The sequence below is a fragment of the Papaver somniferum genome, chromosome 4 (assembly GCF_003573695.1).
Source record: "Papaver somniferum cultivar HN1 chromosome 4, ASM357369v1, whole genome shotgun sequence".
NCBI lineage: Eukaryota > Viridiplantae > Streptophyta > Magnoliopsida > Ranunculales > Papaveraceae > Papaver > Papaver somniferum.
Genome location: NC_039361.1, coordinates 156,027,549 through 156,098,990, shown reverse-complemented (window position 1 = coordinate 156,098,990; position 71,442 = coordinate 156,027,549). Strand labels below are relative to the sequence as shown.

At 37.2% G+C, this 71,442-nt stretch overlaps 2 protein-coding genes and 1 long non-coding RNA gene across 3 annotated transcripts; 1 reads left to right on the top strand and 2 right to left on the bottom strand.

Moving 5' to 3' along the window:
- Positions 1 to 12,823: 12,823 nt before the first annotated feature.
- On the top strand, positions 12,824 to 14,815 carry LOC113271677 (centromere protein F-like). Its single transcript, XM_026521574.1, has 3 exons — positions 12,824 to 13,252; positions 13,348 to 14,293; positions 14,384 to 14,815. The coding sequence occupies exons 1-2, from the start codon at positions 13,241 to 13,243 to the stop codon at positions 14,068 to 14,070; spliced, it is 735 nt and encodes a 244-aa protein (XP_026377359.1). The 5' UTR covers positions 12,824 to 13,240; the 3' UTR covers positions 14,071 to 14,293; positions 14,384 to 14,815.
- A 2,941-nt stretch (positions 14,816 to 17,756) lies between these two features.
- Positions 17,757 to 20,846, bottom strand: LOC113271676 (histone H4-like). The gene is made up of 2 exons (XM_026521573.1): positions 20,545 to 20,846; positions 17,757 to 17,909 (listed from the first exon to the last, which is right to left on the bottom strand). Exons 1-2 carry the CDS (start codon positions 20,794 to 20,796, stop codon positions 17,757 to 17,759), a joined length of 405 nt encoding a protein of 134 aa, XP_026377358.1. The 5' UTR covers positions 20,797 to 20,846.
- Positions 20,847 to 35,045: 14,199 nt separating this feature from the next.
- On the bottom strand, positions 35,046 to 36,153 carry LOC113274394. The gene is made up of 2 exons (XR_003322995.1): positions 35,736 to 36,153; positions 35,046 to 35,622 (listed from the first exon to the last, which is right to left on the bottom strand). It is a non-coding gene; the product is annotated as an uncharacterized LOC113274394 (long non-coding RNA).
- Positions 36,154 to 71,442: the final 35,289 nt, after the last annotated feature.

The following is a 71,442-nucleotide window of genomic DNA, read 5'->3' as shown; positions in this document are numbered from 1 at the left end:
TAAAAAAAATCGGTAGACGTTTTAAATTTTTAGTTAGATATTATACATTTTTGTCTCTATAAATTGCAAAGACTCTTTACAAATCTCGTTTTATTATCTCTGTTAGAGCACTTCTCGGTCGAACTCACAAGCGTTTCTATCTCAATATTGTAGTCAAGTTTAGTTGTTAAAACTATAAGTCTTGATTTCTAGTTTACTTATAGCTAAGTCTCGGATTAGACTTCACGGAGTTCATCGATCGAAGACGAATAACTACTAACGGGAGCTTGTGGAACTTCATCAACAAAAGGTATATGGAGACTTGAACTCATCTATCACTCAAAAGTTTATCTACTCTATCCCCTATTTGAGACAAAAGTCGTATAACTATATAGACTTCGATTATACACATTTGATATTTCGAGCTGAGTTTAACTCGCTTACATATTTCTCGAAATATGTGTTAGTAAGCTTTCGCTTTGACCAAGTTCATCTTATATTGTTGACGAAAGTCAAAAAATGATCATGTGAAAATTGCCTTGTAACATCTTACATGATTTGTGTGAGACAGTCATTTGAAGTAGACTCGAAATGTTTCGTATTGATCATTCGATCACTTGAAAATTGCTTTGAAGCTAATAGTTTGTGTGAGACACCTATTGTCGTCTTCTAAGAATGTTTTAATGATTGAAATGGGAGTTTAAAACAATTAACCATGATTGGATATAACACAATATGCTTACTTGTATGCTAGTTTGTGCAAGATATTCCAAGTCCGGGAACCATAGTATGCATACCCGTATGCGTACTGGTTGGTTAATGAAAGTCTGGGAACTTAGTATGCATACCGGTATGCGTACTAGCGTGAGTTTAAAGTTCCGGAAATTCAAATGAGTTTTGGAAAGTATGCGTACCCGTTTGCATACTTGAGTAGGTTATGTTCTAACATCGGTTTGTTCATGAACTAATACATTTGTATAATAAGAAATGCAATCTTTTGCAAACCGTGGATATAATTTTTATGAATTGATTCGAGTGAATCACAATCGATTTTGCTTCAATTATGTCTTGTATACTTCAATGAGAATATAAACAATTGAACAACTCTAAAACTAGTTTCATTTGAGTCATTTGAACTAGTTATGGTTAAGATGAATATGGTTGATATGAAAGTGTTCATATGGATAACTTCAGTTAACTATTTTTGAGCTCACAAGGTATACACGTTTAGGTACGGTTACTCATATCTAAATGAATTCACTTTTCATCTGTGTGTAACAAGCTAAGTTCTAAATAACGGTTGAAAGATATTAGCTCGAGTCTAATCAGGTTTTCATCTATCGGTGAATATTGAATGTTTTGTTACCAAGGTAACATTGATTGCAAACCCTAATTTGAAGACTATATAAGGGAGAACTCTAGCAACTGGGAAACCTAATCCCCGTACCACATGTGTGATACTAGTTGCGACTAGAGTCAATTTTCCTTTAATCTTAGGTTTTTCACGAAACTCTGTAGGTTAACGACTTGAAGACTTCATTGGGATTGTGAAGCCAAACCCAAATATTTTTCTATAGTTACATGTTCTGATCTTACTGTTTTCTATCGTATTTAGTACTATCTTCTCTAAGATTTGCTCGAGATTTATTCTCCGATAGGCAAGATAAAAGTAGTCACAGACATCTTCGTCTCATCCATTATGATTCCACAATATATTGTTTCGCTACCACACGGTTAAGATTATTGTGAGGTGATTGATATTTCTAGGCTCTTATTCGAGAATAAAAGTTTGGTATATCAATTGCTTCTTGTTCACCTTGATTTATTAAAAGACGGAACAAAACTCATAGGTATATTTGTGGGAGAAAAATTTATATATTCAATAGATTTTTCTGTGTGAGACAGATTGGTATATCAAGTCTCCGACTTTGGGTCGTAGGAACTCTTATTTATGGGTGAGATTAGCTAAGGGAATTAAGTGCGCAGAATCCGGCGTTGTTCTAGAGGCGTAAGGAACGCAACTGTACCATGATTAGTGTGAGATTGGTTAGGGCTCAATTACATTACAGTCTGAAGTTAACTTGGAGTAGACTAGTGTCCGTAGTGGTTTAATACAGTGTGGTGTTCAAATCTGGACTAGGTCTCGGGGTTTTTCTGCATTTGCGGTTTCCTTGTTAACAAAATTTCTAGTGTATGTGTTATTTCTTTTCTGCATTATATTGTATATATAATTGAAATATCAAAAGTTGTACGTAAGTTCAATCAATTGTGAATCCAACCTTTGGTTGTTGATGAAATTGATTGACACTTGGATATTGGGCTTTGATACCGTCTAAGTTATTTATTATATTCAATCGGGTTCGCAAATTCCTAGTTGTTTGATTGCAGATTGAATTGAGAAATAAAGATACAACTCTTGGATATACTTTTCTTAATATTGAGACTGACTGTCTAGTTGATTCTCTTGAAAGTATATTGGAGTTAGTCCATACAAATTGATAAGCGAAATATTGGGTGTGGTCGGTATCAGAGCAGACAAACATGTTTAAGACCTTATAAGTCTGTGTTTGCAGCGATCTGACTCTGTGGACAATAGTTTTATCTCTGATGATGCAACACCAGTCCAGAAAAATTCTGACTTGGTTCAAAGCCTTGAGTCTCACGAGAAATCTCTCAAGTCTTCTCCAATGACTGAAACTGAGATCAACTGGGAAAAACGCCTAGATGAACAGTTGGATGATCTTTCAGATGAAAGTGATTCAGATTAGGGACGATATGTTGATGAGGAAGTATCACAATATTTGAAGCTTTTCGACCATCTCATAAAGAAAAAAAAGTTAACAACTTGCTTGGTTGAATATCTGAAACCTCTCCGTGTAGAAAATAGCAAATTGAGGAAACTCTTTAAGGGATATGATTGTGGTTACAAACTCTTAAAACTCTTCTTAAAGATCGTGAAGAAGATGTGCGTTCAAAAAATTATGAATGTGATAATCTTCATCGAAATCTCTTTGTGTTGAAAGAAAGATTTGCAGAATCTGAAGCAATATATGACTCTCAACAAAAATGTTTTAATGACAGAGAAAATCAGCTTTCTCGCCATAGAAAAACAATTGGAGGCTGATCTAGATGCTTCTCTTGATAAGGTCAAAGCACTGGAAGAGAATCTGAAAAGATTCAATGTTATTTCTACAAAATCATCCAATATGCTGGGAGCATGTAAAGAACATCGCGATACACGTGGTATGGGCTATAAAGGAATAGACGCTCCAAGTGCTGGTAAGATCAATTTTTTTTGTGCTAATGGCAGACTCCCTAATGAAAATTTCAATGATATCAAAAGTGAAAGACTACCTTCAGTAGCTGATGTTCCTAAGGACAAAGAATATCAACCTTCAAAAATAACTCATATGAGAACAATAAAAAACATTCCCTTTAAATGTTATTATTGCGGAAAAAAGGGTCATGTTGAAATTAAAGGAGATGTCGTTTTCGACTGCGAAATGAAAAACTTCATAACATTCTTGTATAGATGTATAAAGAAGTAATCAAACCTACTTCTCATTATGCTGGTGTTAAAGGTCTAGTCTATAATCAAGAAAAGTGATGTGGTCGGACAATTCTTGGTTGTAAATATGACACAAAATTTGTTTGCAATTGTAAAGGGTAGAATGTTATATGGACGACTGACTCTTTAAATTACTCTGTGAAGAGAAAAAGTCATCGAAGGAATAAGAAATGTTCAAACTCCTTGCCTCTCACTGAAGAAAGTCTTGAATCTAAAGTGTTTATTCCCGAATATATTCACATCAATAATCGTGTCTCGGATCTCAAGACTAGTATAAATAGACTTAAACGCAGTATTGAGAAGGCGAAAAAAAACTGTTGCATCAGGTAATACTTATTCTTCTCCTATTAATTATTTTGAAAAGTCTGTTGATGTTTCTGTTGACAGCCAAGAAAGAAAAAGGAAAAATTTCAATGCCCTTGATAAGCTATTTGCTTGTCAAACTACAACTTGACTGCTTACTAATGAGCATCATATTTGAGACCGTGTGAAGATGCTCAAAATTCTCAAGAAGTTTTTCTTCTTGGCAAAGTGGTCTTTGTTGTACTTTTTTTTCGTTTAAAAATAAGTTGATCATCTTACTGTTGAGCCTTGCTCCGGTTAATTATTACATTTGTAATATATTTGATCAGTAACTCTTGAGAAAGTTTTATTTGTTGCTCACTTTGAAACCCTCGTTTTTCTTCCTTATGACAGTTGATTTGTTGTCTTTCAACAATTATCTTACGTTTTTTCCTTTTGAGATAAGATCTTTTGTCAATGTGTATAGAATTTGACTTTGATTTTTATCAAAACTACTTCTAAATTAGGCTCCATTGTTATCTTGGTTTCGAACCTGGTTCATAATCATAAGTATATGTGCACCTGGCCCATTACCGAATATAAACGAGTAACCCTAGGGTTTCCCTATGAACATCTCATATATATATCATCAAGCCTTCCTCTGATATATACTCGTTCAGTAACCTCAAAAATTATGGTGTGCACAATGGATGTATGCAAAAAGGAAGACAATGTTGAAGGCGGCAAAGTTATCGAGTATCACGAAAATCTTCTCTCCATAACTTGCTTCCATGCAGTTGATCATGAAAAATATCATCCAGTTCAGATGTTGTCTCAATTGGTGGGAATTCTTCTTCGAGATTTTGGGGTTGTTCGTGAACAGCTTGAAATTGCAACAAAGAATATTGAATTTCTGAAAATCGAACTGAAGAAAGCAACTGATGGACTTGCATGTGTTCGATGTCTGGTTGTTGATTATGTCTGAAGACCTTCAGTTTTGTTTTTGTAGGAGTTACACTTTATTCTTTCTAGGAAACTTCTTATGATAATTTATTCTTGTGTTTTAAGGAGGATAACTAGGGTTTGGAATATCCATTATTGTGAGTACACATAGCTATTGCCAACGATTTTCATCTTGTAATGTTTTTAGATTTATTTATTTAAATTCTAAAGTTTATTTGGAAGATGATTTTGCAGTTTTAATCTTTATTGGTTTTTTATATTGCAAAAATTGTTATGGGATATGTATGTTTGCGTCAGTGAACTATGATTGTTCCATCTATGTCAAAAGTTAAGCATGTTATGTCATTATGCAAATATTGATGCAAGATAGGATGAACGTTTGATTGCAAAGATTAAGTCTATTATACGTCTTTATGCAAATATTGATGAAAAATAGAATGAATCTTTGTATATTCCGCAGTATTGATCTTTCCCTGATCCACTTCTTCGTGAAAGTATTGTGCGGCTCCGTAAGTTCCCTTATGTTGAGCATTTCCGATTAAATTAATCATGGGTTCTCTTGTGGTTAATTTAATTCAGATTTTTTTTATACAAATTCATGTTTCATGTAATTTGTTAATGTCCAAAGAAATCCTTCTTTTCTTGTAAAAGCAAGGTCGCTCTTGTTGTTCTTTCGGGAATGACATTTTATGTGGGAGAGTTCTTAATTGAACTTGTGCTTAATTTCCAAATCTTTGTGGGGAGTGCGGCTGTGGAATATTGTAGGAGTTTTCTTGTATCTCTATTAATTGTTTGATGAATGCATTTAGTTTCAACTATATGATAGCATGTAAATAAAGTTGATATGTTTTCTTTTAGTCATGAAGAATCTCTATGAGAATTTCATTATGATCCCACTAATTTTCGTACCTTTTCCAATTTATATTGACAAAAAGGGTGAGAATTAATATGTAGTTCATACTACAAATACATATGATTTACGGATCATTATGTAAGGGGGGGTGTGAGACGAAATATTGACTAGGGGGAGTGATACATATCACTATAGTATTATTGTCAAAGTTGTGATACAGATGGACATTGATGATGTATAATAATACTATGACAATGTATAACAATGATTGAGAGCTACTGTTTTCTCATTGTTATAGCCACGGATCTTCAACAACAATGATGTTGAGTTGAACACGTTTAGAATCACTGGAGTACTTGGAAGTGACGAAGATTTCGAGTAATGTTGAAGAACCAAGGAAATCAAGTATTTGGATGAGAAGCTACAAAGTTTATTTATTTTGTAATCGGTTTATTCATGAACTAATACATTTATATATAATAAGGAATGCAATCTTTTGCAAACCGTGGCTATAATGTTTATGAATTGATTCGAGTGAATCAAAATCGATTTTGCTTCAATTGTGTCTTGTATACTTCTATGAAAATATAAACAATTGAACAACTCTAAAACTAATTTCATTTGAGTCATTTGAACTAGTTATGGTTAAGATGAATATGGTTGATATGAACGTGTTCATATGGATAACTTCGGTTAACTATTGTTGAGCCAACAATAGGTATACACGTTTAGGTACGATTACGCATATCTAAATCAAGTCACTTTTCATCCGTGCGTAACAAGCTAAGTTCAATCTAACGGTTGAAATATATTAGCTTAAGTCTAATCAGGTTTTCATCTAACGGTAACATTGATTGCAAACCCTGATTTGAAGACTATACAAGGGAGAACTCTACCAACTGGGAAACCTAATCCCCACACCTCCTGTATGATACTAGTTGCGACTAGAGTCGATTCTCCTTTAATCTTAGGTTTTTCATGAAACCCTGTAGGTTAACGACTTGAAGACTTCATTGGGATTGTGAAGCCAGACCCAACTATTTCTTTGTAGTTGTGTGTTCTGATATTGTTGTTTTCTATAGTATTGAGTAATATCTTCTCCAAGATTTTCTCGAGATTTATTCTCCGATAGGCAAGATAAAAAGTAGTCACAAACATCTTCGTCTCATCCTTTGTGATTCCACAATATCTTGTTTCGTTACCATACAGTTAAGATTAATGTGAGGTGATTGATATTTCTAGGTTGTTCTTCGGGAATATAAGTCTGGTATATCAATTGGTTCATCTTCACCTTGATTTATCAAAAGACGGAACAAAACTTATAGGTATATTTGTGGGAGACATATTTATCTATTCAATAGACTTTTATGTGCGAGACATATTGGTTTATCAAGTCTTCGACTTTGGGTTGTAGCAACTCTTAGTTGTGGGTGAGATCAGCTAATTAAGGGAATCAAGTGCGCAGAATCCGACGTGGTTTTAGAGGCGTAAGGAACGCGACTGTACCTTGATCAATGTGAGATTGGTTAGGGCTCAACTACATTCCAGTACGAAGTTAACTTGGATTAGGCTAGTGTCTGTAGCGGCTTAATACAGTATGGTGTTCGAATCTGGACTAGATCCCGGGGTTTTTCTTCATTTGCGATTTCCTCATTAACGAAATTTTTGGTGTCTGTGTTATTTCTTTTCGCATTATATTTTCTATATAATTGAGATATCACATGTTGTGTGTAAGTTCAATCAATTGTGAATCCAACCTTTGGTTGTTGATTAAATTGATTGACACTTAGATATTGGTTTTTGACATCGTCCAAATTATTTCTTATATTCAATCGGGCTCACAAATCCCTGTTTGTTTGACTGCAGATTGAATTGAGAAATAGAGATACAACGCTTGGATATACTTTTCTTAAGATTGAGTCTGACTTTTTAGTTGATTTTCTTGAAAGTATATTGGAGTTAGTCCATATAGATTGCTAAGCGAAATATTGGGTGTGGTTGTTAGACCCCCGCTTTTTCAGTCTCTACAAGTCATAAAGACTCTCTAAAATATTCTCTGAGAATCACTAGAAATCTTTAGATTTTCGGAGAGTCTCCGGGAGTTACTCAAATAAAAAATTTATGAAAATATGTAGAAATCTGATTTGATTAACCCCTGCTAGGAACTACTTTGGTTCTTCATACCCACGTTTTTTCTTGGAGCTACCTGGATTTTGTTCTTTATCCTTATTGCTCACACCTTCAAACTCGTTCATGAGGTTCAGTATTCTTTTGCATATCGAATTCATATCTCTAAAACCAATTATACACGTACATATGTTGTTCCGAATCACGAACCATTGACTGGATTTTTGACCGAATTTGATTCTCGTAAATCCGAATAATACCCATAGGTTTGTTGTATTCCGAATTGCTAATTAGGGTCGAACCATCTTGGATTGAAGTTGGTGAAACCTTTTTTAGGTACTTCAGTAAGAACCATGAAGCTATCCAGAGTAATTCATGGAGCCCTTGTTGCTAGATGAAGCTTATATTCTTCAGAATTAACCTTGGTAACATAGATATTGAAGACCTTATTAAATCCGGAGATGTTAAAGCCTTTTGAGATGTCCCGTGAGCATTTTATGCACTTTGTTAAATCCATAATCATCTTCTTTAAGCTCCAGTAAAACTCCTTTCTCAATAGTATATGATCTCAAGTTGCATTATCTCGTAATTTTACTATATAACTGCAACTCAGGAAGTCCTGTCAGTGAGCAATATGATACTGTAATCTGGAAAATAACGAGGGCTCTTAATTTAGACAAAAATCTTCCCAATTCTTTGTAACTCTCGTTAAGGATCTTCAATACCATGCTTTATAAAAAAAACACATGAATCAAAATCCCCTTCAATTCTTCACCAAGTGGAGCACCAACAGGAGCATACTCGATATAGCCGTGCTACCCAATTCAACCCCATCCATTGTCATCTCTCCAAAGACACCCAAAGCTTCTTCTACATTCCCATTTTGACAAAACCCAGACATAACAGCATTCCAGTGACTCGGTACCCCATTTCATCAATCACAACCCCAAACTTGGAATACTTAGGAGTCAACAAAGCATTTATAAATAAACTATGTCCCCAAAAGCTTTTAAAACAACAAGAAAAGTATAAGATCAGGACGAACTCTATCAACAATATATCCTAAAAAATTAATAGCTCCATCAAAACAACCATTATGTGCACAAATGTGAATATATATCATTGCATAAGAGCCCTTATATACACGAGAAGAAGGACACGGAGACATTTGGCCAGATGAGTACTACTTTTGGTGCAGGTGCAGGATAATAAATAGTTGATTGAAATCAAATTCATAGTTGGTGTCAGTTTCTTCGAGTAATATTAGCCGATTTTGAAATTGTCGATGCAAAATTTAAAAATCAGTGAAAAGATTGGATCTAAGGAATTAGTTATGGATTTAAGCAAAAACATAAATAGAAGAAGCTCATACAAGTAATTCATTCAGATAGAAAACCAATTTTCAATTGAATTCAACAAACACACCCATCTAAGCTAATGGTGCAACTCAACTCAAGTCATTAGGTCCAATTTTGCTTGAATAAATAAGAAAAACAAGATAAAAGAAATTAAATTTGACAAAGCATTGAAACATAAACAAGTAGATTATTGATATTCAAAACATTTCACATTTATAAAGTTAATTTTTCCAAGTAGATACATGTGAAACCCAAAAAGAAACCCTAGATCTAGACATTTTTACAAACCCTAACTAATCCCCAAATCCATAAAGTGTTCTTCCTTGCCTCTTGAGAGCATAGAGCCATAGACAACATCCATAGCAGTAACAGTCTAGCTTACTTCTCTTATCTTGTGTTTTTCACTGTAATAGTTCAGCCTCCAGTTTAGTGTCTACTAAATGTGATGGCTAAATTTGTAACCGTTTGATTATAAAATAAAATAATGAAAAAATCAATTGTTTCAATCGTTGTATGGGTTTATTATGTATTAATCAGGTCTTTATGCTTTAATTATGTATTGATCGGGTATTGAGAGACAACATCCATGGAATCACAAAGCCAGCAAGGAGAGGTGGTGTAAAACGTATCAGTGGATTGATTTATGAAGAGACTCGCGATGTTATTAAGATCTTTCTCGAGAATGTGATTCGTGATATAATGTTACCTACACTGAACATGCTAGGAGGAAATGTAATAATGAGGAAAATAAAATAAATGGAAAACCAGATAAGTGTCGAGGAAAGAGTTGTTACACCCATATATTGAAGTATATATCCTCACTTGGTCAAGTTCAACAGAAGAAATCTTCAATTCCGCCAACTTATCATCAGCGTCACTACGACCATGATTACAATAAACCACTATTGGGGCCCCTTTCAATACGTGGGTATGTTGACGTTTAATTCTCATAAATGAGCCACGCGTGACATATAAAGGTGCATCACTCCTTCCATAAGAAGGACGATGACTAACAAGGGTGAGACAAGACCAGTTCCCTCCAAACACTAGCATAACATTTAAGTTGTTGATCTCAAAGAAAACCCATTCGCACTTATACCAGATATATGTACTAACTACCCAAGCCATTGCAGAAGGAGTAAAATGACTTAAAGGTATGATATCGAGGTATGCGCAACATAAGTGAAAATTAAAACCCAACGGAAGATCCCAAGAATTCCAGTAAGTAGACCGACTGGAAAAAAAGAGCATAGTAAAACATTCCTCGAAAACCTTCCGAGCAGAACAAGTAAAACACATACATCTCCAACCCAACCATTTGTGACCATTAACGAGTTTTATATTACACCTACACCAATAATATCTACTGACTGCCCAATCCCCCGAAGGTGTAAGCTGGTTTAAAGGTCCGACGTCGAGGTATGTCTGACACAAGTGTAATCTGAAAACCAGTATCTCATCCCAAGTACTCAAATAAATGGACAAAACTGAAGGAAAAACTTTAGCAATAACGAACCCAAAGAAGAGAAGCATAAACCACGGAACTTCCAAATGGATCCAGCGACAGATTTTCAAGCTCAACAATCTAACATATTTGATATGCCGAGAAGAAACCACATCGACCCAAAAGTACCTGACTAACCAGAAATAAATGCCAACCTTACTAAAACAAACACTAAATAAGCCTCTGAAACAATAAACCCACCAAACAGACTCATCATCCAAAGTAATCATCCAACTCATACCATACTCCACAGAAGCCAGAGAAATTAGGCCATTCCAAACACGAGAGAACATATAAAGGTCAAAAGTCAAGCCAGTCCACACACGAGAGAACCAGTAAAGATATAATTTTATTTGTTTGGAAGCAACAACCTTAGTGGGTAAAGGCTTATATAAAACTGTACGAGTGCAAATAGGAACGAGATCATTTTTCTGATTCTGACGGAAGCTGCGACTGTTCTCCTCATATTACTCAATTATCATATCAACTACAAAAGAATGCAGGACAAAGCCATCTCTCAGAAAAATTACAAGCCAGAGAAAATTATCACCCATACTAATTCCAATGCTCAAATAACAATCAGGATGATATATCCATAGAACAAAGTCGCCATCCAGAAGATTCATCCAACTAATAATATACTTTCTAATAGCAGAATTAGTAAAACACTTCCATTTAGAAGATTCATCCAACTAACAGTATACTTTCTAAGGCAAGAAATAGTAAAGCCCTTCCATTCTCGAGGGAAAAAGTAAACATCAATTGAAAATAATTGATTAAAAACCAAAACGTATGAACAAATTTCCGGTGAAATCAAGTTCGACTATGTTGACTTAGATTTGACTTTCACTTTCAGTTTAGAAGAAAAAACTCACACAAAGAGGCCGACTTCGAATAACTTAAAAGGTAAAAAACAATTATGTATCATGAGTATGGTCACTTGGTAATGGTCACAGTATATTAATCTGGGAACATAACTGGATACATGGAGCTAATGCACCACAAACACCTAAAACTGGAGCCACAAACTATGCTCAATACAAATATGTTTATCAAATTTTTACTGATGATTCTACTGGATGGGATGCTGATTTGATATATTCTCTTTTTAAAGCTCAAAAATCAAGTCTGATTTCTCAACACCTCTATTTCTCCTAGCTATGAAGATAAAATGGTTTGGACGCTAGAAAAGAATGGATTATTTTCAGTTAAGTCATCTTATATGAAGATGTTTGAGGAAAGAAATGTTATTCAAGTAGTAAATCCTGGTATGAAGAGTGTCTTCAAAAAACTGTGGAAATTACCTCTTCTCCCTAGAATTATCCAATTTCTATGGAAATGTGTGAAGGATGTTCTTCCTACTAGAGATAAGTTGGCTCATGTTATCATTGATGAGAATTACAATTGTCCTTTATGCGACCAAGTACTCGAAACTTCTCCTCACTGCATACTTGAATGCTCTCAGATTAAGATGGTCTGGTTTGCAGTAATGGGTCTTCATATTCAATCTAATACTGTTCTGAATGAATGGATATTCAATGACTTCATGAAGCTTCAAGCTGGCCAAATTGATGAAGATATTATCTGCAGAATTGCAATTATTGCCTGGTGCATTTGGTCGCAAAGATGCGATAGAGTTTTCAAAGGAACTACTGTGTCAGTTGATCACATTATCTAAAACCTCATAAAATATATCTCAGAATACAATGAAATATCCAGAAGGCGCCCAAACAATATAAACAGACAAACTAGAGCTAACTTGCACTGGAGTCCTCCTCCAAATGGATATCTTATTATAAATTCTGATGGTTCTTTTCTTAACAATACTGGTGGCATTGGTCTAATTGCTTGTGATTTTGTAGGTACATTCCAGGGTTCAAAATGCATCTTCTTAGTTTCATCAGTAAGCCAGAGAATGCAGAATGCAGAGGTCTGTGGAAAGCAGTTTCATGGGAAAAAGAAATAAATTTGCAGCGTGTACGGTTTGAAATGGACTCTAAGCTAGTGGCTGAAGCGGTGAATGGCGAGAAATATAACTGCGATTGGAAAATACATAATCTTCTTCGAGATATTAAGAGTTTATTTAAGATTTTTTTAGCTCCTGGCAATGTTCTTATATGTCAAAGAAAAATAATAAATTAGCTGACATTCTGTCAAAGTTAGCTAGATTAGAACCATCGGAAGTTATTTAAAAAAAATACGTTGCACGATGTAAAGGATAACATGACGTATCAACAACTATACACCATATAGTGGTCTGGTACTCTGGTTTTCATTGATTGATAAACATATCACATTCCTTAAGGTTAATTTCATGTGAAACCAAAAAGAAACCCTAAACATTCTTCACAAACCAAATCCACAGAGAGTTCTTCCTCGCCTCTTGAGAGCATAGACAACACCCTAACTAATCCCCCTTTACCCAAATCATGATCCATCAAATTCATGGCCGATTCTTCACCAGCTAACAGCAACAACTTGTCCTGGAATGATTATTCGTCTCAATAAAACCCCCTGATTTACTTTGTTTACTGCCATCTGACTTCAATTGCTTCCCATTAACAAACCCTAAGCAGTAGCACCACTTATCACAGCAAGTTCTATCAATGGAGCCGGAGGTAATAATTTTAATTTTATAAAATGCATTAGAGTTTGCTTTTGTTTTGTGTGTATGTGTGTTGACTATTTGATTTCATTGTGATGCATTCAACAGAGATTTAACTATGTGGGTAGTTTTGAGGATGATCTTGAGCCAATTTCCAGTGATACTGAATCATGTAAGGGTAATTTTGAGGATGATTATGAACCAATTTCCAGTGATACTGAATCATGTAAGGGTAATTTTGAGGATGATTATGAACCAATTTCCAGTGATGCTGAATCACTTAACAGTGAGAAGACTACACTCTTTGTAGAAAAGACTCAACTTTTATGTGATATCGAATCACTTAAAAGTGAGAAGACTACACTCTTTGTAGAAAGGACTCAACTTTTATGTGATATCGAATCACTTAAAAGTGAGAAGACTGTAGTGGTTACTGATATTTGTTCGCTCAATAAGAGGAAGATTGTCTTGGAAACTGATACTGAATCAGATAAAAGGAAGAAGAGTGAATTGGGAAGGGAAGTTGAGTTGTGCAGCAAAGAGAAGGGAAAATTGCAAAGTGATGTTGAGTCACTTAAGAAAGAGACGACTAAACAGAGAAATGGAATTGAGATTATGAACTCAAAGAAGAATGTACTTGAAAAGGATATCGAATCACTCGACGGCGAAAAGAACAAACTAGAAAGTGAATTAGAATTGATGAACAGGGAGAAGGCTATCTCGGCTCACTTTTGCTTAGCTGAATTAGAATTAGAATTAGATAAATTCACTAGACGACTAAACCCCAAAATCTGGAAGTTGGTCACTTTTGCTTGCTGTACGATTAAGTGAGAAGATTAAATTGAGAACTGACATTGAGTTACTTAACCAAGAGAAGGGCAGATTGCAAACTGATGTTGAATTTCTCAAGGAAGAAAAGGATTCATTACACCAAGATCTCAGTGAAGAGAAGGATGAATTTATTCGTGGCGCAATACATGAAGTTAATGAATCTATTCCTGAACGAGAAAATGCATTAGCTGAGATTTGGGAAGCCCAACAAGAACTTATCGAGGTAAGCATTGCTAAATGTCTCGTTTTTAGATTGTTCAAGTGACAAGATTATTGCTTTATCTATTTCTTATTATGTATGCTACTAATGCAGCAAATGGCGTCAAAAAAGGTAACCAGAAATACGGTGATTGGAGTAAAAGAGAACACGATGTTGTGGAATTTTAGAGAGAAGAAGAGAGCCACGCTGAAAGAAGCGATTAGTTTTCAATTTAATCGTACAGCTAAGCATAGGTGACCAACTTCCACACCAGCCTTGTGCAAGTATCTTTTGACAGGGTTAAGGATTTTCAACTGGAAAGTAAGAATGTAGTAATGTCTATCTTTTGAGGTTTTCTGAGTACATTAGGGGGAGGGATGCTAACACAATACAAAATTTCAGATGTGTGTGAGAAGAGTTACGTGATGAGATAATGATACATTGGAAAGGATAGAGTAGAGATGTTAACGGTCTGCTCATGATGCGATGCTGATCTTCAAACTTGTAAATGTTTTTGAATTTGAAATGAAAAATTCTCCCTTTTCAGAAGATACATCTTCTTTTTCAAGCTGGGGTGTGCTTATTCAGTTGTTAGTTGTCACCTGTACCAATATTAGCCTTGGTTGTAGTTTCGTTTTCAATCCTCATTATCCAGCAGTTAATGTTAGCTTTCATGGTTTAGGGTGTGTGCAGCATATGTTAGTACTTGTATTAGCATTTGATGCACTACTTAAATCTGATTTATTTCTCCTTTTCCTTTTCCTCTTGCTGTTTGTTATGTGTACAGATGATCTCTGTTCAGGAAGAGGAAAGGAGAGTTTTGTTTAGGAATGATTACCTTTAATCTGTTTCTTTGTAGGTCTATACAGGAAAAAAGAAAGGGAGAATTTTGCTTAGGAATATAATCTTTCATCTGTTTGTTAGTAGGTCTTCCAGTTTTTTGGCTTCTGTTTCGCTCAATCTATTGAAAATGATATCAGGAGCTGATCTTTACATTGTCTCTACAGCGGTAGTTCCTTTTTAAGCACACATGCCTCTTAACTATGGATCAATAAACTGGTCTTGTAAATGTTTTGAGTTTGAAATGCAAAACTGCTGCCAAATTCGCCTTTTTCAGAAAATACATCTTCTTTTCCTGTGCTGGGGTGTGCTTATTCAGTTGTTAGTTGTTACCTGTACCAAAATTTTATCGTGTTAGTAGTTGGTTTCGTTTTCAATCCTCATTATTATCCGGCAGTAGATGTTATATTTCATGTGTCTGAACGGCTTATGGGTGGTTGTGGTGGATTAGGGTGTGTGCAACATATAATAGTACTTGTATTAGCATCTGATGCACTACTTAAGTCTGATCTATTTCTCTTTTTCCCTTTCTGTTCTGCTGTTTGTTGTTGTTTTGCTTTTAGTATTACAGATGATCTCCATTCAGGAAACAGGAAAAAGGAGAATTTATTTGCTTAAGAATGATAATCTTTCATCTGTTAGTTTGTAGGTCTTTCGATTTTCTAGCTTCTGTTTCACTCAATCTATTGAAAGTGATAACATGAACTGATCTTTACATTGTCTCCACAGCATTTAGTTCCTCTTTTGTTTGTCTTTTAGTTTCCATGGATTTTCTTAACATTTTGCTTTTCAGTTACCATGTTTTCTGTTCATTTCAGCAAGCAATCCTTGCTCTTCCGACATTAGGTTTCATAGTTGCTGAGTCTCTTCAAAAGATTGTGGTCTTAGTTATTTGTGCTGGATTCAGTTTATATATTTCTTTTTCAACGTATTGTGTCTTCTTTTTTGATATTGAGAAAGAGCCTAAAAATCCAGCATAAAATGTTGTTGACCTACTCATTTCGAGGTTCGTCGAAATACCACACTTCGTTTTCTATGCATTGCCACTGAATTGCAGGGAAATGGAGAAAGTTCAAATTCCTGGATTTTGTAGCTCATCTTCTGCTAAGGAAAATATTTAAGCACTGCCCTGCTTTGCAGCTTTTTGGAGCAAATGCTCAAAGACCAAGCTTGGTATCCTTTTAAATGATCTTGGATGATGGGAACCGTCAGGTAAATATGTCTCTCACTCTCCCTTGCTTACTAATTTCTCAGTTGACCCCTAAAATTGGTGTTCGTAATCTGGCCAATTCTGGAATCTGGAGCATTCAACAGTTTCATCGGGCGCATTCAACAGTTTGAGAAATCTGGCCAATTCTGGAGTTGGTCCTGCAATGTTGTATAATGGGTTCACGGTAATCTTGACTTGGATATAATCAGCAAGTGGTTTTACATCCTCATCTGCCGATGAACAGAAGCAGCAAGCAGTTGTGTCTATTTCACAGCCTTTTGTCAATAGTGGGGATTGCATTCTGCACTGCAAACCATGCAAAAATTTGAGCTTTTGGTGGTACAAACTTCTTCCAAATGTATTCAAACTATTTACAGGCCCTTTATTTTGCAACTCCTGGATCCATCTGTATCCCTTTCCTGTGGTGTAGTCTGAGTTGCAATCAGAGGACCAGTCTGCGAGAATGGATTCTATTTCATCTTCTTCTAGCTCCAGTAAAACTCCCTTCTTAACAATATATGATCTCAAGTAGCACTATACCGCAATTATACTGTATAACCTGTGTAACTGCAGCTCAGGCAGTCCTGTCAGTGAGTAATATGATACTGTAATCTGGCACATAACAAAGGCTCTTATTTTAGACAACAAACCTCCAAATTCTTTGCAACTCTCCTCAAGGCTCTTCAAGACCATGCTTCCTAACAATCCCATGAATCAAAATCCCCTTCAATTCTTCACCAAGTGAAGCACCAACAGGGAGCATACTCGAGACAGTCATGCAACCCAGTTCAACTCCTTCCATTGTCATCTCTCCCAAGACGCCCAAAGCTTCTACTGCCTTCCCATTTTGACAAAACCAGACATCATTGCATTCCAAAAACCCTTATCTCATTACCCCATTTCATCAATCACAACCCCATTTCATCAATCACAATTCACAACCCCAGACTTGGAATACATATGAATCAAAGAAGCGTTTATACATAAATCTAAGCAGGACCCGAGATATGATTTTGGATCTGTCGATGCAGAACTTCAAAAAGAATGAAAAGATTGGATCTAAGGAATTAGTTTTAGATTTGAGCAAAAACACAAGTAAAAGAGCAATGAGATAAAAGCTCATACCAGTAATACTACAGATAGAACGAACACTTGTAAACCAAATTCAGCAAACACACCCAGCTAAGCTAATGTTGCAACTCAAACTCAAATCATTAGGTCCAATTTTGCTTGAACGAATAAGAACAACAAGATAAAAGGAAGAATTGAATTTGACAAATTAATGAAACAGAAACAAGTAATTTACTAACTGATATTCATTGATTGATACTCAAAACATTTCACATTCATAAAGCTAATTCTCCCAGGTAGGTACATGTGAAACCATAAAGAACCCCTAGACTACAAACCCTAACTAACTCCAAATCCGTAAAGAGTTCATCCTTGTCTCTTGAGAGCATAGACAACATCCATAGCAGTAACAGTCTTTCTTCTAGCATGTTCAGTGTATGTAACAGTATCATGAATCACATTCTCAAGAAAGATCTTAAGAACAATTTTTCTATATGCATCAATCACAAAACCAGTAAGGTTCCATACCATCAGATAGGGGTGCTGTATCTAAGCAATTGCTGGAACATAGGAAACAAAATAGAGCATGTGAATCAACTCAAAGCATAATATTACCCAAGATAGACAATTGCAACACAATATCCCCAGGAACAAAGATTCAGGTGCAGCATTAGAACAGATAGACAACAGAAACCATGAAACAAATGGTTCTCAGCTCAACATACCTGTGTTTGGCAGGAACTTTACACATTTTGCAGGGAACTAATGGTTCTCAGCTCAAATGATTATATAGGTCACCATGTCATCAGATTCGCTTCGTTTTTGGCAAACCGCCTGCAGTTGCAGAGCGCAACAGTAAATTTTGCAAAGAACAGGTAGAAGGCCCATGCCGCACCTCAACATTATACAAGGAACATAAAAGACACATTTCCAAGGCCAGGAGCCAGGCAGTAGCAAACTTTTAATAATTGAGCCTCGTAGCATGCTAAAACCAAACATGATTACATTGTAGAAAATTTTATACATGTTACCGGAGGAGGCTAAAAAACTGGGAGAGATCATATATTTTTGCAGTATGTACTGATTTTGAATAGCTTAGAGGTGAAAAACAAATATATTGTAGGATGTAAAGGGTAACATTAACATGAACATATCAATGACTAATTAAGGCATGCATAGAACAAGATGATTTGGTTTTCATTGATAAACACCAAATAATAAGGTCGCGGGTTTGAGGCAAAAAATGTTTAGTACACAAGAAAAATAATATCAATGGAGGCACTGTATGTTGTGAGTCTTGTGACTCTACAGATTATCATTTATACATAGTGGCTAAGGGTGAAAAAGAACACTTGTGTATCAGGAGGAGAGAGGCTACATGAAAGTCTGGGAGAACCGCAAAGCTTTCAATATTAGAATCAGTTAGCAAATATCACACTGTCTAACTGTAAACAGTAGGCTAACTTTTCACCTCTCAGCATGCTCATGAGTGTACATTAGGCCATTCAACATCTAAGAAACCTACACAGTTGTGTCGAAGAACCAGAAACCTAATGACTAAATACAGCATCCCTAATAGTTCCAAATCCAGCTCGGGATAACAGTTCCAGAGCAGTGGACAACACCAAGAAAATGCAGTAAGCTACTCTTTTTTCGTATGCATGACTAAAGCAACAAATTCTGAGCAATATACCTGTTCCAAGGATGTGCACCTCTGCCTGCAAATTTTCTTCAGAGCAACACACATGATATACAAATTTTTAATTTTGTCATAAATGTTAAATAAAGTACAATAAAAGATATCACCACAATAAGAACCAAGGAGCACATAAATGCCAATGTCATACTGCCCCAGAATTGATGGAGAAAGCAACCAAAAAGCAATATAAACATGCAATCTGTGCAGTCCACTAAAGTGTACACAATCATAATAGCATGATGATCAACATGAATGAAAAGAATGCCTCAAGTGATCGAAGTCGAACCACACTGTCACCATCAGCTGAAGTACAGAGATCAAGAGCTGGAACTCTAGCAAGGCAATCCTGTTGAGGAGCTATGCAACCAACCATCTAACGCTGCTGTGCTGACTCTTTAAATTGCATCTCAGGGCACTCCTGTCGGTGAGCAATATGATACTGTAACCTGGCACATAACCAATCTCTCACTTTAGACAACAAACCTTCCAATTCTTTGTAACTCTCCTCAAGGCTTTTCAAGACCTGGCTTCATAAGAAACACATGAATCAAAATCCTCTTCAATTCTTCACCAAGTGGAGCACCAACAGGGAGTATACTTGAGACAGTCGTGCTACCCAATTTAACTCCTTCCATTGTCATCTCTCCAAAGACACCCGAAGTTTCTACTGCACTCCCATTTTAACAAAACCCGGACATAATAGCTTTCCAGTAATGCTTATCTTGTCCCCCATTTCATGAATCACAACCCCAAACTGGGAATACATACGAGTCAACAAAGCATTTATAAAGAAACTATGTCCCTAAGAGCTTTAAAAACAGCGAGAGAAGTATAAGATCAGGACGAACTCTATCAACAATCTATCCTAAGAATTAATAGCTCCATGAAAAGAACCATTATGTTACATACGAGAAGAAGAGCATGGAGACATTTGGCCAGATGAGCCCTACTTTTGGTGCAGGAAAATGAATAGTCAATTGAAATCAAATTCATAGTCGGTATTAATTTCTTCAAGTAACATTAGCTGATTTTGAAATTGAAAATTTTTGAAAATCAGTGAAAAGATTGGATCTAAGGAATTAGTTATGGATTTAAGTAGTAGAAGAACAATGATCATACCAGTAATTCATTCCGATAGAACATCAATTGTCAATTGAATTAAGCAAACGCAGATAAGCTAATGTTGCAACTCAAGCTCAAATTACTAGGTCCAATTTTGCTTGAATAAACAGAAAAACAAGAATTAAAAAGATTAAATGTGACAAATTAATGAAACAGAAACAAGTAGATTACTGATATTCATATCATTTCACATTCATAAAGTTAATTTTCCCAGGTAGGTACATGTGAAACCCAAAACGAAACCCTTGATCTAGACATTTTTACAAATCCTAACTAACCCCCAAATCCATAGAGAGTTCTTCCTTGCCTCTTGAGAGCATAGACAACATCCATAGCAGTGACAGTCTTCCTCCTAGCATGCTCAGTGTAAGTAACAGCATCACGGATCACATTCTCCAGAAAGATCTTAAGAACACCACGAGTCTCTTCATAAATCAATCCGCTGATACGTTTCACTCCACCTCTCCTTGCTAATCTTCTGATTGCTGGCTTTGTGATTCCCTGGATATTGTCTCTCAATACCTTCCTGTGTCTCTTTGCTCCTCCCTTTCCCAAACCCTTTCCTCCTTTTCCTCTTCCTGACATTTTTTTCTCTACAGAATTCTTTTTCTTTTCCTCTGGTTTTTGATTTTGATTTTGATTTTGATTTGTGATTTTGGGAAGAAGAGAAGGGGTTTTTATAATTTGTTTGGTTTGATTATGTCTGTTAGATTAGTTATCGATCCGTATGAACGTTCTGTTTTCTTCCTTAATCGTTGGATCAGAAATACTCTAATTTGATTGGTTTAGAGAAGAGTTTTCGGATTGTGGAAGGGTATAAGGTTTTGTGTTTTCTTTGGTTGGATATCTTCCGTCGGATTAGGTAGTGATCCATATGGAGGTTGTGTTTTTTGTTCTGGTCGTTGGATTGGAAATTCTTCTTGTTGATTGGCTGGGAGATTGGTTTGTTGAGTTTAAAGCTTTAGACCGGACGATGAGAAAAACAATACACAATTGCCTTTCCACGTAAGCTTAGGAAGAGCCTAGCCCTTATGATTATTCCCAGTTTTATGAGAAAAATAGACGATGGCAATCCGTTTTCTAATTAGTTGGGTCTACCAAATCTAAAAACCTCACTTATTTCTATGTTGTTTCCACTAAATTTTCCCATAACGGATGATGATTATCCGATTTGTATAAGTTAATCGATTTTGAAGCTAAAATTTCTCTTAGCCCCACGAAGTTGCAAGGGTTTTAAGAGTAAAACGGTTGATGGCTATCCGTTTTTCACTCTTTGCAAACGGCTAACCATTGCACGTCTTCGGATTCTTCCCGTTGGGATTTCCAAACACCGGGAAAGACCAACGGGAATAGGGGGTTTCAGCCACGGTTTCTTGTTTTGGTAAGAATTTGGGCATATCCATAAGACTCAGTCTTAGGCGAATATAGCTAGGATTGTAAACCGTCAATTGCTATGTGATCCGTGCATTTGCGTATTGTTTGGTTTTTGTTCGTTGGATTGATAGTGGTAAGTTTTGACAGGTTAATAAGAGCGAAAATGCTTTATATCCCAGAGAAAATCTCGGGATTTTTGCGGTGACTCACAAGCAACGGGATCTACTTTTATAATGCCAATGTTGAAAGGCTTTCTCCTAATTCGTATGATCTCCTCACGGGATTTTTTCCAGCGTCAACCTAGAACCATTTTAATAAGTGCATCTCCAATACAAGGGGTCAAGGTCTTAAAATTGCATGATACCTAGGATTTAAGACCTTGTCCACCAAACTTTTATCTCCAATGCAAGTGTGGAGGTCATAAATAAAGATGACATGACTAAGCGAGAGTAAAAGACAAAGTCTAGATAAGACTTTCTTCATGACCCTCTGTCTTAAGTCCACATCATATTTTGTCTCTAAATTTAAACGAAAAATGTCAGATAAGACTTTGAGGATCGGAGATGAAATTTAGGTAGGGAGTCTTATCTTTATTTTTATTTTAGTCATATAGTAAATGACCACAACCAAAAAATGTTAATAACACCTCCACATAGGATGACTTTAGAGATGCTTTAAAGGGGTTAATCACTAAGTACCGTAATACTTAGAGCATGTTTGGATACACATTCAAAAGTAATATTTCAATTTTTAAAAGTCAAAAAATTAGTTTGGGTGTGAAATTTCGAAAAGACTCCTAGAGGCAAAAAAAGTCAATCTTTTGTGAAAGCAAAGTAATTTTTCTTTAAAAGCGTTTCTGCTTCTAATATCCAAACGTACTATTATAACAAAAAAGTATCATTTCAGAAGTTGTTTTTCAATTTTGGAACCAAAAAAGTCAGAAGATAGTCTAAGACCCTAAGTCAAATCAAAAGCATGCTTAGGAATGTTATTTTGAAACAAACTTACTTATGTTAGGTACACAATTCATAATGGCTTGTAAAAATAAAAAATTTAACTTTTTGTAAAACAAAGTAATAGTATCCTGCTACTAAAGAAGCAAAAACACTGTTATTTTTAGGTATCCTAACATGTTAGAGCCAATATATATACTAAAAAAGGTGATTCATTATCATCATTTTTGCTTTTAATGGTTGGTGGAACTTTACCTAAAATGATGAACAAAGTTAAATCCAAATTGGTTTTAAAGTCGCTAATGTTGTTAGGCTGGCAAATCACTTGCAATTTGGAGACTTGAACTTATCTATCACTCAAAAGTCTATCTATTTTATCTCCTATTTTCAGACAAAAGTCGTATTGCTATATAGACTTCGATTATACACATTTTTTATTTCGAGTCGAGTTTATCTCGCTTATCTATTTCTCGAAATATGTGCTGGTAAGCTTTCGCTTTGTCCAAGTTCATCTTTACTCGTGACGAAAGTCATGTTGATTATTTCAATAACTTGAAAATCGCTTTAATGAAAAATAGTTTGTGAATAACAACTATATAACATTCTCTAAGAAAGTTTCAATGATTGGAATGAGAGTTTAGAACATGTAACCATCTTTGGATATAAACATAGTGTGTTCTCACATTTGTGTAAAATTTCGAAACCAGGAACCCAATATATGCGTACCGGTACGCATATTGGCGGTTGTTGGAAATCCTTGGTACGCATACTGGCGGAAAGTTCACGTCCGTGAATTTCTGCTGGAGTTTGAGAGTGAAAAACAAACTCAATCTGGTTACTTAAGTACGCGTACCCGTTCGCATACTTAGGTAGGTTACTTTCTAAAATCGGTTTGTTCATGAACTAAAACATTTATATATTAAAGAATGCAATCTTTGCAAATCGTGGATATAATGTCCATGAATCGGTTCGAGTAAATCAAAACCGATTTTGCTTCGATTGTGTCTTGTATACTTCTATAAGATTTAAGCAATTGAACAACTCTCAAACTAGTTCTTTTGAGTCATTTGAACTAGTTATGGTGAAGATGAAAAAAGTTGATATGAAAGTGCTCATATGGCTAACGACTGGTTAACTATTGTTGAAACAACTAAGCGTACACATTTAGGTACGGTTACTCAAACCTAAATGAAGTTACATTTCATGTGTGTATAACAAGATAAGTTCAATCTAACGGTTGAAATATATTAGCTTGAATCTAATCAGGTTTTCATCTAACGATGAATATTTAATGTTTTGTTACCAAGGTAACTTAGGTTGCAAATCCTGATTTGGAGACTATATAAAAGAGAACTCAAGCAAATGGGAAACCTAATCCCACACCTCCTGTGTGATACTAGTTGTATAGATAGAGTCGATTGTCCTTTAACCTTAGGTTTTTCATGAAACCATGTAGGTTAACGACTTAAAGACTTCATTGGGATTGTGAAACCATACCCAACTATTTTCTCTGTTGTAGGATCAGAATATCGCAAGAAGACTACATCTGCGAAGTTTTGATTAACAACACATTGCGGGTGTCGCAGAGTGATTTGAGAGAATGACGTAGCAGGTGACGGTGGCAGAAACATGGGAAAAGCGTGATGATTCTGCGAATCTTAGAGTATCTGCGAGAATTTACAAATAGAACTCTTGCGAAGAACTCGCAAGTCAGATCCGAAATTAAAGGACAGCTTAGCTGTCATCCACTATGTAATTACCCTATATAAAGAGGACGAGTAAGTTCAAGAAGGGGGTGAGTTTTGGAGTGTTTAGAAAGTTTTCAGGAGAGAGAAAGTCTAAAAGAGAGATTATATTCTTGATTTCTTTTATTTCTTGTAAGATTTTCTAAGATTCAATTAATAAAAAATGTTGTTCTTCATATTAAAGATGATTTAATTGTATAAGTTCTTGTGAGGGGTGTAGTGTGGGATTTCCTGCAACTACATTTTGGTGCTAGAAACAGGGACTGAAAATTGAAGATTGAAGGAAAAGTGAGATTAAAGATCAATATTAAGGTTGTCCAAGTCAAGAAGGTGAATAAACGGATTGGCGAAATAGTTGAATGAAGAATGATTAAAACTAAGGAGAATTGCAGGAGATTGGAGTGTAATATTATAACAAGAACAGTGATTAATGAATTCCATGATAACATTAAAGGAAAGATACATAAACGAGATTTTGAAGGAAAGAAAATTATGACGGTGGAGAAGATATCACCTCTGAAAGATTGGGAAAAGCAGAAAATTATATTCACAGCAGAAATACCATGAGAAAATTTCAACCACACATCTCCTTTGGTAATCACAGTAACAACTACAAAAAAGGAGAAGGGAAAATCAACAAAATCTGCGGAAGAATGGACAGTGAACAGAACTTTGGTGGATGCAGGAAGTTCGGTAGATATAATATTTTATCATGCATTTAAGAGAATGGATTAAAAAGATGAAGAAATGTCTAGTTCAAATTATTACATTCACGGATTTGGAAGATCTATTACAAAACCTAAAGGAGAAATAGTGGTACGAATTATGTTAGGAGAAATTGAAACGCAAGTAACAATGTGTGTGGTGGATATGGAATCACCATACAATATATTATTGGGGAGACCATGGATACACGCAATTAAAGTTGTAGCATCAACGTTGCATCAATGTGTCAAATTTCCTATGCCGAGTGGAATTGGAGAAATCAGAGGAGATACTGATTATGTGAAATTGTGCTATCAAATTGAAGTAAAGAATTATGAAGGATATGCAAAGAAGCGAAAGGTTCGCAGAAAAATGGCGAAAGAGGCAAAGAAAGAAGAAGAGTTTAAAGTTTACATGATAAAAGCAAAAGAAGGAAAAGGAATACCCAGCGAAATTTCGCAAGAAGAAGATAAACCCGCGAAAACCATAAAAACACATACACCAATGGGAGAACCTGAAACCAGTTACACTGCAGCAGAACCAACAAAAGAAGTAAATATTGGAAGTAAAGAAGAACCTAAAATACTGAAAATTGGAACTAAAATGGAAGCAGATGAGGAAGAGAAAACTGTAAATCTCTTGCGAGAGTATAAAGATATTTTCGCATGGAATATGGAGGAGATGCCTGGAATAGATCCATCCATCGCGTGTCATAAGTTGGAAATTAACAAAGACGCAAGATCATTTAAGCAGAGGATAAGGAAAATTGCAACGACTTATCACTCCCAAATAGAAGAAGAATTACAGAAGATGCTTGAGGCAGGAATCATAAGACAAGCAAAATACCCGGAATGGATTGCGAATATGGTGGAGGTTCCAAAAAAAAATAAAGGGATAAGAATTTGCATAGACTTTACTGATTTAAACAAAGCTTGTCCTAAAGACAGTTTTCCTTTGCCAGATATTCCCCAAATGGTTGAATCAGCAGCAGGAAACGAAAGAATATCTTCCTTAGATGGTTATAAAGTTTATAACCAGATTCCTCTAGCTGAAGAAGATCAAGAGCATACTGCCTTTTTCGCTCTAAGAGGGTTATATTGTTATACAAAAATGTCATTCGGATTGCGAAATGCAGGAGCCACGTACCAAAGAATGGTCGATAAGGTGTTTGCAAAGTGGATACACAAAACGTTAGAGGTGTATGTAGATGACATGTTAATAAAGAGTAAAGAAGCTAAAAACCACGTGCAAGACTTGAGGGAATTTTTTGATCAAATGAGACAATTTAACATTAAGGTGAACCCTGAAAAGTGTATTTTTAGAGTTGCATCGGGAATTTTTTTAGGTTATATCGTATCAAAAGAACGAATGCAAGTTGACCCAGAAAAAGTGCAAGCAATTCGCGATATGCCAACACCAGCGACAATAAAAGATGTGCATAAGCTAAATGGGCTTTTAGCTTCGCTAGGAAGATTCATCTCGCTGTCATCAGACAAATGCAAACATTTATTCAATATACTTAAGAAGGGTACAAAATTCAAGTGGACAGATGAATGTGAGAAAGCTTTCCAAAGAGTTAAAGAACATTTAATGAACATATCTATTTTACAAAAAGCATAACCTGGAGAAGAACTATTGATTTATCCTGCGACAACTTAGCATGCATTAAGTGTTGTATTACTGCGAATAGATGCGGGATTAGAAAAACCAATTTTACATCAGCAAAACATTCAACACCGTAGAGAAAAATTACTCAAAGATTGAGAAGTTGATTCTGGCATTAGTTTATGCAACTTTTAAACTTCGTATCTACTTTCAAGCACACAAAGTAAAGGTATTAACAAAAATCCCAATTGAATCAGTGATGAAGAATTCAAAAAGATCAGGCAGAGTTGAGAGATGAAATGCACAAGTAGGACATTTCGAAATCAAGTATGAAATATTATGTTCACCAAAATCACAGGTTGTAGCAGAATTCCCTTTAGAAGATGATGAAGCTATGGAAGAGATGATAGATATAGAAGAAGAACATGGAGATCCAAGAGACCTGTTAACAGAACCTGATATATGGGAAATCTTAGTAGATGGGTCATCAAATGGAGAAGGCAATGGAGTTGGAGTTGTCTTGATTTCACCAGAAGGGACAAAGATGGCTTTCTCATTTAGATTAGAATTCGCATCCACCAATAACGAAACAAAATATGAAGATGCGATACATGCCCTAAGATTCGCAATAGAAATGAAATTGGAAAATACTAGAATTACCAGTGATTCGCAGTTGGTTATTCGCCAAATAAAAGGGGAATACACAAAAAATGAACCATCTTTGAAGAAATACAAGAATCTTGTTGAAGAGTTATCAGCTAAGATCCCAAAAATAAAATGGAGACACATATCAAGGAAAGATAATAGGCTCGCAGACGCTTATGCTTTTATCACAAGCATGATGATAGATCCAACTGCGAGGTGCATAAAAATACAAACACTTACATCACCAGCAATCAATAAAGAAGAAGAAGAGGAAGCAGATGTAATGATAATAGAAGATGGCGAAGAAGAACCAAGTAACAATATCGCAGTCTGGAGGACAGAACTTTATACATACTTGGCAAAAGGGGAAACACCAAGAAACAGATTGGAGGCACACAAATTAAAGAGCCGTGCAACAAATTATGAGTTAAGAGATGGGGTATTGTATCAGAAATCTTTTAATGGGCCATCGCTTAGATGTTTGACAAAAGAAGAAGGAGAAAAAGTGTTAAAAATGTTGCATAGTAGGGATGCTGGTAACCACAGCGGAGGAAGATCTCTGGCATACAAAACAAAAATGCAAGGTTATTACTGGCCATATATGCATGAAGATGCGAAGCAAATATCAAGACGTTGCGAAGATTGTCAGAGACACGAAAAGAAGATACATGCACCAGGAGCACCACTGTCATCCTCAACAAGTGTTTGGATTTTTGGAAAATGGGGATTAGAAATTGTGGGACCATTTTTACCAGGATCGGGGAAAAAAAGATACTTAATTGTCGCAACAGATTATTTCACAAAGTGGGCAGAAGTAAAAGCAGTGCAACATATTCGCGACAAAGACATATTTACTTTCATATTTGAAAATATCATTTGCAGATTTGGATTTCCAGCACAATTTGTATCTGATAATGGGAAACTATTTGAAGGAGAGAACATATAAATGTTACTTAATGCATTTAAAATAAAATGCGGGAAATCTACTCCTTTATATCCGCAAGCTAACGGGCAAGCAGAGGCAACAAACAAGACTATTGCAGATATATTAAAAAGAAGCTAGAAGGGTATAATAGAGCATGGTGCGAACAGGTACATAATGCGGTTTGGGATTATAATACGACTAGAAGAGAAGCAACTGGAATGTCACCTTTCTGTTTAACATATGGAGTTGAGGCAGTGTTACCAACATAAGTTGATATTCCCACAACAAAAAGAGAGTCTTGGGAGAAGAATCTTAGTTCTGGTATGATCCTAAGCAAACTTGATGAATTAGAAGAGAAAAGAGAAAGAGCTTTACAACATATGGAGAATTATCAGCGAAGATTAGCTCGTGAATATAACAGACGTTTCAAAAAACGTGAGTTCCAACCAGGTGATTTAGTGCTGCGAGAAACACCGGTTTATCAGCGAGAAAATGGTGGAAAATTAGCGAAAAAATGGGATGGACCTTACATAATTAAAGAGATAGTTGGAACTGGGGCATATAGACTGATGGATCCTGAGGGTAAAAATGTTGGTCAAAGACTTGATAGACCATGGAACATATTATATCTAAAGAGGTATTTCCCGTAAGAAGCTCTGAGAAAAATTAGAAGATGACATTGTGTATGATGAAACAAAATGAAAGTAAGTAAAAGAAATTTGCGAACATTTCGCATAAACAAAGCTGAAATGCAAAAAGAGAAAATCACAAGAAATGACAGAAATGAAAGAGTAAAGAAACGTGAAAATTTCACAGAAACGCGAATAAAATGTTGCAGAGATTAAGCGAATAAAATTTCGCAGAGATTAAGCGAATAAAATTTCGCAGAAACATTAGAATGGGACGAACTTTTATGGCGTACACCCTAGTTCGCGGATACAATTTCGCAAGAGGCAAATGTAAGACCTAAAGTACGTCATATAAGGGGGTATCTCTTTGCATGACTCAGGCATAAGGTTATACCGCTGCTGGAACCTGAGTCATGGAAATTTGGGGTCAATGAAGCCCATCCGGGAGAGGTACCTTGGATTTTCAATCTAAACTATGATTTAGGTTGGACGACTGAGGGTCTCTTTCAAGGAGTGCAGAGTATGATCAAGGCGTCGAGGTACACGGTTGATCCAAGAGTGCACGGGGCGTACGAAACTACCCTGGCCATTTTTGGCAAGTCTTAACTATGATGCACTCGGCCTGAAGAAAACTCCACCTAGGGTGCAGTCTCGTAACCATGAGCCCTATAGGCAAAAGGGATAAGAGGCTGCGAAAACAACTGGTTGTTGTCAGGACTGGATGAGAGGATCTAGTCTTGTATGGCAGAAGTACGCCTCCTTGAAGGGGCAACCAAGGGGAAGATAAGGGCGGCACCCTCCATTAGGGAGCTGATAAGTGTCTTATGACGCAAATGTCATGAGACTTTATGTTCGCAAGAATATTTAGGCTTGTCATATTTGTGCGTCAATTATACAGAGGCAAAAATCCATGAGAAAAAGATAAGACGAGATCAATGGGTTTTTACATGAAAATGTACGAACGTCCTGCGATTTCGTCGCAAGACGGCAATGTCATGGGGCTTTATTTTCGCAAGAAATTTAGTCCTGTCATATTGCCGCGACAATATTGACAAAACGAGGATAAGACAAGGTCAATGGGTGTTTACATGCAAATGTAAAGACGTCTTGCGATTTTGTCGCAAAAACAAAATATTGGCAAAATAAGACCTTTAACTAGGAAGGCAAAATAAGACCAACAGAATAATTCCACACATTAACTATTTTTTTTTCTAAATACAGAAAATATTTGTTCATTCCAAGAAAGATAATGAGAGGCAAGTATGGGGATCTATAAACAGAACATCATTATCTTTCTCGCGAGTACTTAAAATATTAGAGATACAATTGAATCTTAAAGTTGCATAAAGTACATCACTCGCAAGAAAAGGAAGAGAAGAAACAATTCAAGAAAACAAAATTAGAGCTCAAGTTTCAATGTTAATCTCGCCAGTTTCATTATCTTCGCCAGTGTTCCCCTCATTATGATCAACTCTAGCCGCTTCTTCAAGAGGGATTTCTTCCTTGTCTGCTAAATCTCCTTGGGAAACATTCTCTTCACCACTTTCATAATCATGATCACTATCAGCAGGATGAGGGACCTCATCATCATCTACTTCTATAGGCTTGATTGATACAAGAGGAAGAGAGTTGGACAACAAAATTTCATTCACAAGAACTTCAGCACTAAGATGAACTTGGCGAAGGAAAGCCTATCACGGTTTCTAATTTCCATGTCCTTGAAATAAGCAAGGTAGTCATATCTCCTTTCTGCTCGATCGCGAGAAAGAGCAAGGTGAGCAGCAAGCAACCCATTTTCTTTGCAAATTTTAGCCAATTCGGCATCCAAAACAGAAATGGTAGAATGAAGACTCCTCTCAGACTCTGCGAAAAAAAAGAACAAATATGAAAGTTATTTAGACGAAGATTTCGCGAGAATATTATAAAGAAGAATTATAAAGAAATTTAACAAAGGAAAATACGGCAAAGGCAGTTAAAATGACTACCTTCCTTTTGCGAAATCAAATTTTGAAGTAATGTCAAGCAAGTATTCTCCCAATGGTTCATTGCATCGTCAAATTTATCTCCAATTAAACCCTTCAGGCGAGATTTTAGATTCTTTTCTTTAGAAATGAGAAAAGTGTTTTCCTTCGCAAGTACAGTATGATATTCTTTTAATTTGGAATATTGTTCTTTGAGCTGATTTTCCTTTACACTTAAAGCTATTCTACCTTGGATGAGTGTATTTTTCTCTGCGATAGATGATTCAGTTACTTCCTTAAGTTCATCTTTCATCAAATGAAGAGATTGCTCTTGATTATCACATATTCTTTGAAGGTTACTTAATTGCTGCGAAGAGATCGCCACTTTGTTTAAAAGACCCCGTTTCTCTTGAGATAAGGTTTTATTTTCATCTGATAAAGTTTCCATCGCCAAATTAGCCTTGGTTAAAAAATAAGAGAGGCGATAAATTTCGCTAAAATCTTGCTTTTGCAATAATTGAGCATTCTCGTTGGTAAGATTATCTATTTGATCGATGGAATATGTATGAAGGTTATCTAATTGATTAAATTGATCCATCCAAGAATCTCTATCAACGCGAGCTTCTTCAGCAGCAGATTCAAATTGGAACCTCTCCATTAATCGTTTCTGATTTAAGGCTAAATGTGCGAATAAAGATATTAAGAGAACTGAGTATGGAAAGAATAAAAATCATTAAAACAGAAAAATCAAAGATAGAGACAAGAAAATTATACCCTTTAATTCATTATTCTTCTTGCGAAGATTTTCATAGTCTAGCGAAGAATTGCGAAACTTGTAGTTCTCAAGACGAAGAGTGTCACATTATAAAGTTTTGGCTTGGAGATTTCCTTTCAAAGCTTCAACTTCTTTCTCTAGGGATACTTGCGAAGCTATCCTACCAACCGAAGTATTTGCTCAAAATTTTGCAAGCACTAGATTCAACAGGGTTAGCAGAAGATTTCTTGACGTCATCTAAAATATTAGATAAAGCCTTGAAAACAGTATCTATCCCATCCACCACTTCTTTGGAAAAAGGGGAAGATTCAGATGAAACAGTGGTAATAACAGAAAATTGATGGTCATCATTCTTTGCTAAAGAGGTGTCATTTGAAGGTGGAATTTGAAGAAGATTAATAGTTGGAGTTTAGATGGAATCGTTTTGAGGAGTATTGGTCGTAGAAGAAGGAAGGGTTTCATTCGCAACAGACTCGGTTAAAATAGCGGAATTTATTGCGATGTTTTCACAGATAGAAAGTGGAGGTTCAGTTTGCAATGATGTTAAAGGAGAATTAGTAGGAATTAGTTTGGGAAGAGTAATAGCAAGACCAACAGTTTTAGGGTGGCGAGGCTTTTTGCGAGGTTTACTAGTGTTTTCATCCTCCTGCGAATAACAATCTAGATAAGAAATAGAGGCAACAATATTGTTATAAAGAGAATAAATGTTTCTTACTACCTTGTGATTCGCAGGCTTTCTTTTGTGTACATTGGCTTTTTGCTGCGACTTTTTGGGAGCGTTAGGGTTTTGAACTGTAAATCTAGTATTAGAAATGGTTCCGCTGGAAGAAAAAAAAGAAGAAGATGGGGATTACATGAAATTAAGTAAAAGACGGATAAAATAACTCTTGTGAACATAATCTCGATAAGCAAGATCGGATTGGACAAAATCAGAAGAATATTTACCTCGGTGACTCCATGAAAGCAGTAGCAGGTTATTCTGTAAAAAGCAGAAAGTTGCAGAAGATGAAGAATTATAGAGAGCAAAGAGATGAGGAAGACGGAGAAACAAAACAAGATTATTTATTTACTGACGGTCCTTTTATAGACAAGAGGATGGTGACTGGGTAATAATGAACGTACCAGTAAAAATAGAATAATTTGAAACGAATAGGCAGTCATACTTAATTTACGGAATCCTGTCAAGAGAAGAATATGGAAAAATGGGTAGCTGTGGTATTAAGAAGAGACAAGAATCTCATGATCTTCTCATCTTCGCAGAGAAGACATGAGACAGAGGCAAGATGAGAATAAAGAAACAATTCGCTCATTCAACATTTTTTTAAGAATTCTACCTTCATAGATAAAGAACAGAGGCAACTGTGGACTACCAAGAAAACGTTTTATGTTCTTTATCTTCTCGGCAAGAATCATTTCCAAAGTAGATGTTCACTAATGAATAACAAGAATCCTCACCAAAAATAGAGTAATAATTTCGCACGAACATAGGCAATATTTATTTAAGGACGGATACTTCTTACATTTCTTCAAGGATATTTCGCTCGTTTCTCCAACAACTACAACAAAGTGGATTTTTCCTTAAAAATCGTTCTTCAAGAAATATTCAAGGAAAAAGAGGCAAGATGTAGGATCAGAATATCGCAAGAAGACTACATCTGCGAAGTTTTGATTAACAACACATTGCGAGTGTCGCAGAGTGATTTTAGAGAATGACGTAGCAGGTGACGGTGGCAGAAACATGGGAAAAGCGTGATGATTCTGCGAAGCTTAGAGTGTCTGCGAGAATTTACAATAGAACTCTTGCGAAGAACTCGCAAGTCAGATCCGAAATTAAAGGACAACTTAGCTGTCATCCACTATGTAATTACCCTGTATAAAGAGGACGAGTAAGTTCAAGAAGGGGGGTGAGTTTTGGAGTGTTGAGAAAGTTTTCAGGAGAGAGAAAGTCTAAAAGAGAGATTATATTCTTGATTTCTTTTATTTCTTGTAAGATTTTCTAAGATTCAATTATTAAAAAGTGTTGTTCTTCATATTAAAGATGATTTAATTGTATGAATTCTTGTGAGGGGTGTAGTGTGGGATTTCCTGCAGCTACATATGTAGTTGCGTGATATGATCTTGTTGTTTCTATCGTGTTTGAGTACAATCGTAAGATTGGCTTGAGATTTATATCTCCGACCGATAGCCAAGATAGAAAGGTAGTCACAAACACCTTCATCTCATCGTTTGTGATTCCACAATATCTTGGTTCGTTAATCGATTAAGATTATTGTGAGGTGATTGATATTTCTAGGTTGTTCTTGGGGAATATAAGTCTGGTATATCAATTAGTTCTTGTTCACCTTGATTTATCAAAAGACGGAACAAAACTCGTAGGTATTTCTGTGGGAGACAGATTTATCTACTCCTATAGACTTTTCTGTGTGAGAAAAATTTGTTTATCAAGTCTTCGACTTTGGGTCGTAGCAACTCTTAGTTGTGGGTGAGATCAGCTAAGGGAATCAAGCGCGTAGTATCCTGCTGGGATCAGAGATGTAAGGAACGCAACTGTACCTTGAATCAATATGAGATTGATTAGGGTTCAACTACAATCCAGACCGAAGTTAGTTTGTAGTATGCTAGTGTCTATAGCGGCTTAATACAATGTGGAATTCAATCTAAACTAGGTCACAGGGTTTTTATGCATTTGCGATTTCCTCGTCAACAAAACTTATGGTGTTTGTGTTAGTTCTTTTCCGCATTATATTTTTTTGTATAATCGAAATATCATTGGTTGTGTGTTGAATCGATCAATTGGTAAATCCAAGCTTTGGTTGTTGAATGAAATTGACTGATCCTTGAACATTGGTCTTTGGTACCGTTCAAGTTATCTCTTTTATATTCAGTTGGGCTCGCAAATTATTATTTGGTTGATTGCGGATAGAATTAAAAGATTCAGATATAACTCTTTGATATACTTTTTATTAAGATTCAGTCTGACTGTCTAGTTGATTCTCTTGAAAGTATATTGAAGTTAGTCCATACAGATTTCTAAGCAAAATATTGGGTAAGGTTGTTAGACCCCCGTTTTTTCACCAGGACATATATAATTACTTTGGTTAATATCGTTATTTCTAGCTTACTGGTTTATTATATGTATTTTTTTATATGTCGATATTGCTCGTCAGAAAAGCTAGAAAAAAACTCATGAGAAGCTCTTTATCGAATGATAACAATTAAATTGCTTAAATAGAATATTATAAAAAAAATGTGGCGGTCTTTTTATTAAAATCATAAAATTTATGAAGTATACGTAGCTTATCCCCAGCCATGATAAAAAGAGAAGGTAGCGGCAGGCTTAATGAACTGGCGTAAAACTCGACCACTTGAATAATGTAATTAGTATTTTTTATTATTATTATTATGGGATAATTGTTGTTTGGTACTCAGGTTTAGATCAACACTAGGCTTTGGTCTAACATTTGTCCAACGTTAGGCCTTGGTACCTGGACTGGACGTTGAATGTAGCCGACTGTCATTTACCAGAATTTAATTCAATTATAGAATAAATAACCGTGAATTTACACTTTTACCCTGAAGGGGGACTTATATCCAACGGCTATGCTAACATGACTTATTCTATGGCCACGATGTAACCTAAATCTCTTCTCTTCCACCTCCATCTGCAGAAACCCCCATGGATGTACATGAAGAAAACCCGATGCTTAGGCTCATGTTTACCACCATTATTACAGGTTACACATACAATACATGACCACTCATTCTACCCGACATCCAATACAATATCCAAAATCCACATTTGAACTCATATAGATTTTATTTAATCATTGATCCCACTGCATTCCCATTCCTATAACCCCAAAAACATCACAAAAAACACTCAGAAAACAAAGTTGGGTTTACATTCAATTTGATTTTAAAACAAGAACAAGAGTTCTAATAAAACACAATACCCGACTCCAAAATCCTCAAGAACAGACCCAACCCCTGTTCTTCAATTCATCACCAGAATAACTTCAAAACATTAACTGACCAACACCCTTGATTCGTAAACTGAAGATCACCAATACAATAACCCTAATTCTAATTTTTTCCTGGTTCACAAAAACATTTGAAGATAACATATCAATATCAAAATCCCAAAGACATCAACTGCATCCATACTTCGATAAACATAACAAACTTACATTAAGTAAGGATATATTACCTCAAATACAAATTCAGAAGTTTTGTTCTTCCTTTAGTTACTCACCATCAGGCTCATGTTTCCATCTTCAATCTGAATTCACGAACCCTAAATTCTTCGATTCCTCATGGAGAATTGAGAAGTAGTTGTTAAATCTTCTTCTCTGCTATCAATTCATAATACCCATCACTAACTCATCCTCAATTTCTTTAACCCTCAATTAAATCTAAAAACCCTAATTTACTGAATTAAAGTTCTTCTATTTGAGATATCAAATCATTGAGATGTTGCATGTGTTGTTTCCATGAACCAAATTGACTGAATACCAGCGATTAAGAGCCACTCGGTGGTGGTAGCATGGGTAGTTACTGAGATTTGAATGAAGATGATGACAACGACCAAGATGGGGTTCTGGGAAGGTTTTACGGTGGTGGTTCTCGGAAGAAAGGAAGAATATGAAAGGGAAGAAGGGATTTTGGAATTATAAGGATAAAAAAATTGTCCCTCCACGTGTAGATATTAGGTAAGATCAACGGTCTAGAAAAATTAACATAAAAGTATTATTTATTAAATTAAAATTACACTTAACCTAGTCAACTAGAGTCAACGTCCAGTCCGGGTACCAAGGCCTAACATTGGACAAATGTTAGACCAAAGCCTAGTGTTGGTCTAAACTTGAGTACCAAACTCCAATTATCCCTATTATTATTGAAAACACGATTATCCCTCTCATTCCAAAAATTTCACAAAATTGCAGCATATAATATATTCCAAACAACATGATTAATATAATCTGAAATGAAGTTCCATGAGAGAAGCAAACTAATGATGTATACGTGAAGTACATTGTTGCGGTCGAACTCCATTAAGAAGTAAATCCAACTTTTCTTGATGGATTTCCAATGCAAAAAGATATGACTTACAGTTTCATGTGTTGGACGGAAAATTCAATTTGCATTTGTCACAATTTGTCCATGTATAAAGTTACTTGTGGTCAACTACGTGTTTTCAGATACAACCCAAAGAAAGAAACCGATATTTGGGTGAGTTTTGGTCTCAAAATAAACTCAAAGCATCTTAAAAACAACTTGCACTATATAAAAATTAGTGAGGTCATAACCTGACTTAACTGAATACATATTCTTATCAAAATGTTTCGATTCCAATGTATATTCTCCTACAAATTCAAAAGTAATGGTATTCAGAGTTATTAGAACATTGCTTGGTCGAACTCACAAGTGTTGCTATATCAAGCTTGTTTTCAAATTTAGTTGATCAAAAATATGTCTTGATTTCTAGTCTACAATTAGTTAATTCTCGGATTAGGATAGAAGTATGTAGTTGAGAATCGAACATCACTGAGTTCTACCGTTTTAAGGCGAAGATCAACCGAAAAAGTAAGTGAAGACTGAACCAACTATTTCTTAGGTTATATTCATCCTCCTATCTATGAGACGATGTGACTAATTAGACTATTGCAAGCATATCAAGAATTTAGAGTCAAGTTTATCTTAGTAATTAGTTCTCGAAATATATATGACTAGGTATATAAAACTACTGTAAATCTGGATACAGGACAATATGCACATCAGTTTCACATACTGGGAAAACTGTTATACGGCCGGAGTCACAGTACATGTACCCAGTACGCTTACCAGCGTAGCTATATGTCGACATCAACTTTCGCATACCCGATATTCATACCATAAAAAGTCTATTGCTCGTGAACCAGGAATGGCACGCGTACCTAGTATGCATACCGTAAAGGAACTGTTGGTTTTGAAACCGGTGGGGTATCCATACCCGGTACGCAAATCGGAAAAGTTATGCGAGTTCATGAACCCGTTTTTGTCTTAAGGGTACACATACCCGGTATATGTACCATGACAAAAACAGTCATAAACAAGGTAGGGTACACGTACCGTCCCTGTCGAATATTTTCAGATGCAAAAAAATATTTCAGTGAGATAATTAGCATTTGAATAAATATATAAAAACACTATATAGACACGATTGATCACATTATAACCTATGGTTATGACTCAAACTTAAAGTATTAAGTGTTATATGAAAATAATCAAGCTTATAGTTCAATTGGCTAGTTTCAGCTAACCTTCATGAACATTGTCTTTGTACACGATTCGGTTACAGTTCATCCTAACCAGAGTGTATACCTTTTTATGTTAATCATACTTCAACTATTCATCTAACAATGGAAATTGTTTGCTTGGTTCCAAAGATATCTTATCTTAAACCTAAAGAAACCTATTTTTTGAAAGTCTATATAAGGGAGAACCTTAAGAAACTAGGATCTTTGAATCCCTAACGCTATTCTTTGTGTGTGCTAGTTGTAAACTAGAGTCGTCCTCTCCCTAAAACCCTTCTAGGGTTTAGCAACTAAAGAGACTTCATTTAGGGATTCGTGAAGCCAGGAAGCTATCTTTTATCTTGTTAGTTCGAGTATTCTGATCTTGTTTTTATTGTTGAGTTTCTCACTCACTCAAGCAAGATAAATAAAAATCAAAAAATTCTCTTCATTTCAGACTTTGTGATTCCACAGGTTTAATAGTTGTGAGGTGAAAAATAATTAAGGAAGCTCTTTGGGAAGCATAAGTCCGAATTTTGAGATTAGATAGTATCAATTTTAAGTCTCACCTTGATCTATCGGTCAAAAAGCAAACCACACATAGTCTTATATGTAGGAGGCAGATTGGTTTAAAGTCTTCAATTAAGTTAAAGCAATTCTTAGGTTGTAAAGGACGTCAGCTAAGGGAATCAATTGCGCGAAGTCTTGCTGGGATTCAAGAGGCGTAAGGAGCGTGACTATAGATGAATTGTTGTGAGGGTTTAATTCGGTCTCAACTACATTCCAATCCGAAGTTAATTGGTAGTAGGATAGTGTATGTAGTGTCTTAATACAATTTGGTGCTCAATCTGGACTAGGTCCCGGGGTTTTTCTGCATGCAGTTTCCTGGTTAACAAAAAATTTGGTGTCTATGTTATTTCTTTTCCGCGTTATATTGTTTATCTTTATTATTGAAATATCACGGGGTGTACGTAAATCTATCAAATTATATACATCCATCATTTTTTGTTGGATACGACTTGATTGATCTTGGATATTGATCTTTGGAATCGTCTAAATACTCTCACGGTTTAGTCAGGTTCACGTACTTGTCTCCATTTACATATTGATTGTGAGAGAAAGAGATATAAACTTTTATTATAATTCCTGATTGAGATTCATTAAGTTGTATGTATTTGGGTTTAGTCCATACAAGTTTCCTAAGAAAAAGTTAGTGGTGTATTTTGGTACCCTCGCATTTTCATTTATCACCTTCAGCTTCAACGTAAGTTACTTCTACTGTCTTGCCATATGCTAAAGCTCCATCATTTTTTTTGGCATAGACTAGCACATCCTTATTTTCAGAGTTTTCTAGGATTTCTAGACTAATAAATATTTCTTACATAAATAGCAGACCTCTCAATTTGTCTGAATGTTAGTTAGGAAAATCCCATAAGTAACCCTTCAGTGTATCCATTTCAGTTTCTACTTTTCTTTTACAACTTCTTTACATGGATGTATGGGGCCTGCACATGTTACTTATGTAAATGGTTTTCACTTATGTCAATATAATTGATGAATTTACCAAATTATGTTTACTATATCCTCTTACTCTTACGTATGATTTTAGAGACACTTTTATGCATTTCAAAGCTTACATAGGAAATTTGTTAACTCTCAAAATATAGACTATAGAGATTAGTGGATGAGGAGAGTTTGTTAACAAGATTTTAAAATAAATTCTTATAGTCCACTAAATAAAGTCTAGGAGAAGAGTTTGTTTATCTTTATCATTGAAATATCACGGGTTGTACGTAAATCAATCAAAGTATATACATCCATCCTTGTTTGTTGGATACCAATTGATTGATTCTTGGATATTGATCTTTGTAATCGTCCAAGTACTCTACACGTATATCAGGTTCACGAAATTGTCTCTGTAAAATTTATGGTTGTGTGAGAAAGAGATATAACTCTAAATATTATTCCTTGATTGAGATTCATTAAATTGAACTCTCGGAATTGTATTTAAGTTTTTTCATACAGATTTCCTAAGAAAAAGTTGGTGGTGTATTTTGGTACCCCCGCGTTTTCAAGAGTATACATAAAGATTGACAACTCAACTTGAGCCAGAGCATTTAACCTTTTTGGAATAAAAAGATTCCAGGAGTTAACACCATCTTAAACAAAAATCCAATTTGTTTACTATTATAGCATTACTCGGTTGAACCCCCAAGTTTTGATATCTTAAGCTTGTTGCCAATGTTAGATGATCCAAACTACATGTTGATTTCTAGTCTACTAAGTCAAGTCTCATACCAGATTTAGAATTTGCTAGTAGAGTATCAAACATATCACTCTAGAAGACTGCAGATCGACAAAGACATTTGAAGAACTTCATCAACAAGGTATGTGAAGACTAAACCATTATATTTGACTCACTATCTTACAATCATATCTATTTGAGACTATGTCATATGAATTTTGGTAGATTATTGGAAACAAGAAAATTTAAGTCAAGCTTGTCTTATTAAACATATCGAAATATGATTCAAGCGTTGGATGTTTAGTCCTTAAAAATATTAGTTTGAAACAATTTATTATTCAATAATTAATTCGTGGATCATATGAAAATTTTTCAAGCAATGATTTTATTATTTGGGAATGTTTCAAATATCTAAATAGATAAATTCGGAACTTCTGTAATTTTATCTCAGGGTAGGTTGGCGAACCATATCGCAAACCATAACTCTGATTTTCTGAAATACATGAAAGGTTGGCGAACTAGTTTGCAAACTGTAAGTTCAGAACACGATATTCACAAACCGTGGTGATCACAAAATTTAATATTGGTATTTGCTTGAAACTCAAGTTGTCTTACCTTGGATTCTTAAGCAACCCTCAGTATTGACTGTAAATAGAGATGCTCTTTCAACTGGAAAATTCAAACCGAGACACTTTGTATCCTAGCTAGATAATAGCTACAGTCAACCTATGTTGACCTACGTTTCCTCTGAGAAACATAATTATGTTTATAAATAAAAGACTTTGCTTTGGGGATTCGTGAAGCCAGGTTCAACTATCTTTTATCTTGATAGTTCGTGTATCATGATCTTGTTGTTATGTTTTCGAGGTTTTTATAATCTCTTTCAGGCAAGATAGACAGAAATCGCAAAGTTATCTTTGTCTCGGACTTTGTGATTCCTCAAGAATATAAAGATATTTGAAAACTTCTCTTAATTAATTAGTTAAGATTATTATTGTAGAATTCATATCTTCAAATATAGATTACAAGTTTCATACTTGACAGAATTCTTGGATTATTTGGATATGACTAGATTGACCTTGGATATTGATTTTTGGGATCGTCCAAGTACTTATTAACAATCAGGTTCATGCACTCTGTTTCCTAGATTTTATGATTGAGAAGAGTTAGAGATATAAACTCTATATGCATATTGGCAAAGATCATTAAGGTTTTCTACTTGCGTTTGTATTAGGTTTTTTGCATACATGTTGCCGAACAAAATAGTTGGTGGTGTAATGAGTCATGTGTCATGTCCATCTCATCGTATATTCCCTAGTCTTTATGTTGGGTCTATTTTCTTTATATATCAGTAGTCCTGTATTGTTTTCTTTATCCGTTTGGCAATACAAATTCACAATCAGTCACAAATCTTACATCTTGCCCTGAAACAACACAATCTTACTGCAACTTCGAATCAAATCATACCCATATTAATCTTTCATCTATTATCATAATTCAGATCAAACTCAGATCCGAGATAAACCCATCCATTCATAATTTCACCGACATCAGCTCACCTCTTTTGTGTTGTTCTCATGTAAGAGATCGAATCCATAACCATCCCAATCTTGAGCCAAAACCAAAATACATTGGTAACCAATTCTCCTTGTCTATGTTGAACCATATCATATCCTTGGAAATGATCATCATTTGTTCAATCCATATCTCAATCGAATGATTCTAATGACAGCAGCTTACCTGCGATATTCTTCTTATTCTCGACTGAGTTCTCGCCTGAGAACATAAACCCAACCAAATATATGAGCTACCACACCCAAATCTCTAGCCGTGTTGAACCCTTATTCAGTAGCAATATAAGAAGAAGATATAACCTGGTCACGACCTAAAAAGAATAGGAGAGACACAAATCGTGACCTAGCTGCTAGGTCATAATTGGAACCAAGATTTATATACCCAATGTTTGGATATGGGCTGCCAATAAGAGGTACCCACACTTCTTAAAACTGCATGGCAACCCTGAGTAGAATGTCGACCGCCTTTAATAACTCATATTAGATTTCAAACTTTCCCCTTATCCTCAGACTAGCTCACACTAGCTCACAGTATCTGAAATAACCATTTTACCCTTTTCGCAAACTTCTTTTTCTTTTCATCCAAATGACTCCAAAACACCTAAAAATTCAAGACAAACGTAATAATACATAGTTTACAAAAAATAACAAAGAAACCATAATCAATTGATAATATATCAAGGTGTTTAAGACATCTATCACCATGCATATGTATGTATTTTGTCTAAAAAGTTTTCTTTTGGTAGATATATCCATATAATAATAATCCCCTTATAAGAATAATATTTCGTAGTCCATAACATATTTTATACATAGATTTTACTGTATACGTATCCAATCCGGTGACGTATGTTGTGCTCTTTTCCTATGGTCAGGTTTGTCCCACATGGTTTTCTTGGCGAGGTTTTTAATAAAAAAACATGCTCATCAACATCATCATTATTACAAGCTTTTGGAATTTAGATTTTTATATGAAATGTTTCATCAATAATAAACTTACGATTCTGATCGAGAGACATCCTTTTCTTCGCACAACTCTTAATTGAATGCCTTGAATCTGGTCTATGCAATAAATTCTTCGACAAAAAAGAGGTAACTGAAGGGTCCTAATTGGTTTTCCTGATGCGCCTAGGTTTTATCCCAAGTAATTTTCTTGTCGCGGTTTTGACAACGGTGAAAATTCAAGGTCACCATGGTGGTTTTCCTTACGCAGTTTTAAAAGAGGGGAGTTCTTGATGACCATTAACATTTTAAAGTTGAAATTGTTGTCTTTTTTTTATTCGACCAATTTTTTCCCTATTAAAATTTAGGGAAACTTATTTAAATACTCCTCAAAATCTACCTCTTAAAATATATCCTTATTCAATTTTTAAAAATACCCATACCTTCTAAAAAGTGTAAGCAACTAGCATAACAAAAGTTGCTTCCAGAAGTGGAAGCAACTTTCCAAGTTGACTTAAAAAAAATTGTTTTTTACGTCTAAGGGGTATTTGTGCAAGGTCAATCAAAATGGAGGGTATTTATAACATCCCCACTAAAATTCATTGGCAAAGTTTTCATGAAGCAATATATTTGAGAGGGTGGTCTTCCAAAATAAGGTATTACATGAAGAATGTTCTGTTGGTTGGTCCATAGTTTAAACACACTTAAGATTTTGGATTAACATCCAAATAGATAAACATGCTTAGAGATTAGTATGCCATGCACACTCTTATAAGGTCACATATTAGGATTTGTGAGGTTTCCTTCTACCAACTGTACTTTAGTTTAGGTATATAGATAGCCATCATTGACACCTTGTACTAACAAATCAAACATACTAATAAAAGCCTCTTCTTTTTAGTTCTTACTCACTTTATTTGTATATTTGCTATATAAATATCAACCTTGTACTACGCATATATATAATTACAGAACTAAGAAGTAATTATACGTAGTATTTAGTATTCATGGAATCATTTCATAAAATCTGGTTAAGAGAATGTGGGGTTTCCTGCTCCCATATTATTGTCGAGAGATTCCCCGATTGGCTTCTGTTAGAGCATTGATCGGTTGAACTTATAAGTTTTTCTATATCAAGCTTGTTTTCAATGTTAGATGTTCAAAATTATATCTTGATTTCTAGTCTACTAAGTCAAATCTCAGACAGGTTAGAATTGTAGTTGAGTATCATAGATCACCCTTAAAGACTGAAGATCGACGAAGACATTTGGAAAACTTCTGTATGTATATGTGATGACTGAGCCATTTATTTTACTTATTATACCATCATTGTATATATTGAGATTATGTCGTATGATTTTAGTAAATTTACAAAAGAAGATGTTTCGAGTAAAGCTTGTCTTGTGAAAAATCTTGAAATATGATTTAGCGATTAGATGTTCAAAGGTTCCCAAAAAATTTATTTTTATGAATTAATTTATTGGATCAATTGAAAATTTCCTATACAAATGATTATATCATTTGGGGATGTTTCAGACATCATAAGAGTAATATAAACTTACTGAAATTTCTGTTTAGGGAAGGTTGGAAAACCTAGTTTGCAAACCATTGATATTGAATTTATAATTACTTGATGGTTGGTGAACTCAGTTCACGAACCGTAAGTTCAGTTAGGAATAGTTCACTGGTTGGCGAAACTTTGTGAACTAAATTTTAAGTTGGATAAATTAGTTAGAAGTTGGCGAACTTAGTTCATGAACTATGGTCAACTGAGTTCCGGAGTATTGTAGGGTTAGCGAACTCAGCTCACGAACCTAAGCACCCCGACTCTTGAACAAGCTTTACGGTTGGTAAACCGTATACTAACTGTCCCGACAAATTTTAACAAATACAAAAAAAACCCAAGACCTAGTCCAGATTTAATACCAAACCGTGTTAATCCTCTACAGATACTAGCCTACTACTAATTAACTTCGGACTGGAACGTAGTTGGGACCGAATCAAAACCTCACAACAATTCAGTTACAGTCGCGCTCCCTACGCGTCTTGCAGCAGGACTCCGTGTAATTGATTCCCTTAGATAATGTCATTTATATCTTAAGAGTTGCTTCTGTTAGAGCATAGCTCGGTTTAACCCACTAACGTTGGTATGTCAAGTTAGTTGTCAATTTTAGTTACCAAAATGCATTCTTGATTTAGCATACTAAAGATAGTTTCGGACTAGATTAGGTCTAAGAAGCTGAATTGAAGCTATCCTTAAAGGATGAAGAATGAAGATTGAAGACTACAAGAAGACATAAACAAGTACTTCATCAACAAAGGTATGTTATTGATTTCATTTGGATTCTTGTTCAATTCTACCTTTCTAATCTATCGAGATAAATGCTCATTCTATGGAACAATTCCTATGACGGTAAATGTACATTTATGTATATATACTTGAGGTTATTTGATTTATGACTTTGGTGACAATAACCTTTATCCCTATAGAGGATCTCATGTTATAGTGAATGATCTTGTGAATCCAACGAGCCAAGAATCACTCAATTCCGAGTTATAACGATGAAGTTGTGAGTGATTTATTAAAGTAACAATTATAAGTGTTGTTGTAATTGTTACAGTTCGTTAGTAGGAAACAATTCATGGACTGTTTGTAACAGTTCGCGGACTTGGGCCCAATTACGTGACTAAAAAGCATTTTTGGTCAAATTGGTGATGTTTCCTTATCTAGGCAAGTTAGCTATTACTCCAAACATCTTTGATTACCATATTAAAGTGTTTGTGATTCCTTCCTAATTTAATTTGTGATTTATTCACATAAATATAATATTTGCTAATTAATTATTTATTTTATTATTTTGGCAAGAGTTGTTACTTAGGAAAGACTCCCAAAATTAGGAGAGTTTTGAAAAAGGAAAATAACTTTGCTTAGTTTTCAAGCTATGTTTCACTATAAATATTGAGTTTGTGAGTTTACACGTTTTCTATCCCCTTTGGAAAATTGGCGTAAGCTCTGCAGGTTGTTTTCCACGTCTTCTGTTCTTCGTGAACAAGGGTGAGATAAAAGTCTTTGTATTGGGATCACAAAGCCAAGTTGAATTAAATCTTCGTGATTGATTATACAACTTGTAATCTAGGGTTTTCACCTCTTGTCTATTCTAAGGTTTTCTCTTATGATATAAAACCATTCAAGAGTTGTTGATCATTAATCCTAGGTTTTGATAGATTTCAGTTTCAGATCATATACCAACACTTGTTAGTCGAAATCAGAGACTAGAAAGAAAAACTTCTATTGAGGCATCTCATAAAAATCCTTGAGAAGTTTTAAACAAGATATCTCTAGATTTATTCTAGTTGTTCTTGTGGTAGAATTATTAGGGTTTTCTAAACTTGGAAATTGATCTTTGGAATCACCCAAGTTCACTTACGAAAATCAGGTTCAAGGACTTCTTATGAGTACGCATACTGATTGTAAGTTAAAACCCTAATCTACAAGATTTCCAAAACCTTGATTTATATCTAAAGGGAAATCAAACTCATGTTTTGTGCATACAAAATATCGAATTGTATCAATCTTTTTGTTGTATCTTCTAAAGAGAACCTTGGGTTCTGCTAGAAGATTTGCGTGAAGAGTTCCTAAAGAGAATCAGTGTTCTGCTAGGAGTTCTATAAGAATACAGCTGAAGAAGGTATTACATCTAGTCCGAATAGGTAGTAGGAAATTGGTGTAACAACTTATAATCAGTGTATGTTTATTTCTGGACTAGGTCCCGAGGTTTTTCTGCATTTGCGGTTTCCTCATTAACAAAATTTCTGGTGTCTGTGTTATTTCTTTTCCGCATTAGATTTTATATATATAATTGAAATAATACAGGTTGTACGTTAATCAATCATAGTTTTTAAATCCGACCTTGTTTGTTGGATAAGACTTGATTGATCTTGAACAATTGTTTTTGTTATTTTTACATTGTTAGACCAGTTCAGACTAACCCTGTTTCAAGTGGACACCGTTTTGAATATTCCTTTAGTGATTGTTGCTTAAAGAGGTTTATACACGGTGGATATTGAATAGGTTGTGATTAACACAAAAGCTTGTTTCAAGAAACCCCACGCTAAAATCAGGTTTACGGACTTGCTTCTGTTTAACTATTGATTGTGTTGAGAATGAGATAAATCTCTTTAATATTATTTCTCAATTGAGTTTTTATTCTTCAGATTATACTGAAGTTTGTTCCATTCAGATTGCCAAACAAAATATTGGGTGTGGTTATTAGACACCCGCTTTTTCAATTGGTATCAGAGCAGGCAAACACGTTTAAGACCTTACAAGTATGTGTTTGTAGCGATCCGATATGGACAGAAGTGCTATCTCTATAAACGTACCACCAGTATTTGATGACACGAACTATTTATGGTGGAAAATTGCTATGCATTCGTTTATCAAGCGCGAGATTTTAAATCATGGGTTCGTATTGTTAATGGCTATGATCCTCCATCAGTCACAATAGACGGTGTAACTGCTGCAAAGGATATTGGTGAATATAGTGATCTTGAGATTCTCGCTGCAAAGCAAAATTCTGACGGATAAATGCTATCATCCATGCCATTACCCCAGATCTTCAGCACCACGTTACTACGTGTAATGAGTCTAAAGATGCTTGGGATATCTTAGAAACCGTATTTGAAGGGAATGCCGTAGAGAAAGAAGCAAGGCTTCAAAACCTAGCATCTTACTGGGAAAACCTTCGCATGTCCGATGATGAAACCTTTGATGAGTTTAACCAAAGACTTTCTCAAATAGTTAACGCCTCATTTTCTTTAGGAATAACTATTCCAGAGAAAGTTATTGTGTGCAAAATTCTCAGGTCTCCACCGTCAAGATACGAGTCTAAGAAACATGCCATTGAAGAAGCAAACGATCTTTCTACACTCTCCAGAAATACTGTTGTTGGAAAGTTAAAGATCTTTGATAATGAACACACATCTAGAAAAGAGGTGATTTCTCTTAAAGCTGCAAACAATTCTGAATCCTCTAAGGATAAATCTGGTTTGCCAGATACTAAGGATGTTACTCCACGAAAATTTAGAAAACTCTTGAGAAACATGAAAAAAAGTTCTTCTGAAGTGACAAAATCTCCTAATAATGATGTACAATGCTATAATTGTCGTGGTTTCGGGCACTTGTATTCAGTATGTCCTAGATGGAGTTATAGACAATCGGCACATGTAGCAGCTTTGCCTACTCTTGATGATGGACCTGAATTTTATAATCCCCAAGAGTACGCAGGCGAGGTTGCATTAGCTTCTGGAAAAATTCTTTCGGATACTGATTCTGATTCTGACGAAGAAGTGTTACATGATGATCCAGTTACTAATAATCTTCTTAAAGAATGTCATCAAAAACTGTCGGAAGCTAAAAGCACCATTTCCATTGAGAAAGTTAAATATGACAGACTTCGTAGTCGGAATAAATACTTGCAAGACCAACTTGATTCTAGTGGTGCAAGCGATTATCTCAAAGAAAAACGAAAGCTTAAAGAAGAAATTTCTGAAGGTCGTGATCGAGAAATTATTCTTCAAGCAAAGCTAGATAACTTGGAAAACATTGAGATGAATTGTTATTTGATTCAGAACGAGAAGATCTCAAAGTTCAATGTGAATCATCCAAGAATGACCTAGTTATTGCGCTTGAGAAGGTCAAAAGTTTGGAAGAAGAAAACTCGAGCTTAAAAGAGAGTTTGTCTAGAAATAGCAGCTCAGATAAATTAACCTCGATATTGGGAGCATGTAGAATTCATCGTGATACACGAGGATTGGGCTATGAAGGAATAAACACTCCTAGTATTTGCAAAGAGGTAAAATTTGTCAAACCTAAAGATTCTTATCAACCAGAACCTTCCATGGTTGACAAAAATAAAGTATCTCTATCAACTGCTGATAACGAAAAGAGGAAATCCTGTCAAGCTCCAAAGCAAGAACATACACATTCAAATAACACTAAATATAACTTTTTCCATTCTACTAAACATTGTTTTTATTGTGGAAAACCAGGTCACTTGCAAAGGAATTGCATATTTCTTAAACGAGATAAATCAAGATATGATTCTGTTAAGAAAACAAGATATGATGTTCCAAACTGGATAAAAATTGAGTCTCATAATATCAGTTCTTCTAGTATTCCCCCGTAGAAGTTTCATAATTACATTGGGGAGAAAAAGAAATACGTTGCTCCAAAAATTACTCAGAAATGGGTACAAAAGAATATCAATAAAGCAACAAGTACTATTAAGAAGGATCTCCCAGACAAGAGTTCGCCAAGGGATAACATCTTAAAAAGGTATGAAACAGTTATTGAAAGTTTCAAGGCAGTTGTTAAATTCCTAGAGTCCATGCATGATTTTGTTTTGAATACCTGTGGTGAGCAAGATTTTATTCACCTCAACACAACCTAATTGTGTTGAAAGTGCATCCTCACCAAGAAGCCCTTGTAAATACGGTGAGGATTGCAAAAGAATTGGGGCGCAAAAATTATGTTGGTAAACTTTCTATTTAACCAAGTTCATATTTACCTAGTGACGAAAATCATGTTATGTTTCAATCATTTTGGAAATTGCTCTGACGAAAAATAATTTGTGAATAACAACTATATAACGTCCTCTGAGAATGTTTCAATGATTGAAATGAGAGTTTAGACAATATAACCATTAGAGGATATAAGCATTGTTGTGGTAACACATATATGTATAAGTCCTTATTACTTGAACCGAAGTTTGCGAACTTTGCTGAACAAGTAAAACCGGAGCAGCATGTGAACTTCAGTCCGCGAACTGGCGTAGTTCTTGAACCCGAGAATTTATGCTGGAGTTTGTGAACTCCGTCCGGGAACTTAAGTCTGTGAACCCAGTCCAAGAACTTGAGTAGGTTATGTCTAAAAACGATGTTTGTGAACTTATCTTTATAAACTAAGGAATGCTATTGCAAACCGTGGATTTATAGTTCATGAACCGATTCGAGTGAATCAAATCGTCTTTGCTTCAATTGTGTCTGGTGTAGTACACAAAGATCTAAGCAATTGAACAACTCTCTAACTAGTTCATTTGAGCCATTTGAACTGGTTATGGTGAAGAAGAATAAGGTTGATATGAAAATGTTCATATGGCTAAATTTCAAGCGTATGATTCTTAATTACCTAACTTGATTTGTGATTGAAACTCTTAAGGTTAGAAGCAATTATCAAAGTCATGGATGTTGGTTTTTATTGTAAAAGAAATCTTTTCATACACTTATGGTAATCATCCTTGGTGTAAATCCTTGTGGAAAAGGTTATTCTTCCTTCTAAGCATGGTGGGGTATGCCATGAGCGCATGGCGCGGCTAGCTTGGCTAGGTGCGGTTTTGCTTGGCATGGTGGGGCCAAGGGTATGCCATGGGCGCATGGCGCGGATAGCTTGGCTAGGGCCAAGGCAGGGTGCGGTTTGGCTTGGCATGGTGGGGCCAAGGGTATGCCATGGGCGATTGGCGTGGCTAGCTTGGCTAGGTGCAGTTTGGCTTGGCATGGTGGGGCCAAGGGTTTGGCGTGACCAATCTAGGATCGTGACCAAGCTAGAGTTTTGGGCCAAAGGTTACATGTGTCATCTGGTAACCTTGGACGGCTAGGATTTGCTCCTGTGATTGAAGGGCGACCGTTGATTGTCGCACGCCTTCGTTTTAGTATCCGCGTAAGTAAGGCCATCATGGTGGCGCGTCTAGGTTGGCATGGGGCCATGGCAAGGTGCGTTTGGCATAACACGGTAGGTGTGGCTGGCATGGTTTGCCATTGGCACAGGGGTGTGGCTAGCATGGTTGGCATGCCTTGGCGCGGTAGGTGTGGCTGGCATGGTTTGCCATTGCCACATGGGTGAGGCTAGCATGGTTGGCATGCCTTGACGCGGTAGGTGTGGCTGGCATGGTTTGCCATTGGCACATGCGGTGTGAGAATTAAGGTTTTGGCTTGGCGAAACCCTAATTAGCATTAAAAAAAGGTACCCTGGTAATTTTCTCGCAGACAAATTAAAGGGTTCAATAAATGTGCTTGGTTTGGACATTATTACTCAAGTTCTGTGGCGTCACTGTCTGACTAGGGTTTTACGATTTTACCCCTAAGCTAAAAACCAACATCAACATTAAGTCCCCTGCTTAGCTCAAAACAGGTGCCTTGTTGCGAGGTAAGCATATGATGGTGACAGACAAGGACGGAATCGAGACGTAAATCATTGCAAAGATGGTCAGGAAAATCCGACTAACCTTTTTCGAGAGGTGAAGAGAGATTTTTGCTCCCCGTGTTGGCAGCCTTGCATAAATTTTACTGAGATGCATACCTTGGAGTGGTGAGAGGAATATTGCTGGCTTGGTCTGGCCGCACATCACCTTGACTGGTCTAGGGAACATCATGACGCTGACTTGGCGAATTTGTTGGTATTGGCAAGTCACGGCGCGAACGGCTTGGAGAGGTAAAGTACGTGCGGACGGTTTGGAGAGGCAAAGCATGGCGGACGTTTCAGAGAGGCAAAGCATGGCGGACGATTCAGATAGGAAAAGCATGCGCGAACGGCTTGGCATATGGGGACAAGGCATGGCGCGGTCTTGGAGAGGCAAGCATGGCGGATGGCTTGGCACGTGGGGCCCAGGCAATGCCGCATACGACCTTGGCGTGGTAATTTTGTCTTCGCGAGACTGGTTGCCTCTTTTCCTTACTTGGCCAAAAATAGGATATCCTTTCTTTGTTCAAAACTCCCGAGTATCACGCCTTTTTCGAGAAGTAAGTAGAATCTGTGATCTTGGCGTCTGGCAGTTTTGCGTAAATCCTGCTTGTGGCACTGCCGGTTAGGCTGCGGAGTGATGGAGGCTGGTTGAGATACAATCTGTTAGCTTTTAATCTAGCATGGTCATGCGTCTTCAGGGCTAGGTTTCGGAATGCGAGGCGGAACCGCTAGCGTAGACTTGGTGTGAAAAGAAACCATTAGCATTGATTAGCTTGAAACAGGCGTTGACTTAGAATTGTGTAGCAAAGGCGTGAACTTCTTGGTGAAGGTTTTGGAAAGAGAAAGACGTGGACTTCTTGTCAAGGGTGTAGACTGCTCGTCACGGTGGTGGCTTGTCTTCACAGACCTGATTTCCTCTCCTCTTTACTTAGCCAAAATAGGAAATCCTTTCCCCATTCAAATTTCGAGAGTATTATGCTTTCCGCATTTCTCACCAAACCCTAATCATCTTGCATGGACAGATGTGAAATTTTCCTCATGTTTACTGGTAGAATAGGGTTTAATTAAAAAAAACTGATGTCACGCCTTAATTCACGGTTGGTAGAAGTCTTTCATCTCTGGGACCTTATTGCCCTGCTGTTTATAAGAGATGATATTGGATCCCTCGTTCGCACATGTCATCTTGAAATCGTGCCCATCTTCTTTCACAGGTACCGTCTCGTATTTTCTATTGGTTTCCCATTTTTGTCTTCTTTCTTATGTAGGTTGCCGGTACGGACATGGTGAAAACTTATCCTTTTCTTTGGTTTTGTGGTTCGTAATGGGATCTTCCAGCGATGATCAGACCCCTAACTCCTTCGAAGAGAAATTTTCGGATTGGCGAAGACCAGTTTTCTTCTCATGAGGAGGCATTAGGTAGAATTTAATCTTTGTTCCATGAAGCTGGCAAAATTATTCGGGTGATACCTTCTTCCTATCTAGGATAGGTGCGGGTGTGCGTCCAAACCCTCTTGGCTTCGGTGAACATGGAGGAAGAGTGGGAAGATGGCGAAGTATCCCAGTGCATTGAGAGGCTTTAGTGTAACAAAACTTCTTCACGACCAGGTGCTAGGGCGGAACGGTCCGCCTTTCGGTTGAAACGGCAGAAAACTGAGTTTGTAAAATTTGTAGGAGAAGGTCGTCGTAATCTCCCTGTCCAAGACGGTGTCATAGTCCTTGATTTTGATGCGGATGAATCGGAGAATCCTCTTCAAGAGGTGGCTGAGGAGATTTTCGAGGAAGATGACGTTGCGGTTGACGATGAAACTGGAACAACTTATGGAACGGACAACGAAACTGCTGTTGCTGACATTGGAGGAGTCATGGTGGCCTATGCTGGGTCAGCTGTTGAAGCGGATGCCGGGAAGAATACGGATGTTGTTGTCGCTGAGACGGTTTCCAGGTGGGATGTTGAGGTGCCGAATACTGCTGATGCTGCTTTCGGATGTAAACTTTGCTTCCCGAGAGATGGTTGGGGAAAATGCTTGAAGAAGCTCTGACAGAGGAGTTTGGCAAATCGTGCGTCTGCTTTTGATGACCATTTTTCTTTTTTTTTTTGATGTTTCCCATTGTTGCATAAACATCTTGATGCTTCTGCAGACTTATTGTTATCTTCTTTGTATTCATGGAGAAGTTAGGGTTTCGCCAATTAGCATCCCGCTTGCGGTTCCACATCTTTAAATAAAACTTATCATTTGACAGACCTCAATCTTCCATTAGAATAGGTTGTTCGACCTTCCATTCCCTTCAGAGCTCTTGAGTAATTGAATAAGGAATTTCATGTATGTTTTCGTATTTTCTGGTCGGGATTTGATGGTTGATCATGTCTTCTGAGATTCGATAGTGAAGAGATCCCGTGTATATTCTCATTCCCCAAGTATGGTTTACATGTTTCCATCTTTGTAGCGATTAATGCTGTGGTGAATCTCTGGATAGTATCAACAAAAGAGCGGCAACAATTCTTGGTAGTATATGTAATCAACAGAGACTACATTGTCGTGGTAACAAAGTAGGTTGGCTGGAATTGTATGGGCTTATGTGGAAATATAAGGATTGGCTGAATGCGTAAGTGGGCAAACTTTCCATGATCACGAGTTTTGGCGAGATGGATCAACAGGTGGCCATGACTACAAAGATTGGCTGGCTGTGATCGTGATCCTTGATATGGGGAGCGTGGTGGTACGACCCTTTGCAGGAAGAAACGGTGTTGAAGCAGCTTCGGCTCTTGGAGAGGATGTTGAAACTTAGGAAGACAAACGTTGAAGTATTGGCTTCGGATGCTAGAGAAGCTTATGGAGAGAAAGCTGAAGTGGAGCGGCTGCTGGAGCGAGCGTTGAAGCGAAGCAGCCGTACGTCGGGGTGAACGTTGAAGCGGAGCGGCTGCGTTAATCAGTGTGTTGTCAAACTGGACACCCTTCAAGCGAACAATGGTTAGGAATCCCCAGTTCCTTCTACCAATCATGCTTTCCAGGAGAGGTTGGGGTTTGGGAACGTCTTCCCTGGTTGGAAATAGCCGCTGCCCTGATGCAGTGCGGTTGAGGGCTGCAAATATTCTTTCACGTTGCGCCTTGGGGAAATATAGAATCTCACATAGATGTCTCATCATAAACTGCACGATTTTGTGGGCGAAGTCCCCAGAAATCATGCATCTCCTAACATGAAGAGAGTCTCTGTGAACTCAGGGGGTTGTTGATTTTCTTTGCCTTGATTTTAGAGAAGCCATTCCTGATCTTTACGCGTTATGAAATTGAATTGTTGATTCCCTTCTACTCGGCGTTCAGAAACAACACTGGAAGAATGTAAGCTGCTAGTGTTGGGAAGATGCAAGATGTTAACGACGGGAGGATGCAAGTTGCTGGCGCTGGGAAGATGCAATCTGCTAGCACTGGATCGGCTTGGAATGGGCGATGGCTTGGCACGACGTTGTCTTGGCGTGGCGTGGCACGGACTGTTGGCTTGGCACGGTGCTGGCTTGGCGTGACGCGGTAGCAATAAAGTGGTCAAGCATATTCCAGGTCTGTACTCCAGCGTTTCTCTTCCAATTTGTTTTCTTGTGTTGGTGCATACCCTAGCCATAGGTATGCCTTCTATAAATATGTAGAAATATTGTTCTTCTGAACTGGTGTAAACCTTAGCCGTTGGTATGTCATTCATAAACTTGTAGAAGTACTTGTTCTTCTCTTCGAATATTACCGTAATAGTGTCGGCTACCTCATGAATAGTTACTGGTAATCGTTATTACGCAAAGTAGGTATGTACGGGTATGTGACGGATTCCACGAAGAACTGGGCGTTATTATTTCTCTGAGATCCAAAAGTTACAGGCCGAGGTGATCGAAGGTCCTTTCACGGACGTGGTCAAACAACAAGAAGCGGAGGTCAAAATGATGTCCAAAGAGTTGGAGCTGAAACAGGCACTCCTCCAAATGACGAAGGACGCCTTACAAAGAGACGAAGTAGTGGTGCCTACATCTTTGAATTTCAGGAGTCGGGATCCGACGCATCCAGCAGAGTGAAGCAAGGTTCCATTCTTTTCGGCGGCATCATTCCGCTTCTTCGAGAAGAGCAAAACACCGTTGAATGGCTTCCTTTGACTGACACTTTTGTCTTCTGAAATTTTTTTGTTTCGTTTTTTTTTTTTTGAAAGGCAAATGGAACACCTGGCTTATGGTTTTGATTTTCTGGATTTTTTGGGTTGATAGAAAAGTGTTACCTATGGGGGTTTTGGATTATTATTCTGGATGAACTGTTTTAGGATGATTCCATTTTTGGTTATGATTGTAAGTAACACAAACATCCCAGGGAAGATATGGAAACATGAACCTTGCGTGTTGGTAGATGACATGGGATGAAACATAACATGGCTATCGGTTTTATCATTCCCGTGAAAACTTGAAATAGTACCAATGTATTTTGTCTAGGCAAGACTTACTCGGTTTTTTGGATCTGCTAACGAAAAACGAGTCGGGTGCAAGCCCGACTTTCGTGGGAAACACCGCCGATTGTGGAAAGTCCCCAGTCGTCCCTGAGTCACTTGATAAGAGTCGTTGGTACCTGAGCGGATCGTTTTCTTTTAACCTCTGGGAAGTCCCCAGTCGTCCCTTGTCGTGTCAGGACCGGTTATCGGGTTGTCTGGTAACTGAGTCGTCGATCCCTGAGCGGATCGCCCGCTTCTACCGTCTTGATATATGGGTCGAAGCATGAGATCGATGGTCGAAAATTGATATTGTAACCGAAAGATCAACCTCCCACTATGGTCGCCAATTGTTTGAGGGTGAAAATGGTTTCTGCTGATTTCGGATGTGCGGGTGAGAAACGAATTTAAACCCTAAACAATGTACTGCAAGAGATTAATTTAGATTTGAGAGATCAATTTGTACAAGTCCGGGCTAAACCAAGAAATGGACGTTCCAGACTTGCTTCGGTCACAAAGTGAAGGAGAATGGGTTGTTTTTGGGGAGGGAAGCAAGGAAAGTGATGAGACCAAAATAGTTGATTCTGGAAGAGTAGTTGTGTTACTACGACTTATATTAGAAAAGTGGGAAGGATAACAAATGGTAAGCTAGCAAGTATTTTATGAGTGTTGTATCTTCCTGACTGAACTTGTTGTTCGGTGGAAATAGGTAAGACCTATTTATACAAGTCGAAGTGAAACGTACTCTGGTCTCATTAAGGAATGGAAAAACGGGTAAGTAAATGGGAGGAGGTGGTAACCGTATGCACGGAATTGATGTTCCATAAAATCGCTAACGCATGGAATTGATGTTCCATAAAACAGTTAACGCATGGAATTGATGTTCCATAAAACCGTTAACGCATGGAATTGATGTCCCATAAAAGAGTGTTTCACCATTAAATCCCTGTATTTACTAACCGCCTCACCCTTATGACACTTCCTTATGACGGGCGTAGTGTATGTCGCACGCTGTAAACCTCCAAACCAATACCCAAAGAGGATCCCCCAGTTTGTGTTATGTGTTGATGTCTTGAATGTTTTTGTGGAAAACATGTAACATATTGTTTTTGCCTGGAAAGTCGAGCTTGGGAGACTTGGTTGCTTGGTGACCTTCGACGATCGAGATTTGCATCTTAAGAGGAAAGGTGGTCGTTGATCATCACACGCTTTCATTCGTTGGTGGCCGCATAGGGAAGGCCAGCATGGTGGCGCGGCTAGGTTGGCATGCCATTGGCATAGCATGGAGACGCGGCTAGGTTGGCATGTCGTTGGCATGGCATGGTTTGGCGTGGCCAAACTTAGGTTTTTGGGCCAAAGGTTACCATGCGTCGTCTGGTAACCTTGGATGTATAGGATTTTCTCATGGGATTGAAGGGGGACCGTCGAATGTCGCATGCCTTCATTTTTGGTAGACGCGTAAGGAAGGCCGGCAAGGTGGCGTGGCTAGGTGCGTTTGGCATGGTGGGGCCAAGGGCTTGGCATGGGCGCAGGGTGCGGCTAGCTTGTCTAGGACCAAGGCAGGGCGCGATTGGCTTGGCATGGGCGCCTGGTGCGTCTAGATTGGCTAGGACCAAGGAAGGGTGCGGTTGGCTTGGCATGGCGGGGCCAAGGGTTTGCCATGGGCGTATGGCGCGGCTAGCTTGGCTAGGTGCGGTTTGGCTTGGCATGGTGGGTCCAAGGGTATGCCATGGGCGTATGGCGCGGTTAGCTTGGCTAGGACCAAGGAAGGGTGCGGTTGGCCTGGCATGGCGGGGCCAAGGGTTTGCCATGGGCGTATGGCGCGGCTAGCTTGGCTAGGTGCGGTATGGATTGGCATGGTGGGGCCAAGGGTATGCCATGGGCGTATGGCGCGGCTAGCTTGGCTAGGTGCGGTTTGGCTTGGCATGGTAGGGCCAAGGATATGCCATGGGCGCATGGCGCAGCTAGATTGGCTAGGTGCGGTTTGGTTTGGCATGGTGGGGCCAAGGGTATGCCATGGGTGCATGGCGCGGCTACTTGGATAGGACCAAGGCAGGGTGCGGTTTGGCTTGGCATGGTGGGGCCAAGGATTTGGCATGACCAAGTTAGGATCGTGACCAAGCTAGGATATTTGGCCAAAGGTTACATGTGTCAACTGGTAACCTTGGACGGATAGGATTTGCTCCTGTGATCTAAGGGAGACCGTTGATTGTCGCACGCCTTCGTTTTGGTAGTCGCATAAGGAAGGCCAGCATGGTGGCGCGGCTAGGTTGGCATGGGGCCATGGCAAGGTGCGTTTGGCATGTCGCGGTAAGTGTGGCTGGCATGGTTTTCCATTGGCACAAGGGTGCGGCTAGCATGGTTGGCATGCCTTGGCGCGGTAGGTGTGGCTGGCATGGTTTGCCATTTGCACAAGGGTGCGGCTAGCATGGTTGGCATGCCATGGAGCGGTAGGTGTGGCAGGCATGGTTTGCAATTTGCACAGGGGTGCGGCTAGCATGGTTGGCATGCCTTGGCGCAGTAGGTGTGACTGACATGGTTTTCCATTGGCACATGCGGTGTGAGAATTAGGGTTTTGGCCTGTCGAAACCCTAATTAGCATTAAAAAAAGGTACCCTGGTAATTTTCTCGCAGACAAATTAAAGTGTTCAATAAATGTTCTTGGTTTGGACATTATTACTCAAGTTTTGTGACGTCACTGTCTGACTAGGGTTTTACGATTTTACCCCTAAGCTAAAAACCACCATCAACACCTAGTTAATATTTCGATTACTTGCATAAACTTTTTCTTATAGAGTACTCGTTAGGTTTTTTTTACTTTTATTTCATTCATTCTAATTGTTTATTTTGCTTGCAGATCTATTTGGTGACCTTGCTGATCCTTCCATCATCATAGATGATTGATTCTTATTGGCTTAGACAAGGTAATGACGCCAAGGGTCATTGTCAGTAGCTTTATCTTTCTGAGTTTATTGTTTGTCTGTCTCATCTTTGTTATCGTAACTAATTTATATACTTCGTTTTATTTCAGGCTTTCAACGAATTCAAGAGTAAAACATCCACATATTTTCGAGGGTCGCTTTACATGATCTTAGGCTTTAGTATAGTAGGAAATAGTAATAAACTCTTTTATCTTTTGAGCCTTGAACAGTTGAACCCATTTCTTATCTTTATCACTTTGCATGTTGTTTGCAACTTTGCACCAACTTCTTACTTCTTTGGATTTTTATTTTGTAAACACTTTTAAGTAACTTCTTATGACGTTGATCGTCTACACTTAACTTGGCGTCAACTTTTTGATAAAAGCTATTACAACCAAGCTATTACACTTAACTTCATTGTATTTTATGGTGGTAACCCACCACCACCCAATTCAACCCACCGTAATGTGGGTCGGGTGAAAACTGATGGTTTTTTCAAATGATGTTGTAAAAGTGGTAAAAACTGGGTTCTTTTCAGACTTGTGAAGAAAACAATTTTTATAGATTTAAATTAAACAAGCAACTAAATAAAATAATTCAAAGTTTTGTAGAAAAATACCAAGACTAGGATTCCACCATTGACCAAATAAATAGTAAACTCTAAATAATATTCATGCAATTCTATCTTTAAAAATAATTCTAATATTTGCCTCAAATATATTCTTGAAGTAATAGTTGTAATCAAAGAGTATAAAACATCAAAAGTATTTAAAACCCAGCATGGTTCATCAAATTAATTCACAACTATTCAATAAGAACTAATATTTCAATTCAATCCCATGCAAATAATCAAATAATAATATTGCAAATAAATAGTAAAATTAGAATTATACCAATTAATGTGGAACACTGGCTTCCTCCGTTGCCTTGGATAATGGTTTTAGCTCCTCATCCCAAAAACACACTCACAAGATAACTTCATGGCTAAAATAGGTGTTTTTATTGATGATTATATGATGAAATAGGAATTAGCAACGCTGTAGAAGTGTTACAGCGTCACTGTTACAAATGGTGTAAGTGCTGAGAAGAAACGATATAACCAAAGTGATGTAAATAGCGACACAGAGTGTTCTTACAAAGGGTGTAAGCTGCTGGAAAGAACGATACAAGTCGTGTGCTGTAAACAGCGACACAGCGTGTTCGCTGTTGGAACTGTTGAAGAACGACACTTCTGAAGTGTCTGTTCTTCGTGTTCTTCACGGCTTCAAGAACAGCAGCAACAACAGAACTGTTTGGTCTTCAATCGATTCTCCACGGCTCTCCTGGGATCTAAACTCTCTCCTCAGGGTTTCTAAAAACTTTCCTATGACTCGACCCAACACTTATATAGCTACCAAACCCCCAAAAATCTCGAGTGAATCCGACTTCTTTTTTTTTTTCTCTTCTCTGCGCTGTTGAGAGAATATCTCTCCTGTCATCTCCCTGTACGCGTTTGTTAGCTATAAACTTTCCCCAAGACTCTCCCAGGACTTGAATAATACTATAGAGAGTCTATCCAGCGTGAGACTCGCCCAAAACTCTCTCAAAAATTCTTTGAAACTTCAACAGAAAGTACGTGTACCTGTTTGGACTTCGTGTGATTTTTCCGACTTATCCAGCCCAATTGGCTGGGTCTAGACGATTTAAACAGGCCCCTTATGTCTTGTAGAGTCCATACATACCAAATACACCCATTGAATCGCTCTAAAACAACTCCAAGATCGAACACAAAATCTGCCAGTTCTTGCATGCATTTTCCCGCCATTTTTTCAGTTTGAAACTATGAAGATGACCTCCCCTTATCCAGTTCGAGAGTCCCTTTAGCACATGCCCTGAAATGGGGTGCCCCTTATCCAACTTAGTGGTGCCTTTCGTAATTCTTCCGTGATGTTTTCCGCACTTCTTTGGGGTTCCTCCGGGGTATTTATGGGGTACTTCCGGTACACTTCTGGGGCGCTTCCGGTACACTATCAACGGAGGTCCAAATGCCACATTTTTAGCCAATTTCGCCGCAAAGCCTTATTTTTCCAAAAACACCTACAAATGAATAAAATAACCAAATAAGTACAAATTCGAGCACTAACAATGTATACAATTAATATATACTAGACACATAAATGCGTCTATCAAATACCCCCAAACTTATTATTTGCTAGTCCCGAGAAAATCAAATAGAAAATAAAATCCTAACTCACTGTCGCAGGCATCGTCGATTGCATTTAGCGTATGCAATAAGCCTTTAAACCCCTAGGTGGCCCTAGTGGCCGAGTTAAAGTCTCGGGAGGGCTTACCAGAGATATACCCACAAAACCTTTACTCCTAATTGGTCACAAGTATCCAAAGAGCTATGAGGACATACATATTCTCAACCTATCTCCAAGTAACTAGAATGCCAGAGAAATTAAAGGTGTCAGCTCTAAAGCTAACTGAAGAAAAGGGGAGACACATCCACACGACTGCTAGATAAAGAGATATCCGCTATACAGCTAGATAAACATTGTAAGATGCGTCCGCTGCTTTACAGCTGGATAAGATTAGGAGAGAGATAAAAATGAGAGGGACATCTGCTATACAGCTGGACTAATTACGTGTGATGAGTTAAACCAGTGCTAGAAAGATCTTGTGTCAGATTGAAAGCATACTAACAAAGCAACCAAAATGCATCTTTCTTCGACTCTCTCACAGTGCCCAGTAGAAACAACGCCTTCTTCGGTCTTCAACTGTTGATGATAAACTCTCGAACCTTGAAAATTAACTCTTCTCTTCGATTTCTTGCTTGACTTATAAATTTCTTCTTCCCTATGGCCTTATTGAACAAAAAGAACGTAATGATGTTTCATTTTTTTTTTTCATTTTTTTTTTGATATAATATTACAAGACAAAAAATTACATGGCCATGAGAGAAGGACTTTCAAAACTTGGATCTTCGCAACTTGTGATGTCTTGGTATCATGGATTCTAACAACTTATATCATTTTCTCTTATAACTTCAACTTTGATTTTTGAATTATTCTCTTCTATTGTTGCTTCTAAACCTAAAACGTCTTCACTTTCTTCATAGATTTTGATGTCGCTCCGCTTGTTGATGATGATAAGTTTCTACTGATAGAGAGTCGCAATCCAGTAACTAAGACTACATTGTGAGGTTGCTTTGTCTTTCTGGCATTTCCTGACCTACTTGCCTTTCCATCATGTATGGTTAGGTCCATCACGGTTACCCTCTAAAAAGAACAAGTTCTCTCCTGAATTTCAAGGATCTCAATGTCTTTTTCTCTAATGTCTCAATAAGTTGTTATCTGTAGCATTCCAATTTCTATCTTTTCGGTGAGAATCAGTATGTAAACTTAGCTAACCGGATACCATGTGACGCTAGAAGTTTCAAAAGTGCAACAAAAAAGTTTCTCCCATACCCCCAAACTTAAATCTAACATTGTCCTCAATGTTCTAAAGATGAAATTAAAAGCATGAACAAGGAGAAACTATTACCACTGGGGGGGAAAGAAATAAGGAAGGATATTACCGTATCACATGAACGCGGGAGCCTCCCAGTAAATGCTAAATTTATAGTCATTAGCTAGACATCAAATACCTCTAAAATAATTGTCACCTTCCAAAGTCGTATACCAATAGTCGAAACAATTGTGGGTCCATAAGACCAAATAAAACTGCCACGAATAGGAGACAAATGCTCAAGATCAGAAAAATGAGCAGATAGAGCACAACCTGATCTAAAGTTTCTCGCAAGACAACTGGATTTATCTGAGGTGCCCACTTGGGCTTCATATGAGTGTCTCAGCAAACAGATTCATCCGAAAAACGGGTCTCTAACATATGGATTTTCTCCTGGACAGTATCAGGCGGATCAGGTTGTGGAGTCTGAATAGACTCAAGCGATACCTCAGATGCACTAGGCTTGAGTCCCAAGTTAGGGACTTCTACTGGGGATAATTGACAATCTCTACCCCCAAATTTAGGGTAATCACTATTCTCCGTAAGACCTTTAACTATGGATTGAATTTCCGAATCCGGAGAGTATTTAAAATACTCTAGAGCTTCTTCTAGTTCACTACTCCCAAACTTAGAGTTTTGGGTGTCTCTAGATAAACTGTTCACAATATTCCTAATTTCTAGACCATCCGGTTCCTGAAAAAGGTCAATTGCTTTCTCTGAGTTATAATCAGGTGGTTCATCCTCTAAATTCTTTTGAGGTATACTATCTATATGACTTATATGTTTCATATCCTCTATTGTCATCCCTAGAGTTTCCTTATTGTGTTGAAGCACAGTTACTGGCCTAATCTCATAATCACTATCCAAATCGGAAGTTATAGGCAAAATCTCAGATGGGCCTACAAATGCATAATTGGGGTCCAACTTAGGAGGATCTTTAGGCTCTTCGAAATAAGGGCTTAAGGTAGATTCGGTAGCTAGTAATGGTTCAAACCTAGATTTCCATCTATCGGTATCTAACATAGGAATAGAATCCAACAGAGCATTTACTTGTTCAATGTTTCTATTATCGTCAAAATCCATGATAAAACGGGCTAGACAACTCTCCAATGGATCTTCCGATTCGGTGTTTGGTACAGACTTCGGAACTAAGGTTCCTATCATGTTGACCTCTTCAATGCACGTGTCATCTAGCTCGTAATGTAGCTTATTGACATTAAAAATATTCAACTCAATAGTCATATTACCAAAGGATAGATTCATAATACCATTTCGACAGTTTATGATCGCATTAGACGTGGCTAAAAACGGGCGACCTAAAATCACTGGTATTTGGTTCTCTGGGTCAGGGACAGGTTGGGTATCTAGGATAATAAAATCCACTGGATAAATAAACTTGTCAACCTCTATGAGAACATCCTCGATCACACCACGAGGAACTTTAACGGACCTATCAGCTAACTGAAGTGTTACCTGGGTAGGTTTCATCTCACCAAGTCCTAGCTTAAGGTACACATGGTACGGAAGTAAGTTCACACTGGCTCCTAAATCAAGCAACTCTTTCTCAACACGGTATTACCTATTATACAAGCAATGGTAGGGGACCCTGGGTCTTTATACTTAGGAGTAGTGATATTCTGAATAATAGAACTCACATGACTAGCTATGAAGGCTTTCTTCTGGACACTGAGCTTACGCTTTCGCGTACACAAGTCCTTAAGGAACTTGGCATAAGAGGGAATCTGCCTAATTGCATCTAATAATGGAAGGTTGATATTAACCTGCTTAAAAACCTCAAATATATCATTAAAGTTGGACTCCTCTTAGTCGGAACTAGCAGCTGGGGAAACGGGCCGGGCTTAACAGGACCCTCATTGGTCTCTTTAGAGACTCTATCAGTCTCCTCATTTTCTGGCTCAGCAGGGTGAACTACAACATGTTCACTATCAGGCATGGAAACCTTGTTGTCAACTTTCTTTCCACTCCTTAGGGTTGTGACAGCATTCACATGATTGTATGATTTCTCTCCTTTGGGGTTAGGATCAGTATGACTAGGGAACATTCCATTTTATCTCTCACTTATAAACTTAGCTATTTGTCCTACTTGAAGTTCTAACTTGGCAAGACTCTGGGAAGTATTCTTCAATTCCTGCCTAGTTTCTTGTTGAAAGCTCATGTGGTTCTTTGATAGCATGTCATGGTTACTTACTAACATAGTGATAGCTTCCTCTAAGGTAGAGATCTTTTTCTCAGAAGTGTTCTGAAACTGGGTTTGACCTGAAGAATTCTTTAAACCAAAACCTGGGGGAGGCTGAGAATTGCTAGACTGGCCTTGACTCTGGCCCTTAGACCAAGAGAAATTAGGATGGTTTCTCCAACTAGGGTTGTAGGTTTCTGAGTATGGGTCAAACTTCTGACGGTTCTCAAACCTAGCATTGTTGTAGACAACATGGGCTTGTTCTTCACTAACTTGACCTTCCCAAAATGAATTATCGGGCTCTATTCCATAACTAGAGACTTGAGAGGCTCTATTCGGTTCAACAAGGGACCTATTTTTAGACTGATTCATTTCCAAAGCTTCTAACCTTCTAGATAAAGCAGCAAACTTAGCATCTGAACCAAAACTTGTTTCTACCACATTGGTGCTACTTCTATTGACCAAGAGTCTTTTAGGGGGTTCAACACAAGACTCCCACTGTTGGGATTTTTCAGCGATAGCTCCTAAGAAGGTAAAAGCATCTTCAACATTTTTACTAGTGAACTCACCAGCGCACATAGATTCGACCATAGCTTTGGTCGAATAGTCCAAACCATTATAAATAATCTCTACAAGTTTCATCTTATCAAATCCATGGTGAGGACACTGGGATAGAAGATCATTGAATCTCTCTAAAAATCTATAAAGAGACTCTCCCTCTTGTTGCATACTAGTACTAATGTTCTGCCTAACATCTGCAGTCTTATGCTTAGGGTAGAACTTCATATAGAAGGCAGCGATAAGTTCCTGCCATGTTTCTATGGATTCAGATGGTAGGTTGTTCAACCAGGTCTTGGCTTTGTCTCTCAAAGAAAAGGGAAACATCTTAAGTTTCAAGACTTCATCAGTAAGGTCTTTTATTCTAATTGTCCCACAGATTTCCTCAAAGTCCCTAATATGGAAATAAGGGTTCTCATCATCTTTTCCTAAGAATATAGGGATCATCTGAAGAATACTAGGTTTTATCTCAAAATTAACCGTAGTGGCTGGCAATTTAATGCATGAAGCTCGGTTGGTCCTAGTTGGGAACATGTAATCTTTCAAAGTTGCCATCGTTGGCACAAATGGAGTACTAGGGGTACTTTTGTCACTCAGAGATAAATTCTCAAAACTGAAGTTTCCAAAAACAGGGCTCTCAAAAGAAGAATCTTCGAGCTCCCTGCTTAAATCAGAAGAACTACTAGGTTTTTCGCTAATCAATCGACCTAGAGTATCTCTTTTCCAAGCCCTAACAAAACCGGGCATACACTAAAAAGAATTCAAAAAGAAATAAAAATCCTAACAGGAAGGTTCTAGCAATCACACAGCAGGCTGACTCGACTTTACCACAGCAAACCTAAAGATTTCTAGCAAACAACAAGCATGATGGCTCCACTTAGATTGTTTCTAGACCAGCTTCTAATCCTTCGAAAAGTAATTCGTTACAATTTAAGCAAACCCCTCTGGAATCAATCCGAGTTAAAGCAAGTTGAATCGAGGCGAGGGAAGCTCAGTGGAGCTTTCATACCCAAAACCTCACCGATCCAATGCGGCGCAGTCACGCATTCAACTCGCAGAAACCGTCAAGAACTTCGAGGTGTGCTTAAAAGAGTAACCAATATTTTTCGAATGATTGTCCTGTTAAGCTCGATACTCTATAGGTCTCTTTCTAGTCCAAATTTTAGGCTTAGGTTCGCGTTAGGTTTCGTTTTCCTAAGGCGGGCAAGAAGGGAGCGGTGATGAAATCCGAACCCTTATCTTGTTTAGGCCAGGCCTTGCCCTTTACTAGGAAAATAAAGACAGTCCGGTTCGTCCTCAAACAATTAGCACCTTAAGGAGTACAATAACTCGCTTGCAGGGGATTCGCGAGTGTTTCGATTGGACTTACCTCCCGTACCAGACGGGGGATGAACCGTTGAAGTCGACTCGGGTCACGACTCCTATGTCATGTGCGAACCCGAGGGGCCGAGACGATATCGTAATCTTCGTCCTTCCCTGCAAACAGTTTGTATTTAAGGATACCCTTCCGTAGGGTTTAAAAAATAAAAATAAAAATGTCCAAAAATTAATGTCCAAAGTCCATAAAAAAAATACAAAAGAAAAGAAAGTCTAAAAAAAATTACAAAAATAAAAATGTCTCTCTCTTTTTTTTCTCTCTTTTTATCAAAAAAATAAATAAATAAATAAAATTCTTCTTCTTTTGCTCCTTTTGCTTTGCCTTTTACTCCAAGTCTTTAAATGTCCACCAAAAACTTTGGCAAAAATTTCTTTCGCTCCAACTTCAAGAATCTGAAAGAAAAAGACAAAAAACCAGAAACGTAAAGAAGAACAAATAAAAAAAAAAATCTAAAAAAATGCTAACTAAACACAGGTCCCCGGCAGCGGCGCCAAAAATTTGATGGTTTTCTCAAATGATGTTGTAAAAGTGGTAAAAACTGGGTTCTTTTCAGACTTGTGAAGAAAACAATTTTTATAGATTTAAATTAAACAAGCAACTAAATAAAATAATTCAAAGTTTTGTAGAAAAATACCAAGACTAGGATTCCACCATTGACCAAATAAATAGTAAACTCTAAATAATATTCATGCAATTCTATCTTTAAAAATAATTCTAATATTTGCCTCAAATATATTCTTGAAGTAATAGTTGTAATCAAAGAGTATAAAACATCAAAAGTATTTAAAACCCATCATGGTTCATCAAATTAATTCACAACTATTCAATAAGAACTAATATTTCAATTCAATCCCATGCAAATAATCAAATAATAATATTGCAAATAAATAGTAAAATTAGAATTATACCAATTAATGTGGAACAATGGCTTCCTCCGTTGCCTTGGCTAATGGGTTTAGCTCCTCATCCCAAAAACACACTCACAAGATAACTTCATGGCTAAAATAGGTGTTTTTATTGATGATTATATGATGAAATAGGAATTAGCAACGCTGTAGAAGTGTTACAGCGTCACTGTTACAAATGGTGTAAGTGCTGAGAAGAAACGATATAACCAAAGTGATGTAAATAGCGACACAGAGTGTTCTTACAAAGGGTGTAAGCTGCTGGAAAGAACGATACAAGTCGTGTGCTGTAAACAGCGAAACAGCGTGTTCGCTGTTGGAACTGTTGAAGAACGACACTTCTGAAGTGTCTGTTGGTAGGCCTCAAAGATATTATATTTAAATGCAAAATGGTCCCCGGCAGCGGCGCCAAAAACTTGGTAGGCTTCTAAAAGGTCCTAAAAATTATCCCCGGCCAAAAACTTGGTGGGCCCGGAGATATTATAAAATTAAGCGAAATGAAACGGGGGCCTACAGTAATACCGCAAGTGCACGGTCGTCAGTTGTAGCTCGTGCAAGTACGGGTCGATCCACAGAGATTGTGAGTGTTTTGAAGTGTTCTAACTATTTTGGGTTCTAGTTGCTATTGGGCTATGAAGCCTTTTGGCTTAAATTGGGCTTTGAGTACTAATGGGTTTGATAACAATAAAATGAACTGAGCTTGGGCTCAGTTGGTCTTTGAAGTGTAAATGGGCTTTGGCCTTAAACTTAGGCTTTTGATTAAGCCCACAGTTTGGTTGAATTGGGCTCAGTGTCTTTTGAATTAGGCTTTTGGGTTAAACCTGAATTGGATTGGGCCTTAATAATGAACTTGGGCTTTGGTCTTAAACTTAGGCTTGGGCTCAGTTGTACAAACAATAGACAGTGGGCTTAGAACTGAGAACTAGGCCTTGAACTGGACTGATGGGCTTTTGCTTGGCAGCAGGCTTGGCAGCAACAACAGCAGCAGCAGCACAAGTGCTGCACAGCAGCAACAGCAGCTTGGCAGAGGCAAGTGGTAGCAGGAAAAGGCAACAGGAGAGTTGCAGGGCAGATGGGTTGCAGCAGCAGCTGCACAAGCAGTGCACAGCAGCACAAGGCCAAGAAAAGAAAGCAGAGCTGGCAGTGAAGCAAAAACAAATGAAGAAAAACAATGCAGCAGTGTAAGGCAAGTGAGAAAGAAAAGATGGCAGTGAACAAAACAGTGAAGACAATAAAGAAAACAAGCAGAGAACAATGCAAGAACTAAACAAAGAAAATACTAGACAGCAAAGAAAGATAACAAAACAAACCAAGGCCTAAGGCCAAGGGCAGGGATGTGGAGAAGCTAACAGAGCAAAGCTAAGGCAAGAATACAGGCAAACAAAAATGGAATGACAAGATAATCAGCTTGCTATGAGCACTGATTTCTTCCATTGCACAATCAGCACATTGCATCCTAAGCATACAAAAGGAATGGCAAGATAATCAGCTTGCTATGAGCACTGATTTCTTCCATTACTCAATCAGTTCAATGCTTCAAAGGTAACTAGCCTAGCATACCATCACTTCATGATAATGAATTGAAACACAGTGAGCATTTAAACTAACAAAGGCACATTAAACAGAGTAAACACTTAACATGATTAACATTAACAGGAACATAACAGGAAATTAAAAATGCATATCAACAGGAACATAACAATCATGAACATAAATGAAATTGAACTGAAATTAAAAACATTAACAGGACATGAAAGTCCTGGATGCTGGCTATTCCAAGCATGGTCTTTACATCACACCCACAAGGCTATTTATAGTCCACAACACAATTAGGGTTCTACTACCAAAAACAATTCCCAAATTAAAAACAGTAGACTAGGGTTTGATTTCTTTACCTAATTTGATGTAGCACATCAAATTGAACTCGACCCATTCTTCATTTGTCCTCCTCTACCTCTCCATGCCTTCAATTTCACTCTAGCTTCACCTAATTCTCTACCATGTCTATCAATGCTTTTCTCTATTTTCAAAACCCTAGACTAGGGGAAACAGTGAAAAAAGTGAGAGGCATGTTAGAGTGATAGGGGTTTCAATGTTGAGCAGGTGGGGAGTTGGTGGTAGCGGACATGGAGGTACGGCGGTGGTGGCAGTGGAGTTGGTTCTGCAAACAGGGAGGTGATGGAGGAGAGGGGCTCGACTGTTTTGGGAAGAAGGGGGGTGTTTGGTTAGGTGGTAAGGTTCGGTTGCTAGGGTGTTAGGAGGCGGCTTCATCAATTGGAAGAACAGCGAGGATGAGCCGTGGGATGTGGAGCTGGTAGGTAGATCGGACGGTGATGCGGAGGCAAGCGAGCGACCGTCGGATGAAGGGATACAACGAAACGAACGGTGCTAGATTAGGTTAGGTGCTGTAGTGTAAGGCGGGGATATCAAACTTTGATGAACAGCAAGGGATCAACCGTTGGATTCAACTACCATCTAATCTGAAGGCTTGGAATTTCAGCGCTGTGGTGCTTGGCAGAGACTTCAGATTTTGATGCTCTATGAAGGAGCGACCGTCGGATGCTTCTGAGAACTGATCTGATGGCTGAGAACGGAGGCGTTTTTGTGTGTAGAAAATGAGGTTGTGCGCACCATTCTTCGCGGCTTCCTTGCGTGATTTCTCCCGACTTTTCACTACTTTTCTGCTCTTTTTGCTCCGCGACTCATCCGAACTTTATTTATTACCTAAAAATGCAAAATTAATTAATAAAAATATTTATTCTTGAAAACAATGAAAATACAGAATATGGGATAAAATGTAGAATTAATGCACAAAAGATGAGTTAAAATGCCAACAAAAAGGGATAAATATATACATTATTTGACACTCATCAAATACCCCCAAACCTGAATTTTACTTGTCCTCAAGTAAAACAAAACTAAGGAAATCCTAACTATACCACTGTCGCTGGTCTCTCGAATGCATTTAGCGTATGCACTAAGCCTTTTAAACCACTAAGTGTCCCTAGTGGACGAGTTGAAGTCTCGTGAAGGTTTACCAGAGGTGTGCCTACAAAACCTAAGGACAAAATATAAGCTCATATTCCATCAAATGTGACATGTGCAAAACAGTTAAGCTCACAACAAAATGGAGATGTCAATATAGCTATCGAAGGCACAATCCTAGCACTGATAACAAAAAAAAACATGTGATAAGAGTGTAAAGTGTATCTACACATGTGTAAAGAAAGATCTGAAGTTATGACTACTAATCACCAAGAGATAGTTTCTCAGGCTAAGAACCAAGGTCGAAATCTAGCTAGCTGTCCGGACTTTACGAGAATTGTGAATGAGTTGGAGGTATTTCACAATTACTCGCGTTGTACATCAATGGCATACACCCTCCTTGCTTATTACAAAAAACAACAAAATAACTCTTTACATGACTCTTATTTACATTGACTATTCTCTTTTTATTTTTGGAACAAGAGATGATGGAATTGATAAATACTTGATTTTTTTGTATTTTTCTGATATTTTTTTCTCTTTTTTTTTTTTCTGAATATATACATCGTTTTTTTTTTTTTTTTTTTTTTTTTTTTTTTTTTTTTTAACAAAGAAACACTTTTGATACATAACAAAAAGAAACAAAAGATTACATGACACTTTGCAAGGGTAGCCCTTTTTGATGCACCCAGTTAAATTCGATGGTTGTCTTTCTTAATGTAACCTCCACCTTCTATCCCAACCAACCAAAGAACAAGCTAGTCAAGTTTCGTTCAGTATTCTAAAGTGATTGGCAATCGTAACTTCCTATCAAACACCTTGAAGATCGAGGCCATACATGTATTGGTAGATCGTGCGCGTGCAAATTTCTTATCACAATGTGAATTGTGCTAGAATCAGGGTGCCTAAATATCTAGACTAAGACTCCTAATAAAAATACATATTTGCACAAGAGTCAACATTTCAAGGTAAATGAGCTCCATTTTTATGATTTTTTTCAATTTTTTAATTTTTTTTGAATTTTGATTTTTTAATTTTTTTTGGAATTTTTCAATTTTTTTTCAAAAAGAAGAAGGAGTTCGTTTTCAATTATGGCAAATTATCATGGTATCTACTCTATACCCCCAAACCTAAACTAAACATTGTCCTCAATGTTTCAAAATATGGAAAGAATTAAAATGCAACATATGGAAAGGGACATGCTGAGTAGAGTAAAAGGAGAGAGAATACCCGATTTCGGCGAAAGCAGAATTAAAACTCCGTTATTCAAGGCAAAAATCCAACATATTTCAGCCGAGATCATATTGGATTAGCAAAATATATACAAAAGGAACAAAAGGGTTTTTTAAGAAATTTTATCTACTGGATTATATACAAAAAATTCACCATACACCAAAAGTCTAAAGAGTTGAGGATCAACCCAAAAGAAAAAGTGTAGAGACATGGAAAGTTTCAAAACACTAAAATTGGACTTAAATGGGAGAAAAATAAAAACTTTTTTTTTTTTTTTTTTAGAAAAAGAAAATAAAATTTGGTTTTTGAATGGGAGCAAAGGAAATTTTTGTTTTTTTTTTTTTTTGTTTTGTTTTTTTTTTTTTTTTAAAAAAGAAAATAAAATTTGGTTTTTGAATGGGAGCAAGCCCACTGTTTGTCCTCTAATGGAATGGAAGGAAGGCTGCGGCCCACGAAACACTAAGTTTTAATTTTGAAAGTTTAATTTGGCCCAGTTGGTTAAGGCCCGACGTTTGTTTTAAAAC

Bases quoted from the DNA above. Each gene is read 5' to 3' on its own strand.
- LOC113271676 (XM_026521573.1), bottom strand. From the start codon at position 20,796: ATGTCAGGAAGAGGAAAAGGAGGAAAGGGTTTGGGAAAGGGAGGAGCA. The intron at 17,910-20,544 runs ATGGATGTTGTC...ATGGTATGGAAC, and splicing joins GGAGGAAGACTGTCACTGCT to CTTACTGGTTTTGTGATTGA.